We start from the raw sequence: 52,177 nt of genomic DNA, 5'->3' as shown, positions 1-52,177 counted from the left end.
CGGCAGATGTTTTTTTTTCGAATCTGTTCAAGAATCTTTAAAACTTTCAAAAGCTCTATATTTTTCACTTAATATCATCTGCATACGGGGTTTCTATATCTCAGCAGACTCTAGGTCGCGGAGTAAGGAGTCATTCTTACGTCGCGGGTTCGCATCCCACTGTGGAACGTGGAGACCGGTCCTTCAGATGAGATCGTATAAACCCAGATCCCGTGTCACAGTAGGTACTGACACGAAAAAGATCCCTCCCTACTCAAAGGCCCTGAGTGCCGAGTATAGGACAGAATTTTCCCGTTATTTCCCGATCATGACAAGGAGCACACGGCAGTTGTGGCCAGTCGTCAGGGGATTATCACTCTTACTTGGAACCCGATCCCACCTCTAATGTCTTTTAGATTTTCTCTTCTCAAAACTTTGATTAAATGGTCTTTTGAGTTTGAATACTGTTTCTTATCTCAAATGCGTATATTTCATGAATTACGTTTAAAAAATCCATGTAATAAAGAATTGACTTTGACCAGATCGTAGAGAGATTAATTGGCCCTCGATTCTCTGCAAGTACACGTAATGTCTTATCTGTATCGTCAATAATTCCCTTCGCCTCTGTTGATACCGTTTATACCGCTCTTACTATCTGCGAGTTCCCGGTGCTGTAGCATAGACTTTCCCCCCGCATAGACTTTCCCCCCGGAAAAACGGGCCCGGGTTAGACTTTCCCCCCTGGGCGGAAAAAGCGCCCCAGTATAGAATTTCCCCCTTTGAACAAAATCAGTATAGACTTTCCCCCTTGGGGGGAAAAACCGCCCCAGTATAGACTTTCCCCCCTTATAATTCCGGATTGCGTTTTTCCGGAATTCGTTTTGTTATGCATTTTGGTTTTGGTTTTCTTTTTAAACGAAAACTTCCAGTTCTGATAAAACCATGCTTTTCAACATAATTCAAAAGCGAGAAATTACAGGTTTGCTCCCAAAAAGTAACGCCTTGATACAAGTATTGAATAATATTTTGCGCATTACGGGAACTGATCAGTATAAGTTACAGATAAAGGAGTGTGTGTATGAAATTGAAGATATTCTGAAAACTAACATTCATTTTAGTGTTATACTCCACGATGTTGTACAGACGTTATTGGTAGGGTCAGTAGAATGTGTTGATGCCCCAGATTTTTTGCTTGACTTGTTCAGTGAGGTAGAAGAAAAACTTTTAGACTACACAATTGATCAAATATATATTCCAACTGAATATTTTATCTGTGTGTCAAAGTTTCGACTTACATGGTTTATATGGACTAGGAAACCTCGGACGTTTTTCGGATGCCCCCTCAACGGAGTAGAAATGGACGAAGACATGACAAATGTCTTCAATTACCTAAAATGTAAAGTATACCCTCCAAATGTATGTAAGGACACAAAACGAAAAATCAGATCGAGGAGTAAAGCATACGAAATAAAAAATGAAATATTGTACTGGAAAAACCAGAAGGGGGAGTTAAGACAAGTGGTCATTAATTTGTCAGAGAGAAAAAGGATCTTGGAAGACAAGCATGACAAAAACGGCCATTTTGGCCGGGAAAAAACACTGTGGGCCATATCAGAGATGTACTTTTGGAAAAATTTGTCAGGAGACGTTGAAGAATATGTCAATTCATGCTTGAAATGTCAAGAGGGAGGAGCTTTTAAAAAGTCGGATGCAGAACTTTTCCCCATTTCGATTGTTAAACCTTGGTATCACGTAGGAATGGACCTCATAACCATGCCAAAGTCGTCATCCGGAAATTGTTACATCCTAACATTAATGGACTATTTTACAAAATGGCCCGAAGCAGCCGCAATTTCAAATAAACGAGCAGAAACTATAGCATTTGAACTCTTAAAGATTTGCAAAAGAATGGGGTTTCCCACAGTCTACTCTAGTGACCAGGGGAGAGAATTTGTTAATCTAACATTACAAAAACTAATCAACCAGTACTCTGGATCACAAAGATTGTCGTCGGCTTACCATCCCCAGACTAATGGTTTAGTTGAGAAATTCAACAGGACTCTGCAGGAGTCGCTAGTTAAAATAAGCAGCGCAGATCTGTGTGATTGGGACGAACATATTGATGATATTTTGTTTGCCTACAGATCAACCAAGGTATCATTTTAAATTTACATTTAAATTTTGTTTATAATTTTACTAGACTAGTGATATAACTCATTCGAATAGATGAAGATCAAAGAATACATGGAACAAAATGGTTTCCTATAATTTGTTCGGCTGCACTTATAAGCACTCCAAAGTCAAATATGCTTTTAATGTAATTTCGGCTTAAACCTAGGGGGCGACAAATTTTAGAAGACTGTTTACTTTCAGAATGTTTAAATAATTTTACCAACTGTCAGTACTTTCAGTACTTTGATTTAAGCTTTGGAACTGTGCTTTTTAACAATATTAAAGCAAATTAATCTACATATTTTATTTTATTGTTTATAGCACAAAACGACAAAATATTCGCCATTTGAGGCAATATTTGGACGGAATGCGTTTCCACAAAGAGAACAACAATCTGAAAGCGAGTATACTACGGATAATACAGAACCAGCTTTTGAAGAGGTGATCGAAAAGCTCCAAAACACAAGAGACAGCATTAACGAACAGATAAAAGAAAATGTTGAACTATCCCAAGCAAAGCAAAAAAAGTACTACAAAGACAAACGAGTACCGCTCAGACAATTCCATGAAGGAACAAAGGTATTTGTATTTAACACCCACAAATCAACAAGAAAGGGTGGTAAAAAGGAAAAAAAATGGTTAGGACCGTACATTGTTACCAGTGTTCTTAGCAAAGGGTGCGTTAAATTGAGAAATCTTAAAGGTTCTCTCATTAAGCGTTCTTACAATGTGAAACTTCTGAAGAAGTGTGTTGACAGAAAAGAAAAACTTCGTCTTAATGCTAACAACCATGCAGACATTGATCAGAAGATATCAAACAGTATCGGAGGGATAGAACGTGACGCTAATGACAAAGTCACAAATGATGTTGAAGAAATCGTTGATGTTGATGAAAAGAAAACAGATGATGGTGACAAAGAGGCTTCTGGGGATGACGACAGTGTCATGGAAGCAGATGCTGATGCTGCTGATGATGAGGTTCCTAGGGATGACGAAAGAGTTGATGACTATGAGGAGGAGGAAGAGGAGGAGAAAACAGATGATGATGACGAAAAGGTTTCTAAGGATGACGAAAGTGTCAAGGAAGCAGATGCTGATGTTGCTGCTGATGATGTTTCTGGGAATGGCAAAAGGGTTGAGGAGGAGGTACTTGTATCTGGAAGCTTTGAATTAAAATATACGTTTTTTCCAGTTGATGCTACTTGGCAAGAAAACCAAATTTCAAAGCATAACGTTAATGTGTCTTTGAGAAAAAGACACCGTGGAAAAATAAAAAAAACCTTTAGCAAATCATTGTCCATTAAAAGTTATGGAAGTCAGAGGAGACGGCAACTGTTTTTTCAGATGTATTAGTTATGCTCTTACAGGATGCCAGGCCCAGCATAAAGCCATACGAAACTCTGTCGTGAAATGGATGAAAACCAATTCGGAGAAAGTGGAACGGCACTTTGGTACCCGCTATATTGACTGCTCTAACATGATTATAAACGGAACATGGGCAACAGAAGCCGAAATTCTAGCGACAGCAGCTTTGTTGAATACTGACATTCAAATCTATTGTCAGTACGGCAAATCTATGCGATGGGTAAAATATTCAAGCGAAACCCTTGGAAACTTCAAATTCACAAATATGTGTATATACTTAACCAACGAAAGTGGAGTTCATTTCAGCTATGTAGAAGATATTTAAATAACAATTAAAATTCCCGACAAAGACATAGAATTTAGTTGAGAACACAGACACACATAAAAGTGGCTGAATTATTTTCAGAATTGAAGAACTATGAATATCAGTTTATGTTTCTTTTAATACATATATGGCAATTGAATTTGATAGTTTTTGTTATCAGTTTTGCACTGTTTGGACTTTGCATTTTATTACAGTTTTGATCTAGCAAGTGTGTTAAAAATGCTTTACTTGCTGTGAATTGTATTTGCGATGCTGATAAGTAATCAGTAATCTAATAAATTTTGATATTCCTTTATTTCTGTCATTTTTTTTTTTACAAATGATATGATTAACCGACTTTAACATTGTTTTATTTGCGAGAAAAAAAAATCATAAATTCATCTGCTTCCTCTTAATTTTTTAAGCTTTAGTTTAAATTCAGTTAAGGCAGATGATGTTACAATCTTCAAGCACTGCGTTTAATTAAAAATAAAAGAATCAAGAGCATAATTTATAAAAACTGGCCTTGTTGTGAAAACTATATAGTTGCTTTGTTTAACGGAAACAAAAATCAACGTAAAAACATGGTGTACTTGTACGTGCGTTTAAGTGCGTGTTCTTTGAAAGACCAATTAATTTCTAACAATTGATATACCAATTTTTTTTTATGCCAAAAATAAATGTAATACAGATTTGTTTTTCATCATTTTAGGATATCATATATATAATATATGATATGCAAAAAAAAAAAAAAAAAAAAAAAACAATCAACAAAACAAAATCAAACAAATATCAATTTTATATAACAAAGGTTACCAATAATATCGTCAAGTTAAACAAAAAACCCAGTATATTATGGATGCACTGCTTGCTTTTAAACATTTCTAGTTTAAATGGGCATAGACACAGTTTCAGGGAAAAAAAATAAAAAAAATTATCTCTCATAATTTTTATGATTATTTGAATAAGGTAATTTTAGTGATCATTAAATTTTAAAAATCAGTTGTAAAACTACAAGATTTAGAGCTCCAAAAATATGTTATGTAAACAGGGCCTGTGTCATGTTTTGATTACATGGATTAAAATACTAAAATATATTTGTTTAAAGTAGATAATTTCAATAAAGAGGTCAATTATAAATACTTTCAGACAGTTTCTAGTAATTTAATGAATTTCATTTTGTTATTAACATGACATTTCCAATATGTAAACAATAACGGGGCGCGAACCTTGTTTACGTTTTGAAGAACTTTTAGTTTTGTATCTCATTTATTTTTTATACTATAAATTAACAATGCTAGTAATGAAAATATGTGATTTGATGCTGCACATTTGATAAGTTATTAAGAATACGGACAATACAGAAATCTAATAGCCGAACCAAACACGGTTTTTAAAGTAAAAAAATGCAAGGAGGGGGAAAAAGCGTACTGGCATTCAGGGGGAAATTCTATACTGGGGCGGTTTTTCCTAGGGGGGAAAATCGGGCCCGGGTTGTTTCTTCCGAGGGGGGAAATTCTGTGCTAGGCCCGTTTTTCTGGGGGGAAACTCTAACCCGGGCCCGTTTTTCCGGGGGGAAAGTCTATGCGGGGGGAAAGTCTATGCTACAACACCGGTAATAACCGTTCCATTTTCCCTTTGAACTTTGGAATCTTAATAAATATGTCGCTACCGACAAGAAATGACCTCCTGCGTTTCTTTGGATAAATATCTGTGACTAAAAATACAATCAAAGATAAATTTTCGAATTTTTGTATATCCTAGATTCCTCTTTTCAGCCTCATGTCTCGCACGTTGCTTTCATTTATGTTCCGGTAAGTCATTTTTGAAATGTGGGACCTTTTTCAACCGCATATTCTCCAATATCGGAACGATTTTTCTGTGAATATGTATAAAGTATATTATCCTCTTTTTGGAGGGGTTGATTTAGGTGAATCGCTAGGACTTTGTTCCAATTATTCTCGGACATTTTTGTAAGCTTAATTGAAGGCACTATGCCAAATCATACGGTATCTGCTATTGCAGATTTTTCTTTTAAAACTGTAGATTTTAACTTGAAAAAAGACACCCGCGCGGTCCAAGCAGTGGTTAGAGGGTCTGTTCTAGAGTTGCGAGGTTAGAAGTTGATCCTTAGGTCGCTCTTACGTTCAAATCGCACTGTGAGACATGGAGACCGATCGTTCGGATGAGACCGTATAAACCGAGATCCTGTGTCGCAGTAAGTGCAGTCACCAAAAACAGCCCTCTCTGGTCAATGGTCCTGAGTGCCAAGTATAGGACAAAATTTGCAGCTCTCCGCTAGCGATTGGTGGCGTCTCTATATGAGTGGAAAATTCGAACATCTTTTTAGCTCTACTGGTCAGAGACCAGAAGAACTTATGCGTTAGTAATGCCTCCGTCTAGCTGTCTGTCTGTCAGTAAACAAGTATTCAAAATGCTACTCCTACAGTTTTTTGATTTCAATATAACTTGGCACACAAGTAGACTACACTGAGATATACATAATTCAGTGCATCGGTTTTTGATTTCGATGAACGGTGTTGCCATGGTTACTAAAAATATAAATTTCCAAGAAATTCCTTTAAAATACTCCTCCTCCTACAGTCTTGGTCTGATTTCAATACAACTTGGCACACAAGTAGATTTCACTGAGATACATGATTTAGTGCATCGGTTTTTTTCCGAAAAATGATGTTGCAATGGTTACTAAAAATAAAAAATTTCTGAGATATTTCTTTTAAATGCTACTCCTACTACATATTTGGTCTGATGGCAATGGCTTCTTTTCTCTTCCTTTGTTATTAGTTCAAACTAGTAGAGCTCCAGTCTCGACAGAGACTTCTGGTTCAAAAACTTGATTAAAAAAATAACAGTTTCATTAATTCACGTTTATTATGAAACATTTGACATACTATTTTAATAAATACCGTACTTCAGATGCGCTTGTTTCATTTCCGGGAAGGATACAATCAGCGAACGTGCCAATTTTACTGATAAACATTGATTTTTTTTTAGGGGGGGAAGTAAAAATTCACAGGCATTCGTGTCTTGCTTTATAAATATGTTTGATCTCTTTCCTCCAGCGCAGTCCTTCCTCTTTACATAGTTTTACGTGTAGTTTCTCTAACAAAAACAGCCCCGTTTCGTCTGTGTTAAAAATATTCTTAGTATAGGGTCATAACCTTCACAGATCAATTCCATTTTTTTCTTTCCAATCACTGGCAGTTTCTGTGTTTACGGCACCCCTTTCCCCACACATTAAACAAAACGAAACGTTATGTCTTTCCCTTAAAGATTCTAGCCACCCATTCGATGCTTTGAATGAATCATTCTCAGTTGTGATTCGAATTTTTTCGCCTGTTCCTGAAGGAGAGGTCAAGTGACACATATCCTACTTTTTGTCCCAGCCTGAAACCATGTCCAACACAGTTCGTTTATTTCCTCGTTTCCTGTTACGTGACGTCTTTTCTTTCAGGGTCTACATTGTTTTCTAAATCCTCAAAATTTTTTAGCTCACCTAAGCTGAAAGCTCAAGTGAGCTTTTCTGATCACCAGTTGTCCGTCGTCCGTCCGTCCGTCTGTAAACTTTTCACATTTTCAACTTCTTCTCAAAACCCACTGGGCCAATGTTAACCAAACATGGTACAAAGCATCTTTGGGTAAAGAGAATTTGGGATTGTTAAAATCAAGGGCCAAGTCCCCTTCCAAGGGGAGATAATCAAGAAAATACAAAAATAGGGTGGGGTCATTAAAAAATCTTTTCAAGAACCACTTGGCCAGAAAAGCTGAAATTTATGTGGAAGCATCCTGGGGTAGTGTAAATTCCAAATTGTTCAATTCATGACCCCCGGATGTAGGGCGGGGACACAAAAGGGAACCCAAGTTTTACATAGAAATATATAGGAAAAAAACTTTAAAAATCTTCTCCTCAGGAACCACTGGGCCAGAAAAGCTGAAACTTATGTGGGTAGTGTAGATTCTAAATTGTCCAAATCATGACCCCTGGTGGTAGGGCGGGCCATAATGGGAAATCCAATTTTTACATTGAAGTATATATGGAAAAATCTTTGAAAATCTTCTCAAGAATTATTGGGTCAGAAAAGCTGAAACTTATGTGAAAGCATCTTAGGGTAGTGTAGATTCTAAATTGTCCAAATCATGACCCATGGGGGTAGGGCTTGGTCACAATTTGTATTACAAGGGGGGGGGGGGGTCTGTTAAAGAACAGCAAGGTCAAAGTTTCTCTGGTGAGCGATGTGGTCCATGGGCCTCTTGTTCTTTTTAATAGATTTTTAATTTGATTTTTTCCACACTTTAAAACCTCCAATACAAAATAGTAGCCGAACAAACACGGACCTCCAAAAAGTGGGATCATTTGTAATGGAGGAGTGAGTATCCCCTGCCGACCGGTCACACCGGCCTTGTGCTCGAGCTCCTTATCGTGATCGGGAAATACCGGAAAAATTCGTCATCAATTCTTTGTGTAAATAATGGACTAACAATAAGTATGAATAACGTCAGTCAGCATTTGACTCAATGATAAATTGTATTCGCCGACAAGGTCATTGTAGCGACCAAAGAATTTATGAAATGATGACCTTAGATGAGACTACTTCTCATCTTGTTTCATAAACTTGTTTGTCAATAATTTACCTCGTTTTAGGAATTGTTCATTCGATACGTAAGGATATGTTCAAATTTGTAAGTATCGTCCCGTGAAAGGTTTTAGCTCACCTGAGCCGAAGGCAGAGGAAGACATAGCACTCCAGGGCTTTCCTGTCACCGACGGGCAAATAGTCCGGTAAAGTCGCCCGAGAAGCCATGTGGTATATGTTATATGACATTTAAAAAAAAGGGGGGGATCATTGGCAAGGCAGTGTTTCCGGAGAAAAAAAAGTATGGTAACCCATAATGCAATTCTCATTCAGCTGATTGGTCAGTTAAAGTCATGTTGGTGCCTTATTTGCTAATCTGACGCCAAAAAATATAGTCCCGGTTCCCATGAAATATATTTGTCCAAAAAGAAATTTTAATTCACGGCAGAGTCACTGCAGAAAATTGTATCATAGAGAATACTTATTTAAGTTTGAATGAATTCAAGAGAGATCAATTGAAGTACAATTCTACAGATATTATAGGGTGGTGAAAACTGAAACGCTACATAACTTTTCTGTTTACCATGTCTCCACGTGCTAGTCACTTCCTAGCCACATTTCCGTGAATAATTTACCCTATCTCGCTGTAGTCTAGCTAACTCTTGCCAGAGGCACTGCTAGAGCTACTCTGAACTCATCGGGTTTCATATTTTGCAGAACACCGAAAAAATAAAAGGTTCCGAACACATTAGTAGGGGTGTAAGTATTCTGACCCGCTTTTGCTAAGGTTCTCAAGTCCCCGTGAGCTTTACTGTATTTAACGGCTTTTAGATACTAAGGGGCAATGAGTGATAACTCCTATAATCTTCATTAAGTTTAAAGTAATGGAATATTTATTTACTTTAATAAAAATCCCTTGAAATTTTAGAAAAAACTTACGTATCTAGCTGTATATATATAGATTTTTATTTCACACAGGAAAATTAGACTATAATACATAAATAGGATTTCAAGTTTCGATAAAAGGTGTTGACATGATTACTCTTAAAAATAATTGCCATAAAGGGTCTCAACAGATAAAGCATGAAAGAGGAATATATGAACTTTACAATGATTAATATGCACAAACATATTTGAATAATTATGCAATAAATCATCATCGAAATCATTGGCTGTAACATCAATGTTTTTTTTCACTTATCAATGAAAAACATGTTAAAGCCCCTTAAGAAGTATGAAAGGACCGATCATTGACTTGGAACACTAGGAGCAATGAAGAAAATAAGAATTAAATTGATCATATCGGGAAAATATGCGCTGTCGTCTAGGTGTTGTTTTGCAAACAGGTTTCAAATTTCCGACTTCGAAAATATCCACATACATTCCAGAACTATACATGGTGCTCGTGGGGGATAAGATGCAGTAAACATTCAATATTTGGATGAAAGAGTAATTGGATATCACTGCATTGATAAATCATGATCAGTTTTTCATTTTATATTCTTATATTTCATGGGTAATATATTAATGCAACAACTGCTTTCATTCCTTAAAAATGTCAACTTAAAAAAGGTTCTTTTACACGAAAATAATTTTCATTCGAGAAGATCCTTGAATAATTTATTAAATCACCGCTGAATTACCCAAAACTTTCACTCGATAATCGTAAATAAACCACATCCGGGCCAATGTGTATAAAATAAGTCTTTTAAAAATGTCAAGATAATAACAATATTAGAATGAATAATATATCGATAAAAATCTTCAAGCAGACCCTCGCAAAGAATGCAAATTCTATAGAACATATTTCATTGTTCATTTTACAGAACTATTCAAGGTGCATATATCCTAGGGACTATCTAAGCAAGATAATTAAGTGGTGTACTGTGGAATCATTTAATTTATTGTTCAATATAACTTGGCACACAAGCAGACTACACTAAGATACATAGAATAGTGACAAATGTTCGTTGGTCAACCCCTATCCGCGAATTTACATCTCTGCGAACAATTATTTTGAGAATAAATTTATTCATTGAATCGTCTGAATACAGGTGTTAACCACGAAATCACGTCCTAAAGACACCAACAGATTTTTGGTTTCTGTTGCTCTAAAAATAGAACACTGACCCTTCTACAGTTTTGGTCTGATTTCAATATAACTTGGCACACAAGCAAATTTAGAAAAGTTAACGGCATACATTTAGCATACTTTAACAACTAAAACAAGCTAGGAATATTTCGGAACTATTTAACACTTTTATAGAACTATAACTCTGTCATCAGAAAACCGGGCTATCAGACGTATAATTTGCTAAGTAATGGGCGAGTGTGCCAATTATATTGAAATGAAAATATTTCTTATAACATGAACATCTTTTTTGTCGGGATTTTGGGCTTAAATTTCTTTCACATATTTGGTAGAGTTTGATTTAACAGGTGTGTGTGTGTATAACATTGATGCCCACGTCTGACATGTCATAGCGAAGGTTTAATTTCTCGAATGCAAATAAACTCCAAGGTCAAGTGCAGGGATCAAAAACTATGATAGTAGAAATGAATTGTCACTAGGAAAGCAATTAACAAAGGTCCAAGCACCAACACTTTGACCAAGGTTATACATTTTTGCAAAGTAGTTCAAACTCATCTTTTTATTGGATTTTGATTTTTATTTGGTAGATTTGATCTAAGAAAACACTGCAAGTCTTATCACAAATATACACATACGAAATAAATTGAAAAAGATTCCAATAATTTTCATCTAACAGAATAAAAAAAAAATGTTTGATTTGAACATATTTTATTGTTTAACACAAAAAAAAAATGTTTCCAACGTTGACATATAAAATCACATATACTTATCCTTTACATTTGGGATTTTGATTATTTACATGTCAAGCATCATTCTGTACATATATAATTTAGTGCATTGATTAGCTTTCTTACGTAGAATCAATACAAATCGTATATAAAATGTTTTATATACGCGGTATATATATTTTTTGCCTTCAGGGGCATGTCGTAGAATAGATGACAAAAAGAAAATTCAAGAATATGTTGAGTTTACTGATTTGAAGGAGGACATAGTGATCGATCTTACTCTTTATCGAGGTATTGAAAAATGTCAAGACCTTGTCAAAAAGCAGGAAAATTATTCCTTCTTATAATACCAAATATGTATTGTAATATCAAATTTAAATTTTAATAATTTAACAAAATTTGGCGGCAATGAAGCTGCCATGCTTTATCAAGGTAATGCAAACACGGGTATCCACGAACATTCCATATAATTACCGTCAAAATCTGGGTTATTAGTCTCAAAGGCAGACACTCCCTGAATCATCGCTCGCGTCAATACACATAATCGCCAAAATAATACACTTGGATGCTTGATAAAAAATCAATACATAAACAACAATAAATTCTCAGGTATATGAAGTCTATTTCAATGCAATCGACCAGACATTTAAAGCTTTTCACTGCATCACGTCAATCACTAAACTCTCATTATCTTCCACCAATAGAAACACTGATAACTCGTTTTCTACCTGTATCTCGGCGGGATGCTTCATACCTGCACTTGATCTAGACTGTATATATAAAGCAGTGTGACAAGTCGTCAATAATCAATTTCTACATGATGAGGTTGTACCTGTTGAAGGCCAGTGTTTGCCGACCATGCAGCTTTACTTCGATTTTTGTCAATATACAGCAGCTAGAAGAATCTACATGATTGCTTTATAATTTGTTTTGAAGTGTTTTATTGCTAGTGTGTGGTGTACAAGAAGGCTTAAACGACATTTACAATGAAATGCTGGATGTGTATTTTTTGGAAAGGAAGTTATAATCAAGCATGAACTGTTCAATACCAAATTTGCGGAAAAGTGAGGAAACAATATCAAGCCCGAAAATAACGTCTCCAAGGAGCAGTCCCTTTAGTCCCAAATCATTCTCGCCCAGGGTTAAAGAAGCGCAGAGATTTTTTCCTCCCGATCGACCGGTCTTAAGAAGTCAGAAGTCCCGGGATGATGAAAGGAAAGAAAGTATTTCACAATTAAGCCCAAGTAATGAAGAAGAAGCGCCTCTTTCTCCAGAAGCGAGGCTTGACTGTAGGAGAATGTCAATAGCAGGACTAAGTCGTCGCCGTTCGTCTATAATGGCAAATCTACCATCCTCTTCCCAACAACCACAACCCCCACGATCATTCAAGGCAATTGGAGGTAGAGTAGCTTCCTTGGTACGTGCGAAAATGGCTTTCCAGAAGACAAAGTTGTCCTCAATTGACGATCAAAGTGAAATGACAGTTATAAAGGAATTGCCGAAAAAGCCCAGATTTAGTTCATTTATGTCCCCAGAAGCCCAGTTTGCCATGATGAAGGGGTATGAAGATAATGTTTATGGAAAAATTTCCACAAGTCAGCCTGAGGTTAAACCATTTTTAAAGAGAAATAAGACCCCCGAACAACCAATTGATATCAAGGATGTAAAAAGGCCAACGATTACACGCCAAAATTCTATGATTGATGTGCGGAAGAATCCATTTACCCCATTACATTCTAGCACACCTCGTTCAACATCAGGTTCGGAGATTCCACAAAGGCCATATACCGCGCGACGGGCAAGGTCGTTGTCTCGTACCCAGAGTCTCCCGACCTTTGTGCCCAGGGACAAACAACTCGTATTAACTTACAGGCTTCAGAGTGCTATGGACATGTTGGACACTCTAAGAAGTCACGACGGTGAGAATCCGCTATCTCCGCGAATTAAATCTGCTCATAGTGAAATTAAACCTCTTGACTTTAATAAGTGGACACAAGCCTGGAGTAGAGAATTTCAGCTCTCTACAAAATCATGACTAAAATATATATAGCTATAACGGTTGCATATGCAACGATTAATCTAACACTTTCCAGCTTTGTGAATACTTAAAGTCATTAATAAATATTACTTGATTAATCAAATAGGCTTAACCTGTCAATCAATTTGACATTGAAATCAATAATGTTATACATATTACAAGATGTACTTATGGCCATTGAAACTAGTTCAGTCTTTGGTCTAGTAATCTTCCCTGACTATATAGGTCTAGTAACGTTAATGGTACATGTATAATGTTGTTGCCTTATCAAATGGAGTCAAACACAAACACAATTAAAATAATTTCCCAACAGTCATCCCTTCATCAATATCTGTGAGCAATAAAGATGTGATGTCGCGTCTGTTTACAAATAATTTATTTTACGAGTCTAAATATTTGAAGAGCATCGTTTCATCGAGCATTGATTATTGGGGTTAGAGAAGATTTTATTTCCGATCGCTTACTTGCTACTATCGTGATATGAGACCGTAATGATTAAGAAGGCATTATTTACTCCTGTGTACGATAATTTTTACCTTTCACATAGACCATTAACATTATATAACTCAATGAAAAAGCGATTAATATCTTTAATCGTATGGAAAGTAAATTTTTTCTTATACTTGAATTATATTTAAAAAATTGAAAATCAGTGTTTCATGTACATTAGTTCTTTTTCGTATTACCGGTATTAAGAATTTCCTTTGGATAAGAGATTACCTGTAGCTTCTCGTGAATTATCAGTCGTTAACGTTTCTTGCAACCAAAATGTGAATTTATAATGAAATTATTCTTGCATCTTACATAATTAAATTGATTTCGATTATCGACAGTTTCTTTAGACAGACCCTACAATGATTTATGCATTTCTATTCAGGCTGACAATAATAGCACAGGGTAGGTAAAGCAAAATCATCGTCTACTTCAGTTATCGATTCCATATTAAAAAAAAAATATGTACCACTGAACAAAAGCGTAATTTATTCAATGATTTGCATAAAAATTGCTTTATTCGAACGTCAATACGTAATCTACTGATATGCTTTTCTTCAGTTCTAGTCACATCGCTTTGAAAGGAAATCCATTAACGCAGTTTCGAGGTACTTCCGGCCATTGAGGAGAAAAATCACAATCGCAGATTATCCCGCTTGAAAACTACTGGAAAAAATCCATTTTGGATTAAACCTGGTTACGATAGATAAAACTAATAGGCCTTATAACATACGTACATCTTGTTGAATCCTCATTGTTGACAATAGAGTTTCTAATTAAGGTTCTTGTTACAACTAGGTTTGCTCTTGTATCTCGGATTTTTTTTATCATCAAAGTTATTTTAAACGCAATAAATAGTCTTTTGTGACTGCACCGAAGACCCTAGTTAAAAACACAACCCACCTATCCTGCTCCTTTTCCTTCCTCTTCGGGTGTTGTATTCATACGTGATATGATTAGGTTAGCTCTTTCGTATATATATTCAAGTTATACTTTGCTTATTTACTTATGTACACTCGTTCCATCGCATTTTCTCTCTCCCGATATAGCTTAATTCACGTGAGAATCTTTCCCGCAGTAATTTTTTTATACACTCTTATCCATATATTTTATTGCACTCCTTTAACATAAGTTTTAAACTGGTTAACATTTAAGTATAGGTATACCATATATTCAGATTATACTGCAAATGCTCTATAGAAAGAAAAAAAAGTACTTGTAAACCCTGACGAAATTTTTTAATGTTCAATTTATGATGGATTTAATTTGAAACCAGTCAATAAAATTTAGACCTCTTACATAAAGTATTAAATGCAAAAGGGCTTCTCCGCTCTATTTTTTTTTCGTTTAAATTTTAAAAAACATTATATCGTACCTATAGGAGAAATGATACGCTAAACGAAATATTTTACCAGATAATTATGTTCCCAGTTTTAAAGCCCGATGAAGAGATGTTCTGAAAAGAATCCTCAAGCACATCTATGTGGTTTCAAGGATTTTAATTCTATTGCATTCATGCTTGGCACAATATACACGCTGATCAAAGCAATCTACTTTCTTAATTGAATGTTATAAATGTAAATTAATTTTAAATAAAGTTTTCTACAATAAGTTATTGATTCAGTTCGTTAAAGTCAGTTTCAAATAAAGATTAAAATGGAGTAATATCTAAATTGTTATGCTGATTATTTCCATGGGGGGAAATCTAAATGATTTTTATAAATATATTTTCCTTAACATACACGACTATCAGTGGATCAGCTGTGTGTATGATCAATAAAACAAAATTAAAAAGCTGAGAATTTGTGTCACCCGCTGAAGAAAAAAGGAGGATGCTCAAATTGGAGGTTGAACCCCCCTTCCCCAGATTTGGAGAATTATTAAATTATTTTGAACCAAATAAAAAATGTATATAAAGATTGGACTGCTTATTCTTCAAATGTGTATACATGTATGAAGATCCTTTTAATATAAAATATTTATCACAGATTAATAATATTTTGTGCACTCCAGACGTCATATCTTTTTCATTTCAGATGCTAAATATTACCAAATAGCGATTTATATTTTAAGAAAAATCAAAAAAGGCTCAACCTCATGTATAAATAGGGAAAATCTTTCCCCTAACCATCAACGAACTTGATTCAACGAAGAATTAAATGCAAACAATAAGTCACATACATATCGAATATATGTTTACATCACGTTCTACATTGTCAAAATGTTCAAAACAACACGTTTTTCGTTCAGCCTCTGCTAAACCTTTAGACTTCAAAATCAATAGGCGTCTTTAGGTCATAGGGAGTTGTCATGTAAAATTTAGTTGCAAAGTTCAAAGGCTTCTCGAGATATCGCTTTGAAGACGAAAGTGTTTCAGACAGACAGAAATACAGCCGAACGGAGGGACGGACAGAAGAAGGGGGGATATAGTGTCATCATGGTAATTTAACTGCAGAAACTCAAAAGCTTCTTGCGTTATCGCCCGGAAATGAGCGTTTTACAAACACACACGAAATGTGTGAATTTTCGACCTTGACCTCAAAATAAACGGGGGTCTACTTTAAGCATTGCATAGGGGGTTGTGGTATAAAATATCATGATGCATCGAGCTTGTGCCCTATGTCTTCCGAAGTGAAAAGTATCTAAAATTTGACAAAATTCCACCAGAATTGAGAAAAATTAGGGAAAACGTCCCATTTCTGCACCCTCTTGTGGCCTCTGTGTATGCTTTGAATCAAAATTAGGGCTGGCTTTAAAACAAGCATCAATTTAAGATTTTAACTACAAACTTTCACAGTTTTAATTGTGTTCTGATTTTTACATCAAATATGGGGCCAGGTTCAGTGGCTACCAAACCTTGTCCTTTCATAGTTGAAACTTACAAAAATTTATTTTCAGTATGGAGAGTAACCCATATATATAATTTCTTTTATGAAGAAATTTTGTTCCAGAATTTCTTCAATGTTTTTTCTCTTCTCCTTTAAAAAATAGGTTCTTGCTTTTGAGTATTAATGCATAAATAATCCTAGAGTTTTCCAATATCTGCTTTGTAGTATAAAGGAAAGGAAGATAATGAACAGTATTCAATATCAAAGTCCATAAAACAATATAAAATAGGAGCAGAGCAATCAAAGACCTCCAAAACATCAGAGTTGGGATCAAGTGCCATGGAGGAGTGAGCATCCCCTGCAGATCGGTCATACCCGCCATGTGCAGACATTATCGGGAAATAACAAGAAAATCCGTCGTCAATCCAGTGTATAAATAATGGACTAACAATTAGTATGAAAAATGTCAGTCAGCATTTGACTCGATGATAGTTGCATTTGCTGATAAGGTCATTGTATCGACCATAGAATTTACAAACTGCATGATGACTTTAAACGAGGCTGCTGATATTCTTGTTCCATCAACTTGATTGTCAATAAGTTACCTCGTTTTAAAAATTGTTCATACTTAGAGTAGTATGCTCTTGCGTATCGAATCAACTTAGAGATATAAACTCCATATGCAGATAATGGAGATCTGGTGTTGGACTACTTAAACATGTAACTATCTTCCATTAAATTGTTTCATATAATATAGTATAATGCATGTGAAAATATATATACTGCTCAAAATTTGATAAGGATCACAGAATTTTTTCTATATATTAAGATAATCAATTAACTGCATAACTGGCAATTTTGTGTCCAGGTGCAATAAAAAATGTCTTCAACAAACTTGCACGTGCATTTCATGTCATGGAAATGGTTTCTAGTCACAGTTTATACTTTTGCTACAATTGCACGATTTTCACTCAGGCATCGGTGTATGATTCTTTCTAAGATTTAAAAAAAAACTCACCTGAGTGTTTACGTTTATCAACATAATGGCCCCTCAACGTGTAAGGCGTCGCCTGACGACAGAACAACTAGGTAGATGTATTGGAATGCTTGACGCTCGCTATTCACAACGTGACGTTGCAAATGCACTAAATGTCAGCCAAAGCGTTGTAAACAGGGCCTGGAACCGACGGCAAACTTTTGGTACAGCAGCACACCGACATCGGGATGGTCGACAGAGATCGACAACTCAACGCCAAGACCATTTTTTGGCTCTTCAGGCACGACGTCATCCCTTCTGGACAGCAACCAGCCTGCGTAACGACCTCCTGAACGCCTCGGGGGTGAATGTGTCGACTCAGACGATACGGAATCGGCTTCACACTGTAGGGCTCAACTCGAGAAGGGCATGTGTTCGAATCCCTCTGACTGTTCGACACCGGCGGGAGCGATTGGACTGGGCTGAAGATCATGTTGTTTGGACACAGAACGATTGGGTTCCAGTTCTGTTCACCGATGAGTCCAGGTATTGTTTGGACTTTAACAGGAGGCATCGAGTGTGGCGACGACGACGTGAACGTTTTCATGATACCCACATCAGTGAACATGACCGTTATGGTGGTGGTTCCATCATGGTCTGGGGTGGAATTAGCTGGGATGGAAAAACAGATCTTCTTGTCCTGGAGAGAGGAACAATGACTGGGGTGCGGTACCGGGATGAGATCCTCGATGTTTACGTCAGACCCTACGCTGGTGCTGTTGGCCCTGAGTTCATCCTGATGGATGATAACGCCCGTCCACATCGCGCCAGGGTGGTGGAGCAGTACCAGCGCGCTCGCCGGACTTGAACCCGATTGAGCATGTATGGAACATGCTGCAAGTTGCCCTTTCACGCCGTAGAGCACAACCCACGACTTTGGCAGAGCTTGGAAATGCCCTCATTGAAGAGTGGAACAACCTTCCCATTGGAAACGTCCGGTCGCTTATTGACAGCATGGCTCGACGTTGTCAAGCCGTCATTGATGCAAGGGGAGGCCATACCCGGTATTGACACTTCATCGACTAAGTGTAATGATGGACTTTCCCCCAAAACTGTGTAATTTTTTTCTCTGGTTTGCTATAAACTTTTTGTAATGAAATGTCTTTTGCTATTGTTTTCAGATTTCAAGCATTCCTCATTGATAAAAGTTCATGTTGTTCATAAATACCCATTCATAACCTGAGTAAACACATTTCTGAGTTAAATAAATTTTAGTCTGTTGTTATGTTAGTGGTAAATAACACATATATAACCTAGTGATCCTTATCAAATTTTGAGTAGTAATTTCCTCTCTCGTTACCACTGCCCTATCAATAGAGGTTTTTACAATCTTTTACTTTGTATTACTTGTGCAGTAGAAAAATCTTCAATGAAACATATGGAGATAACGAACAGTATTCCACATCAAAAGTCCATAATACAATACAAAACAGGAGCAGAGCAAACACGGACATCCAAAATATCAGGTGGGATCAGGTGCCATGGAGGAGTGAGCATCCCCTGCCGACCGGTCACACCCGCCATGTGCTCCTTGTCATGATCTGTAAGTATCACTACATGTATCCATTGTCCCATATCACTGTCTGTCATAAACTCACATTACAACTCTTCCTACCCTGCTTCAAATAACACCATGGCCAGAATCATTAATGGGATTTGTAAATGTGCATCAAGATATTTTTTTTTCATTCAATGAAAACAAAAAGATAGTAAATTTCAGGTTCATTTGTCTTTAATATATGACTTTCAGAATCAGAGGAAAAGAGGAACAGTGATCATCCAGTAAGAACAGTAAATAAACGCATCACAGTTAAACACAGAAAAGCAAGTGTTTGTGAAATCCAAATACTCAATAATTGGAAAGTTATGGTGTTGTGATTTTAAAATGCAACTCGGTTGAAATGGAAAACGATGTTATACTTTTCTTTTGTGACGACAAAGCAAAAGTTCCTGTGGGTTATCCAGGGAGTCCTATATCAACTGGAGTCAGAGGGTGATAGAGTACTGCCCCTGTGACGACGGAGCTTGAATGTAGTCTTGAATCATGATATGACCTGTATCATTGGCACCAAGTGTTGTATTGCCCTGTTCTATTCCTGACGACACAGAAAAACCATTTGTTCAAGGACTATGTATTGCAGTAAATGATTCATTATTTCAAGCTTCATCTCCATTTTAGACATGCAACAATACTGAAGAAAATTACAGACGGAAAGTTTAATTAAGGGAAAGATGCCTAGTGTTCTTTTTGAGTATACTGATGGTGGCAGGTTTGTTGCTGCCCTAAACACCACAGGACGTAAAGGACGATGACGATGGTGGTGGCAGGGACCAGGGCACCACCTTGGAATCGTGAAAATAGCAAGTAGTTGCCATTTCAAAGAGTTTGACTTGGACCTGATCAGCTAGATATGCACTTGGGCATAGCTATAGGAATCCTGCAGAGCGTGCCGTTTCAGTACTGAACTATGGTTTTCAGAACTGTGCAACAGAAAGGAAGAATTTGGATGAAGAAACTGAAGACAAGTTAAAAAGAATGAACAGTATGGCAGAGCTAAGGAAGCATCCTGAAGTAAGGGGAAAAATAGACTTTTTCCATTGAACTATCCATTGAACCAGTTCAATCAGTAATAAGAAACCGGTTTCAGAAACTCTCGTTGAAAGAAGAACCGATGGTAGGTTTTGATCCAGCTACTGATGAGGAAATAGAAGTCCTTAAACGACATACACAATAGTATTTCCTAATCTTGATCTGACACAGCTGCAGTAAAATCCAAACAAATAAATGCACAGTATAACGAATGGAAAGATAAGCGCTGTATAGAAACATTATGTACACATTCCCGATCAAGAAATGTTTGGATGAAAATTGTTCTTTGCCTCGAAAACTTGACAGTGAGACAGCATTTGAAATGGTTACCTTATCCAATTTTAGACAAAAGTAAATAAGAAACACTTTCGATCATATGAAGTTCTGAAAGAAGCTGAAACTACAGATATTGATAGACCTCTTAAATGAAGGATATGGAAATGACGAACAGTATTCAATATCAAAGTCCATAAAACATTACAAAATATTAGCAGAGCAAACATGTACTTCTAAAACATCAGAAATGGAATCAGGTGCCATTGAGGAGTGAGTATCCCCTGCTGACCGGTCACACCCGCCGTGTGCTCCTAGTCATGACTTTAACTTTTCTATCGTCAACTCCCCTTACTTATGCAATAATATACCTTCATTACCTGCGTAGGGAGCTTATACATCTCAGTTGATTAAATACGCAAGAGCATGCTCTACGTATTAACAATTACTAAAACGAGGTGCGCTATTGACAAACAAGTTGAAAAAGAATATCAGCAGTCTCGTTTAAAGTCATCATTTCGTTAGTTTTATGGATGATACAATGACTTTGTCAGCAAATTATCATTGAGTCAAAATCTGACTGACGTTTTTCAAACTAATTGTTAGTCCATCTATTATACACAGAATTGATGACGGATTTTCCGACCATGACAACGAACACACGGCGGGTGTGACCAGTCGGCAGGGGATGCTCACTCCTTCATGGCACCTGATCCCACCTCTGATGTTTTGGAGGTCCATGTTTCCTCTTCTCCTATTAATACCCACCGCTTGAAATGCGGGAGGTATATAGTATCGATACCCCCGCTTGAAAAGCGGGAGAGTATATAGTAATCGGTATGTCCGTCCGTCTGTTACGCTTTGGGTACCCATCTCTTATCCGCAACTCCTCTCATACCACTGAATGAAATTAAATGAAACTTTCACAAAATCTTTATTACATATTTGCCATTGTAACCTCATATTTTACTTTTTGATCCGACACATATTGTGGGTTTTCCATGTCAAAACATGGACACTGCCATTATATTTATATGGGAGGCGGGGGTATCATTTAGTGAGCTCATTGCTCACAGTACCTCTAGTATGTACTGTTTTATGGACTTTTGATCTTGAATACTGGTCGTTTTCTCCACATGTTTCATGTGAACATGAAAATTGTCTGGGTAAAAGTCATTTATTTCGTTTATAAACTTGGATACAAAAGATGTTGCATATCAACACAGTGGATAAAGTGATCTGAAACCCCCTTTTTGTGTACGAAAGTGAAGTTGTTTGATACTCAGAATTGAACATGAACAGGATCAAATACATGTGCTACCTTTGACAAGAAAAACAACATTATTTAAATAACCAGAAGTCTCTGTCGAGATTGCAGCTCAACTGGTTTGTACTTTTAACAAAGGAAGAGAAAAGTAGCCATTTGGACTTAAAACTTTACAACAGCAATAAATTTAATAATGATCCTTGATTAAGTCTCTTTTTTGGGTTACTTGTGTGCCAAAATAAATTGAAATCAGACCTTAACTGTTGTAGAAGTAGCGTTTTTAAAGTATTTCTCAGAAATGTCTATTTTTAGTAACCATGGCAACACCGTTCATCGACATCGAAAAAGTATGCACTAAATTATGTATCTTAGTGTAGTCTATTTGTGTGCCAAGTTATACTGAAATAAGACCAAAACTGTAGCAGGAGTACCGTTTTAAAGGAATTTCACGGAAAATTATATTTTTAGTAACCATGGCAACATCGTTGATCAAAATCAAAACCGATCTTCTAAATTATGTATCTTAGTGTAGTCTACTTGTTTGTCAACTCATACTGAAATCAAACCAAAACTGTAGGGGAGTAGCGTTTTAAAGGAATTTAACAGAAATTTCTATTTTTGTTACCATGACAACACCGTTCATTAATCAAACCCGATGCACTAAGTTATGTATCTTAGTGTAGTCTACTTGTGTCCCTATTTATATTGAAATCAGACCAAAACTGTCGGAGGAGTAGCGTTTTAAGGGAATTTCACTAATAATTTTTTTTTTTGCGTAACCATGGCAACACCTTCATCGAAATCAAAAAACGATGCACTGAATAATGTATCTTAGTGTAGTCTACTTGTGTGCCATGTTATATTAAAATCAGACCAAAACTGTAGGAGGAGTAGCGTTTTAAAGGAATTTCACAGAAAATTCTAATTTTAGTAACCATGGCAACACCGTCCATCGAAATCAAAAACCGATGCACTATTTTATTATCTTAGTGTAGTCTACTTGTGTGCCAAGTTAAAACTGTAGGAGGAGTAGCATTTTGAGCAATTGTTTACAGACAAACGGACAGACAGACAGCTAGGCAGACGGACGGACGACGGACACTTTACAATCGCATAACCTCTTCTGGTCTCTGACCAGTAGAGCTAAAAACAGGAACATGTATGAGAAACAATACTGAATCTTGCATACCGTTTTGTTATAATTAATACTATATTAAATAATATAATTACTTAAAATATTTGTTTCATAGTCAAACCCTACATGTAGGGTATTCCCTTCCAATCTTGATTTAATAGTAGTTACTACTGTTTATTTGTTCCGCCACATATAAATGTCACAGGCAAAGAAATGCTAGGCTGGGCCAAAATAAAATGATAGTTTGTTTGGAATTGCCTCCCGCTTCATTGAAATGCCCCCTCTTGAAAAAAAAATATTGACAAAAAGTAGAAAGATTTTTTTTATCTTATCAATTTATTTTCCCATTATATGTGTCACATGCACCATACAAAACACTGAAATAAAGTGTCAGATCTATGTAAAATTAGGTTTTTCTGTTGATGATAGATACTTTTTTTTAGAGTCAGAAAATGTATTTACTGTTTACTGAGATTTTTTTTATAAAAAATTTCAAATTTATCTTCAATTAAAAAAAAAAATTCCATCCCTCCCTCCTGTGTCTTAAACCCTTCAGGCGGCAATTCCAAACAAACGATTTTTTAAGAAAGGCCTTGTACTAAGAAAACTATTTTTTACAATAAAAACAAAATCCCTATCTACCTACCCTATTATAATTCCCCCTGCTTGAAAAGTGGGAGGGTATATAGTAATCGGTATTTCCGTCCGTCTGTCCGTCTGTTACGCTTTATCTCTTATCCGCAACTCCTATTATACTACTGAGTGAAAATTAATGAAACTTTAACAGAATCTTTATTACATATTGCCATTGTGCACCTCCTATATTACTTTTTTATTCGACACGTATTTTAGGTTTCCCATAGCAAAACATGGACATTGCCATTATATGTTTACCTATGACGTCACATATAGAAGCTTCTGGATAACATTTGATAGGACGAGTTATTCCTTTTTACACAATGCCGTAAAACAATATATAGCAACACATGGACATTATAGGAGGCGGGGGTATCATTTAGTGAGTTCATTGCTCACAGTACCTCTAGTTTTGAAGGTGTAACCTGAACGACACATATTTTTTTTATTTGGCCTAGGATACGAATTGTATATAGATTATTCTAGTTTTATTGGAATAATAATACTTTCGCAGAAAAGCGAGAAATAAGCTTTATGCAAGAAATATTTACAGAATAGCTTGTATTATTGCCTGACGTCACAGCGTCAGGCTGTATAAGGATTGATATTTGCAAAATCCGAAACAATGCAATCATAGCTAGAGAGATAATTTTTATGCAAGCTGATTTACATTGGAATTCTTTACCTGCATTTTAAAAGAAACAGTTTTCAGAAGAAAGAATTATAATACTGATGCAAAATACTGCAGTGTTAACTTCCTTTACTCTTTTTGCATTGAACAGATTATTCCATGTGATTCCCCGTTTCAACATGTCCGTATATCCTTCTTTCTGCATTTTTATACTACTGGATCAGTCCATTTATATTCTACAAAAGGGGTTATTCGCTCTGTTCGCGCCAAATGTCTCTGCTATCTTCGCGCCTTTTCCTTGGATTGTTCTATTTTATGAATGGGTATCCTAATTTCCATGGAATTAAATAAGGTTTGTCTTTTTAACGTCCTAAAGCTGAACAGAAATTCTATCTACAAGTTAATGTTTTATCTCATTCTTTTAAAAACAACATATCGTATATATATCAGTACACGGACATGCAACACTAAAGAAATGATTTTTTAAATTTTGTTTTCCGATCCCGCGGTTGGTTTATTCCATAAATGGTCTAGTCCAATAATAATAAACAACGCAGTTAAACAAGTCATGATATCCAGATGCATGATCTATTATAATGTCTTTATTCAGATGCACACATTAAATAAGAAACAAGTGCAGGACTTTTCTTTCCACAAAGGTCTAAATATTGAATGCATGATCTATCATAATGTCTTTGTTCAGATGCACACATTAAAGAAGAAACAAGTGCAGGACTTTTCTTTCCACAAAGGTCTAAATATTGAATTTACTTATGTCAATCATTCTCAATATGTATGTATGATAGTGGCACTAACCCCCCCCCCTTTTTTTTTTTAGCTCTACTGGTCAGAGACCAGAAGAGATAATGCAATAGTAATGCGTCCGTCCGTCCGTCTGTCTGTCTGTAAACAATTTTTCAAAATGCTACTTCTCCTACAGTTTTGGTCCGATTTCAATGTAACTTGGCACACAAGTAGACTACATTAAGATACATAATTCTGTGCATCCGTTTTTAATTTCGATGAACGGTGTTGCCATGGTTACTAAAAATAAAAATTTCTGTGAAAAGTTTTCAAAATGCTACTCCTCCTTCCGTTCTGGTCCGATTTCAATATAACTTGGCACACAAGTAGACCACACTAAGATACATAATTCTGTGCATCAGTTTTTGATTTCGATGAACGATGTTGCTGTGGTAACTAAAAATAGAAATTCGGTGAAATTCTTTCAAAATGCTACTCCTCCTACAGTTTTGGTCCGATTTCAGTATAACATAGCACGTAAGTAAACTATACCATGATACATAATTCTGTGCACTGGTTGTTTATTTCGATGAACGATGTTGCCATGGTTACTAAAAATAGAAATTTAGGTGAAATTCTTTCAAAATGCTACTCCTCCTACAGTTTTGGTCCGATTTCAATGTAACTTGGCACACAAGTAGACTACACTAAGATACATAATTCTGTGCATCCGGTTTTAATTTCGATGAACGGTGTTGCCATGGTTACAAAAAAAAAGATTCTGTGAAAAGTTTTCAAAATGCTACTACTCCTTCAGTTCTGGTCCGATTTCAACATAACTTGGCACACAAGTAGACCACACTAAGATACATAATTTCATGCATCAGTTTTTGATTTCGATGAACGATGTTGCCGTCGTTACTAAAAATAGAAATTTCGATGAAATTCTTCTCCTACAGATTTGGTCCGATTTCAGTATAACATAGCACGTAAGTAAACTATACCATGATACATAATTCTGTGCATTGGTTGTTTATTTCGATGAACGATGTTGCCATGGTTACTAAAAATAGAAATTTCTGTGAAATTCTTTCAAAATGCTACTCCTCCGACAGTTTTGGTCCGATTTCAAAGTAACTGGGCACACAAGTAGACCACACTAAGATCACAGGGGCCTGTAACATACTGTATTTGATTTTACGTAGTCACTATATGTATACAAAAAGAGAAAGGGAAACAACGTCAGCTCGAATTTACACAGGGTCGATCTCGGAAATGACTCGCGTTTTCAATGAAATACCTTGCAGTTAGTGAAATAACGTCTGGGATCATTCAGTAATAATCACTCTTTAATAAAAATACCATCGCGGTCATTTAAGAATCGAGTAAGTCGTGTTTTGCAGATCCGATATCCTGTCATGCAAGTGATGTAGTTTAAGTCGTCCACTAAATTCGCAAAACACTGCATCCAATATTTAACGTGAGATGTGATTAGTCAATGGTGCTTTTCTAGAACATATCTGACCAATCACGCCCCGCCTTTTACCAATCATGGGTTTCTCCAAAATGGGCTAGAGCCTCTCTGTGAACGAAAAAAGCTACCGTATTTATTCAAATCGGAGATGTTGTAACTTTTAATTGCAATTAACAAAAGAAAAAGATTATTTTCGTGAACGCTGGATCTTTACTTTGTGTTTTTCATCTCCGAAAAGACTTCAAAACTGGAGAAAATGTGCCTCGTTTTAGTGGACGACTTAAAGTACATCGACTCGCACAACGGGATATCGAGTTAGTATTACCCAACTTAAACGCTATAAAAAGTAACAAGGTTTCTGTTTTATTTAAGGAATGACTCTAATTCTTGGCCATATTATCGAGTATAATCTGGTTTGGGTCAGTTTACGCTTTATAATTTGCGAAGCGGATTATAAAAAAGCGTAAACTGGCCCAAACCAGATTATACTCGATAATATGGCCAAGAATTAGAGTCATTCCTTATAATTTAATTAAAAGATAAATAATTCAATTTTTAATGATAGGAATCATTTATTTTTACATAAAATTTAAATTTACAAGTTCACTGTGATACGCGCATGAATATGCTTAGCAACGGCCGACGAGAGGACGGCAGACATCTTGAAATACACAAAGTGCAGTGCCGGTTATTTTTCAAAATTGAAAACACGGTTATTAAATGTGGAGTTTGCCATGAATCCTGCTGAAAGAATATTCGAGGATTGAAGGGAAACTATCCCGGGATTGGATGACGAGGCGGAAATGGGAACGTTAGATGACATGCGATCAATGGACTGGCTTTGGTTCTCAGTCTGCGATTTAGGAATACACCCTGGGCTGCATGTAGATATCAAATGATATGTTGAAATCGGACCAGAACTGAAAGAGGAGTAGCATTTTGAAAACTTTTCACAGAATCTTTTATTTTTAGTAACCATGGCAACACCGTTCATCGAAATTAAAAACGGATGCACAGAATCATGTATCTTAGTGTAGTTTACTTGTGTGCCAAGTTACTTTGAAATCGGACCAAAACTGTAGGAGGAGTAGCATTTTGAAAGAATTTCACCGAAATTTCTATTTTTAGTAACCATGGCAACATCGTTCATCGAAATAAACAACCAATGCACAGAATTATGTATCATGGTATAGTTTACTTACGTGCTATGTTATACTGAAATCGGACCAAAACTGTAGGAGGAGTAGCATTTTGAAAGAATTTCACCGAAATTTCTATTTTTAGTTACCACGGCAACATCGTTCATCGAAATCAAAAACTGATGCACAGAATTATGTATCTTAGTGTGGTCTACTTGTGTGCCAAGTTATGTTGAAATCGGACCAGAACGGAAGGAGGAGTAGCATTTTGAAAACTTTTCACAGAATTTTTTATTTTTAGTAACCATGGCAACACCGTTCATCGAAATTAAAAACGGATGCACAGAATTATGTATCTTAATGTAGTCTACTTGTGTGCCAAGTTACATTGAAATCGGACCAAAACTTTTTTTTTTACTAAATAATAGTATTCATGTGAAATGAAAAATTATGAGGTCTGGCTTGTACAAACTCATAAAATCATCATTACAGTGTGATAAATATTCCCTATAAAAAGAATCTTCTATACACATAATAAAGAATAATTAAGCAATCAAACCTTTATATCCATATTGGCATATTTATTTGCTTAAGTATACATGTATACATTTAATAATTCTAGAAATTCAGTCAAGGGGATCCGACCCCCCCCCCCCCCCCCGCACACACAAACACACACTGCGCATGGTTTACTTTTTCCCTAAGCGGGGGACACACATTCTCTGAATTAGCTTGTTCAGATATTATCAAATACATCAGAATTATAAAGAAGTACATTATAGTTAATCATTTCAGCAAGGCCGGTAAACTTTCAACCACAGAAAAAGTTTTTACAACATTTTATATGACTCTACCCTGTTCGGCTTCATTTCCACTAATGGACAGATGGTTACCACAAGTTTTCTATATTTTTAGTTGGAATAATCAATCTTATTTTAAGATTTTTTACCTGATATGATATTCTATAATAAAATTAAATTTATCTGAATCCTCATTTTAATCAAGTAAAAAAATTATAACATCAAATGAGTCAACACTCGTTCACAAAGACAACATCTTGACAAATATAATACTGACTAATATCATAATAAAAAATAAAAAACCGAAGAGCGCAAACCAAAAAAGTTTTATTGCTTTCAATGTACATGTATATATGATTATAATAAAAGAATAAAATTATTTTCTTCCACACATTTCTGAATTATCATTTGGCAATCTAGGGTACTCCCCTTTAAAGGCAGAGATTTTTTACCGGGTGGTAAATTCCAGGTGAGGGAGGGGCTTATTTTGTACAGGTGTGAATGCCTTGGGGCTAGCAGTCTACCTGTAGTCATCTGTCTCCTAATCCCTATACACAGGAAGTGATTTAATACGCGGTGAAATACTCAGATGTCAAACTTTACCTGTTTGGGGATTTTACCCATGATTAGAAACATTATTTTTTTTAAATTTAATTACTTCACACAGTGCTGCTCTGAACTTTATCAATAACATTTCCACTTTAAAATTATACCATTTAACATATTAAAAATAGAATGGAAATTTCATTTGAAAAAAAAAAGTTTTATGTACCAAAGGTTAATTTTTTGTTTTAAAAATACATATCATATTATTATCCTTTCAAATACTAAAGGTATATTTAATTCATAAATTATCAATCTAAAAAAAAATCACAGTAATTCTGTATACCATGTTCAGTAAAATCAAAGGATCAAAAGTTAATTAGAAGGTCACAACGAGTCCCATTCAAGGTGTACAGGGTATACACAGGGACCAGTAAGTAACTGTCAATCAAGTTCCAGCATCCAATGATGGACCTTCACTTACTTGATTGACAGGGCTACCCAGACGAGGTATTTTTGAAGGCGGTGCTTAAAATCTCTGCCTTTAAAAAAAATCGATTTCAGCACCAAAATCTCTTTGTCATCCCTATTAAGCATAAAGATACTTCATGTTAACAATAATTTTTTAAAAATACTTTTACTAAATAAATATTAAAAATGTCAATCATTTGACCTAGATATATGACCTTGACCCTTAAATATTTATAATCATGGTATTTCAACTAATGTCAACTTCTACTGAGAAGGAAACTATATTTCAGCATGCTTACAATACATTAAAGTTCTTAGTCTGCTCATTGAAAACATCACCTGACCTCCAAAGATAATTATTTAACTCACACGAGATAACAGCATAATATAATGTTTGATATATCAAATACAAATTCATCTTTTTTTTGCTTTGATGTGCATTGGTACATAACAATACACAAATAATAACATGAATTCATACTTGTTATTATTCATAATTGTCATACTTCTACTTCATAATTTTGGAATGACAGAATCTAATGTCCTTTTGCAACTAGTGACCCGAGCTTGGTCGTTGCTGTTTTTGCTAACAAAAATATTTCGAAGTCCATCCTCACCTTCCCTCATGTGAACTTTTCGAAGATTTGCAAGACACAAACCAGACCCTGCAACATTTTCTGCTGTTGCCATCTTCATCACACCGGCTGCAATTAATGGATGATCCAATGTTTTTGGTTTTCTCCCTGTTAAATACCAACTGAATTTTCACTGCTTCAGGTGAAAACGAAAAGTCTGCGAGATATTTATCTGTTATTTTCTCATGCTTCATGAGCCAGCATAGTGATCTTACATCCTCAAGGGCATTATGTGCATCATATGTTGCAGCTAGTAGGCTTCTGACAAGATTTTCTTGTTTGTACGAACTTTCTCCAGGGAAAATCTTTTTCAACAAAGGTAGACTGTCAACAAACCCTATCACAACATCACATAATTCTGATACATGATCCACAGATGCAAGTGCCGTCATGAACACAGGGAAATCAGAATTTTTGCCACTGTGAGTAATCAGGATGACTTTCTTGTAGAATTTTAGCCAATCTAGAAACTTGGACAGACCTGAGTTAACAGTTTCAGTCTCTACCTCCTTCCCATTTACCATTTAAACATTGGATGAAGACACAGTGATCCCACTAATTCTCTGGGCTTCTTGTGACTGTGGAATCTTTGGAAGCACATACACTGTAAGAAATGTGTTTAGAATTCAAAAACTTTTCTAAACACTTTTTTGTCACCTTCTTCTTTATATGTTTAATTCCTAAACATGTTTAATTTCTAAACACGTATGAGAAAGTGTTTAGAATGGAAGCACATAAGTGTTTAGATTTTAAACACTTTCTCATACATGTTAAGAAATTTTACATGTTTAGGAATTAAACATATAAAAAAGAAGGTGACAAAAAAGTGCTTAGAATAGTGTTTGAATTTTAAACACATATCTTAATTATAAGCTTAGAAATTAAACATATCTAGATTTAACATACTAAAACAAATGTTACTGCAGAAAAACTATAAACACTTGTAAATTTTGGCACAAAGAGCATATTACTTAATACACGTAATATTATAGCAAAATTTTCAAAATATTAAATTATTCATCATACGGCCTCTGATTCTTTATATATGTAGATACTTTACAATTGTGTGATGTTCTTTTTATACAAATAAATATTTTTGATCTCTATAAGTTCAATCAGCATGACATACATTTTATAACGCAGGAATGAGCAACAAAAATAAAATACTAGTAATCTAGCAATTTTATATCAAAACTTCCTTTAATCTTTTTAATAATGCTTTATCAAAGATATTTCAATTAAAATGATAAAATATTTATTTTATATAATATTTTGTATATGATTAATTACAGTTTCAATCGGTGGCAGAGTGTTCCATATGTCAGTCATGAAAATGTCAAACTTGATTAACTTTCAGCAGTCCTCAAGCACTACATAGCACCACATGATATAATATCCCATCAGTAACTGCCGAAAAGTAATCCATTTCAAATGCACAAGGATAATCACAAAATGATAATTTTAGGTACATGTATTCAAATCCGCAGAACATTGTCGAATTAGGGGTAACCCAATACACTTCATAGAAATACTTTTTTTAGTGTTGATCATGGAACAACAATTTGCACTTGAAGATGACGCCACGCAGGTACTTTGATATATGCATGCTTGGAGTTCAACCCAGACTACTCACAAAACCTGTGGGAAAGAAAGTCAGATTTAAGTGAAAGAACCGTATGCTGCCCATTGAAGATGACATCATTTTCAAGTTGCATTGAAACTATACTTACATTAAAATAGTTATTTTTAATGAAATTTAATATAAACTCCTCTACTTCAAGTATATAAACGACCTCAACACTGTTTACATTGCTCATCGTGGTTTAATAATGCAAATCTTAGTAAAAAGAAAACATATTTTTACTATATTGCAGTAAAAATATGTTTTCAAATGATTTTCAATATTTCTTCATGGTTATCCGTTGGGTTGTCAGTAACTCTCCTTGATACGTCCCTAAAGCATTTTGTGATTTACTTTGTTTCGATGGCCGCTCAAATTAACGTTCAAATATACGAGTATCTGTGTCATTTCCGGGAAGATAACTCTGCATTTTACAACTGAACATGTTTAACTTCTAAACACGTTTAAATATAAAACATGTTAAGACAAAAGTGTTTAGTTGTTAAACATATTTTTATATATGTTTAGGTCTAAACACGTCATGAAAGTGTTTAAATCCTAAATACAATTTTTACAGTGTATAGCAGTTGAACTCCCTCTGTGATTTAGGGGTCAAATCAGATGCCCCAATGTGTATTATGTGTGGGATCCTTCCTCCACGAACTGAAAAAAAAATCAAATTTAAATAATATTTTCAAAGATCATGCAAATAGGAACATGTTTATAAAATAAATATTTTATTATTTGATAATTTTCTTTCTAGAATTGGTTACTTACTTAGATCAGTTGTCTCCAAATCGAAAGGTAACATAATTATGCAATTTATTTAATTCTGCCTTGAGGAGACTTGGGAATAGGTTTGAAATATCCCTTGGATACAGGACTAGGAATTTGTTCAATGTCAACATAATCCTAATGTCCAACACCTAAATAGATAATGTGTAACAATAATATAAAAATGCAAATAAATAAAAATCTTTCTCTTCAATTTAAAAAATTATATATATATATATATATATATATATATATATATATATATATATATATATATATATATATATATATATAGCACTTAAATTACCAACGACACGAACAATAAAAATTGTCAAATTTTCGGGACGCCCTGTCCCTTCCTCAGGACAAAGAAAAAAGTTAAAAAGTCATAAGAACAAAGGAAAAAGAGAAACAAAAACAACTAGCACAACTACTAAACACTAGATATTTACATACTTAATTACATGTTGAATTGGAAAATTTTAAGAACACTAATAAAGAAAGAAATCCGGACCGCTATGAAATGCGTCCGGTCTATCGGGTATACTCGGGTGAAGTGCGATTTACATAATTGAACGAATTAATTATGCTAATTAATTACGACAATCAGTAAATCGTACATTGTTTCATTCTCTCAAAATGGCGTAACTTTACTTAATAAAGAATAATCTAGCAGGGATATTTAAACATATGAATTATGATCAATTATAAATTTTGAAATATTTAAAGACTTATTATCGGGAAAAAATAATTAACAAAGGCGTAAGCAATACATAGTTATGTGGGTTGTTCGAGAGTTGGTGACGCAAATTAACTGTAAAGTTTACACTAAATTGAGAGAATAATCTTGTTTAGTATCATCAGGAATTGGGTCTAGTTTACGTTCATTCTGGTGAAGTAATTCAGTTTGTTAATACCATTAAGGCGGAATGACTTCAATCTGTGCATCCAGAACTTTTCTTTGCTTTTTTTCTGAGCAACTGTCCATCTTGGGTTATGGTCAATCACCACTACTGTCATATCCTCCCATTTGTGACCCTCAAGGTTGAAATGTTCCCCAACGGGTTCATTGAGTTTTTTGGTCCTAATGGTCGAACGGTGGTTATTGACTCTCCTGCGGAGATCTCCTGTTTCACCAATATACTGTTTGAAGCAAACTTTGCAACTGATGAGATAAATGCAGTTGTCAGTATGGCAGGACAAATTCCCTAGTATTTTGTAGCTGCGGCCTGTAACAGGGCTGTTAAAACTGTCTGTGTCAGTGCTGTGCTTAAAAAGAAGACATCTTCTGTCAGAGCAAGTTTTAAAGCCCCCGTTAGGTAATGGGTTGACCAGTCTGGTTCTTACTACCATGTCCTTTAGATTCCTTGGGCGTCTGTATGCAGCCAATGGGGGTTCCTTAAAGACCTCTGCCATTCGTTTGTTTGAATGGAGAACTGGTAGGTTCTTTTGAAGGATACCGCTAAGGTTCTTAAGGACGGGATGGTATGTGGTTACCAGAGGGACCCTGTCGCTATTGTCTTTTTCCTTGTAGCGTAATAGGTTTTGCCTGTCATGTTCCGCCATCTCATCAATAGCTGTTTGTACGGTGCGGGCATTGTAGCCTCTTTTGCATAAGTGGGACTTAAGAAGACCACTTTGCTCCTGATATAAGGCAGGGGACGAACAGATGCGTCGAATTCTGGTGGCTAGACCCTTAGGCACTCCCTTAAAAGTGTGTGGGGGATGACAGCTAGTGGGCATAAGATATAGGTGGGAGTCTGTGGGTTTGGTGTGGAGACTGAATTCGATTTCACCATCAATCAGGGTGGATGTAGTATCTAGGAATACGTTTTTCGAATTAGATATGTCTACTGTAAATTTGATCGACTGATGAAAGGTGTTGGCAAACGTAATGAATGCCTCGAGGCTCTCGCGACATTCCACCCACTTCATCTCTATATCGTCAATGAAACGCAACCAGCTATGGGGCCTAAATGGTGCTTGAAGTAACAAGTTGCGTTCCAGTCTGCCCATGAAGATATTGGCATAAGACGGTGCCATTTTCTTACCCATAACAGTGCCATTAACCTGCAGGTAGTATTTTTGTAGCTGCGGCCTGTAACAGGGCTGTTAAAACTGTCTGTGTCAGTGCTGTGCTTACAAAGAAGACATCTTCTCTCAGAGCAAGTTTTAAAGCCCCCGTTAGGTAATGGGTTGTCCAGTCTGGTTCTTACTACCATGTCCTTTAGGTTCCTTGGGCGTCTGTATGCAGCCAATGGGGGTTCCTTAAAGACCTCTGCCATTCGTTTGTTTGAATGGAGAATTGGTATATATATATAACAATGAATTCACATGAAAATATATTTATATCCTTTGAAAAACTAAATTTTAATATATGCCCTCATCATGTTTAATGTTCATGATAGCATGAAAATAGCGTAAAAATATTAAAGCTGATAACTGACCAGCTTGGTAAGAAACTCCCTCCAAAGTTCCATAGCCCCTTTTGTCACTGCCCTCTCCTGCTTAAGGACAAGTCTCCTCCTTTTCTGGGATGGTAGCTTTGCTTTCTCCTGTGCGTAGCGTCGGTGTTTCAGCTGCTTCTCCGCATATGCTTCTGTATATCTTCCAGAAGATATTCCAGCTTTTGTATGTGCCTATTAAATTCATTCGAGTAATTAATGAAACGGACTAATTTTGCTTTTCTTAGATAAACTCAACTCACTCTAAGAAACTGAACAACAGGGTTTTTCTTGGAATGGACTGTAATGTTAAAAACACCAGGCAACTCAAACTAACTGTAACCCGTAGCCACAAAAGTGGGGTTTACAGTTCGAATGATCACCAAATTGATGGGGGATTAGTGCTTTCAAATTCTCCTCCATACCATCTCTGTTTCCTTGATTTTTGGCAAAGGTGTACTTTAAACATTTTTGAATGTGCATTATTACTGATCTACTAAGTTTTTTTTCTGCAAGGCAAACATGCTTTTACCACTTGAATGTTTTTGACAATGTGGTTCGTGTCAAATCTTTTTTTCATGGAGATATTCAAATCACTCTTAAGCCTTGCATCTTGTATTGTCACCATCACCTTCCAAATATTCAACTGGAGTACCACTTTCATTCAGTTCTTTCACCCCTTGAAGTCCACCTGTACTTTCCATCATACATGTACGTGCACTCCCTTGGTGATTTTTTACACATATGTGCGGCCGAACAGGTGCATTTTGACGATTTCTGGACCACCATTTGCAAGTTCCACATACTCGATGTTTAACAATGGCTTTCACTACCTTTTACCCATAACAAGATTTTCCCATGAAAAAAGTGTGAGCTACGATGTGAAAAGTATTAATTATTTTATATATCTCCTAATAAAATGACATAAAAATAAAGGATAAATATTAGTACTTTAAATTTTTAGAATTTTCATTATCTATCTATTTTCACTGTTTAAGGATGTATTCTTCTCATACCCGAAAAATAAAACGTGCATTAAACTTTTCACATGCTTATATTTTTGTGAAAGTGTAATATCCAAGGAATAATTTAAAGACAAGAAAAGTGTATGTTAGCGTTCATCTAAGAGAGATTCAACCCTTCGAATAGGCCAAAATAGAGCATGGGAAATTTCATTAAAAATGCTAATAGACCATAAAATACCCCATAAACTTATAAATACAATCAATTTTAAACTTAATTTTGCTTAGATTTACTTGAAAGTATTGCAAAGTTAATTATTAAAGCAAAATCTGAGCCAATAAATACCAATTAAATAAATTGTGCCAAAAAATGTTCACCAGTGTCAAACTTAGGCAAATTTTTCCCTATAAAATTGCTCGAAAAACCAAAGAAAAACATATTTCTACAATTAAACTTTTTAAGAAAATTGTTATACACTTTCTTTAGGTATTATGGCTCCTTTTCAAAGCATGAAAAATAGGGGTTAGTGCACATATAAGAAAGTTTTGATATTTTTTATATCACCACCCCCTATTTCTTTTGAGCATTTCATGAAAATAAATCAAGGCATTTAGGCGTGAAAAGAATGTGTTTTTATTCACCAAATATTCAAAATTAGTGGATAATTTCAGGTAATGATTACAATCTTGTTAAGAAAAGCTTTTTATGAACAAAAAGTAATCAATTAACACATAAAACTTCATAATAGTTTGTTAGATGTCCTCTCTTTCTCTTGCTCTGCGGGTTCCGGATTGGGTCCTGGTTTGTGGTTTTAGATGGTGGCTTCCCTGGGATTAGTCAAATCCAGTCCCACTTTCTCAATCTGATTTGCATGGTTTTCTCCATCTGATTTTAGTGGTTCTAAAACCCTGCTCTCTTTTCAAGTTCTTCATTTGTGATTCTTGTGACAACAAGACTTACCTGAAAAAAATATTTTAGAAAAAAAAAGATTATAATTACCGGTAATACCATTGTTCAAAAAATGTAAAATCATTATTTTGTCTATCTGTTTGTTTTTATGAACCCAAGCCTGTAGTTTCGAATCAAATAATTTCTACATGTTCTTTGATGTTTCAGAAATATTCCATTTTTTAACCAGCATAGGCCGCCATAGAATGAAGTGACCTAGTTTCTTAGCGAATGTAAACAGCTAAAAAAATATAGGATGTTATCTTACTATTTTCGTACGGTATGTCAATAAATTTGATATAGGTATTCAGCATTTACAATATCAAAGGAAATTTATCATTTACTACGAGCTTAAGTTGTAATAAAAAAGATAAAACGAATGCTGTCGTCTGCACGCATCTGAGGACCCCTTAGGCCTAATGTTCTGTACATGTATGTAACATGTTTATATGTTTCAGTTTGCAATGTGACGGTATATATGTATTTTGAAACTTTTGTATCTATAATGCTTAAACATTGCTGTTTTCAATAAGTTTGAAAGAATTGTAAACCTACATTTTCGCTTTTCCACTGCTACTGGAATGTTAATCCGAGATTCCTCTGACTCTAACTCCTGATTTTATATTGTGACTTGTGCAGGGGAGAGTCAGAGCGGACGCCATATTGAAAACTGGGAATCTGGCGAAACCACCTGGTATCGCTACTCTGCCTACCTTTTACAACTTTATTTCGCGGAGCTAACTCCCGAGACGCGAGAAATCAGTAAAATAATTATCTTCCTACTTGTTAATTGTCATTAAAAGGATGCTTCCACCGTTTAAACAGCCCTATCACCGACAAATGAAGCATCACTTGAACTAGGTCGCCTCCTCACCATTCAACTGCTTTGCACATGACGTCAGCGCACAAATACACAAAATTCCAGTCAGTTTGAAAGTAACACGTGCTCAAACCACGTGTGGGGCTTTCGGAAAAATATGAAAGTGTTGTGAAAATACATATAAAATAACATAATGATGTTTTATTTATTTATTGATAAGGAAAGCAACTGTCAAAAACGACTTTTATGCTAATATGAGGTTTAAAACACCACACATGATATTTTCACGTGATAGTTTGTTTGTGTATTTGTGTGTGACATCATGCGCAAAGAAGTCGAATGTCGAGGAGGCGACCAAATTCAAGTGATGCTTCATTTTTCGGTAATAGGGTCGTTTAAACGGCGAAAGCATCATATTTATGACGATTAACAAGTAGGTGAATAATTGTTTTACTGATTTCTCGCGTCTCGGGAGTTAGCTCCGCGAAATAAAGTTGTAAAAGGTAGGCAGAGTAGCGATACCAGGTGGTTTCGCCAGATTCCCAGTTTTCAATATGGCGTCCGCTCTGACTCTCCCCCGCAAAAGTGGGGTTTAGAGTCAGAGGAATCTCGGATTACTGGAATGTCGTCAACACACTTCGAGAACGGCGCTCTTGGCTGGCATGTTTGGGGACCGCTTTAAAGAATGTACCTGTAGGCCTAATTGTGATATCGGCAATTTTTTTAAATGTTTTAAAATTTCTGTCGGTTGGCTCTTTAAACGAAGTGCCATTCAGCATTCCAGTCGCTTTGAAAGGCGCGATCCCGTCTTCTTCACCTCTCGATCATGTCGATTTCACTTGTCGACTTTCTTAGACCTATGTCGTAAATATCGTATTTTTGCACACGTCTTGGTCATTAATACAACATAGAAAGATTTTTCATTTAAAAATAAATATAGTTAAACATGTAAATCTTAAAAGCTTTAAAAACTTGTTTGTAAATTGTTATCAGTTTGAATTTTACGACATTTTAAGTACGAAGACCCACTTGGGGTAAAATGATCAGAAGAATTCATCCTTAAGGGAAACATATTTTGATAATTACATGTAAGACTATCAAATCCACGCTTATGCCAGGCTGTATCAACTGCCAGAGACATGCCACTTCTTGTGCGACAAGGAAAGGCTGATGCAATATTTCTTTTCACATACTGGTTCATTACTTGTCGACTGCCTGTTTTCTTCAGCGCCTTGTAGACTTTCTGCTGATTTAAAGGTATGCTGTACTTTTTTTTTCATACTTATATATAAACTAAGTGGGCAATGTAAATTAAAAATAAAAACTAATAATTATGCAAAATTCGAAAACATTTTTTATTTATTAGGAAAATTATTACTAAATTTGCATATTTCAGACAAAATTGAAGAACAATACATAATTAATTCATTGCCACACTACACTGTTTATATTTAATTATTTACCAAGAAGTAGATGCAGCAATGGTCTGAAATTTGAATAAGGAATTACTCTCTCTGTTCATATCACTATCGGCACGCTGGTCCTGTTGGATGCATCAGGCTCATGGGGGAATGTAGCAATGCTTGAACTACAATATTATTTATCACATTTAAGATTTCAGAACAGATTGGTTTAGCATGAGTAACAACACAATGCAGTATATGCAAATATCAATGATTATTTGGAAACACTAATCTTAAATAAAAACAATCATCAATTCGCTCATGAAAATTAATTCATTGCTGCACTTCACTGTTAATTTTATATTTATTTATTTACCAAGCAGTAGATGCAGTAGTGGTCTGAAATTTGAATAAGGAACTACACTCTCTGTTCGAATCACTATCGGCAATCTGGTCCTGGTTTTCTGTGTTGGATGCATCAGGCTCATAGGGAAATGTAGCAATATTTCTTTTCACATACCGGTTCTTGACTTGTCGAGTGCCTGTTTTCTTCAGCGCCTTGTAGACTTTTTGCTGATTTAATGGTGTGCTGTAATTTTTTTTTTCATACTTATATATAAACTTAGTAAATTATAAATAAAAACAAATAATTATACAAAATTCGAACACAATTTTATTAGGAAAATTATTACTAAATTCATATTTATTTATTTACCAAGCAGTAGATGCAGCAGTGGTCTGAAATTTGAATAAGGAATTACTCTCTCTGTTCATATCACTATCGGCACTCTGGTCCTGGTTATCTGTGTTGGGTGAATCAGGCTCATGGGGAAATGTAGCAATTCTTGAACTACAATATTATTTATGTTTAAGATTTCAAAACAGATTGGTTTAGCATGAGTTACAGCACAATACAGTATATAACAAATTAAAAAAAAAATTATTTTGTTTACAGTTCATGGAAACAACCTAAACATATATAATTCGCATCAAACAAATAAAGGCTCTGAATCAAACAAACCGTAAGGATGGCGAAGCATCAGGCATGAGCCCAACGCCCAAGTCATCGATGACTTCTCCCATCTCCACGGTAGCGGCAGTCATTTCCTCATGTGCGGCATCCCTTTAAACAATAAAACACATTCTAACTGTAGGAGTCTGTAGGCTGTAGCATATTTCTCACATGCATATAGATAAGTGTAAAATAGATTAAACTTACCTCATTTCTAGTTTATATGTTTCTTTGGCAGCTCTATCCATAGACTGCTTGGCTACCTCCTCAATTTTTTGCCCTGCTCGGCGTTCATATGTTGGTTTCTTTCTTCTTGAAGGAACGGTGATTGTTTTTTTTTCTTTTTAACACCAAAAAACCTTCCTTTCTCGTCCCTACGCGCCATTCCCCCTTCTTTATCAACTTCCGGTTAGCAACGATAGATAACTCGTGCAAAGAAACATAACTCGTACGGTTTTCCGAGAATTACCACCTCGGGAAACATCGGCTTACATCGTTAACTTTTACCGGAAGTGGGGTATTACACATCTAAATCCTTAAAACGCTACTCCTCCTACAGTTTTGGTCTGATTTCAATATAACGTGGCACACAAGTAGACTACACTTAGATACGTAAAGCAGTGCATCAGTTTTTGATGTCGATAACATTGTTGCCATGGTTACTAAAAAAATAAATTTTAGTGAAATTCTTTTAAAATGCTACATGTACTCCTCCTACAGTTTTGGTTTGATTTCAATATAACTTGGCACACAAGTAGACTTCACTATAAGATACACAATTCTGTGTATCGGTTTTTGATTTCGATGAACGGTGTTGCCATGGTTATTATCCCCTCGCGCAACTAGTTGCGGAGGGGATATAGCATCGCGACTGTGCGTATGTGTGTTAGTGTGTTCATTACACCTTGTGGGCAAGATTGACAGAAAACCTTTGCATTAACCATTCTCAGCGTTTACATACTTGTGTGGCAGTATAAAAGGACGAAGCCTATTCATTTTCAAGTTCATTGATGAAATATTTCTTCAGATATCGCATTTTTACTGCCTCGAAACCCTGACATTTTATGTACGAGTTGACAATAAACATTTGTGGGCAAGATTGACAGAGAACCTTTGCATTAACCACTCTCAGCGTTTACATACTTGTGTGGCAGTATAAAAAGATGAAGCCTATTCATTTTCAAGTTCATTGATGAATTACTTCTTTAGATATCGCGTTTTCACTGTCTCGAAACCCTTACATTTTATGTACGAGTTGACAATAATCATTTCCGCTAGGGAACCAGTTTAAGAGCCAGTTTTAAAGTCGTGTCGATTCTGCGGGAAACGGATTAAAAGAATTTGATGCCAACAGGTGTCTAGGAATTTGGGGTGCACGTTTTTCCCGAAAGCTGTAATACAATCCACAAGTTCAATTAACCTCTCGATGTACATGTACATTGTTATTTTTCATTACAAAAAAATGCATATTGCCTGGAACTGTGAGAAATACTTACATTGTAGGTAGGTAAATAATTAAAATTACTGAAACTTATACATATAGCATACGTGATATGTTTCTGCTAGGTATAAGGGAAACTGCCCAATTACGTATGCATATTATCCCCCCCCCCCCCACTGAAATGCTATGCAATTTGATTTTTGTTAAAAATGGACATCCTCCACCCCGATAATTTTGTTGAAAAAATAAATAGTGCTGAAAAAACAAGTTAATATCTTATATTAAACTTTAATAACCCAAATTAGGTATCCCTATTATGCCCCCTTGACCAAGACGCTATGCACTTTGTTTTTTTGTAAAAATAAAAAATATGGATCAACACAATAATTTTGTCAAAAGTAAGGGAGTTGATTGTAATGTTGCGGGTTTGAATCCTTTTGTGGGACGTGGAGACTGGTCCTTCGAATGAGACCGTGTAAACCACGGGCCCATGTCCCAATAGATGCTGGCACAAAAAGACCCCTCACTGCTCAATGATCATTAGTGAAAGTTCCTATTATATGAGAGAATGTGCAGCTCTCTACTGTCAAGCCTTCATATGAGAAAAAATTCCTGAGAGGGACATTAAACAAAATATATTGTACTATCTATCTTTAACATGTTTAACGTCCCTCTTTCTGTGAAATTCTTTCAAAATGCTACTTCCCTACAGTTTTGGACTGATTTCAATGTAATTGGCACACAAGTAGACTACACTGAGATACATAATTCTGTCTATCGGTTTTTTAATTTTGGTGAACGATGTTGCTATGGTTACCAAATATAGAAATTTCTGTGAAATTGTTTCAAAATGCTCCTCCTCCTACAGTTTTTGGTCTGATTTCAATATACATTGGTATACAAGTAATCTACATTAATTAAGTTACAAAATTCTGTGTATTGGTTTTTGATTTCAGTGAACGGTGTTGCCTACAGGTTTGGTCTGATTTCAATATAAATTGGCACACAAGTATACTACACTAAGATACTTTATTCTCTTTATCGGTTTTTGATTTCGATGAACGGTGTTGCCATGGTTACTAAAAATAGAAATTATAATATAAAGTGGCATGCAAGTATACTACACTAAGAACATAAAGAGACTTAATCAAGGATCATTATTCTATTCATTGCTGTTGTAAAGTTTCAATTCCAAAGTGCTACTTTTCTCATTCTTTGCTATAAGGAAAATCCAGTAGAGTTTCAGTCTCGACAGATACTTCTGGTTGTATATAAATATATGTTCCGTCGAGTATCAGAATAGCTGAATCGGACTAGAAATTGCTAAACATAGACACAGCAACATCAGAAGTAAGTTAAGTACATCTTCTCTACTAATTGCACCAAATCCGAGGAAATGGGGTACAAAGTTTGATGTAAGCTCCAGTTTTGCTCTCTGAATCATCCTTGAAACTTGATATCGATGTAAACCACCCATTAGGACTAAGAAATCCATCCATCTCGTTTCTAGCACATTGACATTTTGAGAATCTTCATCTTGTCAGAAATTGTAGGGTTGTTTTTTGCTTTAATAGAATTAGGATAATTCTTTGACTCTAAAAAAGGTCAATCTTTTTTACCCAATTTGTCTCGTTGTCTATTATGCCTGAAAAGGTTCTCCAGTGTGGAAAATGTAAAATAAGAATTGTTTTGCAGAACTTTCCTATCAAGTCCAAGAAGTTTGAGTTGGACCATTTATTCCAGGATTTTTCCCCAATTTAATTAATAGACAGAAGAAAGGTCATTTTCATGTCTAGAAAGATAATAATCATTAATAGTATTTGATAAACTCATATATTGAAAAGACTGACTAGAACGGAACAGGGGTAATGAGGAAAGCTCAAAGGATGTTTGCACAGAAATGTTTCTCCTAATATTATTCGTAAAAAGTTTTGTACAGTGATTTTGGTGTGTATCCCGATGATTCATCAGAATTATTAACCAAGTCAGAAAGAAGATCAGAAAGAGCATCAGTTTATTCGTAACCTTTGCAAGGATACCTTTTGATGTATTTTTCAGTGGCAAAAATATCGTCAAAAGATGGACTAAGATCGATTGCTCTTTGATTGATTGGTTGATTGTTTTTTGTTGTTGTTGTTTTTTTTTTCTTTTTTTAACGCCGAGTCGGCAATATTTCGGCTAAATAAATTTACTTTATGAACGATTTTGAAAGTTTTTTGGTTTTTCCGACGGCCCCCAATCAGCGTACTCTTTTTCGAAAACCCGTCCGTCCGACGAACTGATTACTCTTTCAAAGAATCAAAGAAATGTTACCATTGTCTCTCCAGTTTTCTTAAATATGCTGCACAAGAACTGGATGATCTCTCTCCATCTCCAGTCGCAAAGATCCATTCCTGTCTTTTACTAAAGCAGGGAAAGATTGCATCAGTTTCGGAAATTCCATTCTACATTTTTTCCCCTGCAGCATTGAATTTTTTAGGTTTTAAAGAATAATCTGAACAACAGTGTATTTGAAGCGGTTTGAGGATAGTAAATGATTTTCTAATTGAGATTCATGTGAACTACTGATATCCATTTGAATTTTGAATAGTGGATAATTATCTTCTAGAGGTGAGGGAGCAGCGCCATTTGGTGGAGGCCATCTGTTTTTGATTGAGTTCCAATTTTCATCCTTACCAGTATCCTTATTTTCATTATTACCAGAGCGACCAGCTGAGAGAGCATTCTGCAACAGATCATCCCAGATAGCAGGATGTTATTGGACCTTTGTTGGGCCAACAACGCTCCTTATGTTGGGCCACTTTTTGAACTCAACATTGGGCCATCGGTAATTTGCTCATCGGCCCTTAATCAAACCAACTTGTTGGCTTATTGTTGGGCCAATGTAACAGTTAATATTGGGCCACTGTTGGGCCAATGTATTATTTCAATATTGGGCAAACGTCATTTTTGTACAATTGGGTCATTGTAAGCAACTAATATTGGGCCAACGGTAATTTGCTCATCGGCCCTTAATCAAACCAACTCATTGGCTTATTGTTGGGCCAATGTATCAGTTAATATTGGGCCACTGTTGGGCCAATGTATTTTTTCAATGTTGGGCAAACGTCATTTTTGTACAGTTGGGCCATTGTAAGCAATTAATGTTGGGCCATCGGTATTTTGCTCATCGGCCCTTAATCAGACCAACTTGTTGGCTTATTGTTGGACCAACGAACGGATATCATTGAGCCATTGTTGGGCCACTTATTCTTTCAATATTAGGAAAACATCATTTTTGAGCCAACGTTGGTTTGTATCTTATTGGCTCTCCATCATGACAACTCATTTGCTCTTCACTGGTTGGCCATTTGTCCTCAAAATTGACAAACAAATATATACAATAAGGTTATACTAGTTTTGTAGTACAGTTTAATGGTAAAAGCCCTTTAATATTATCTATATATGCTATATATGCTAGATTAATAGTTTAATACATATTCTCAATATTCTCATAGAATTGCCATCAACAAGTATTGCCTTGTAAGTAGCTCTACATTAATTAAAAAACTGAGGAAAAAGAAATCAAAATATAAAATTAAATTATAACATACCATAATTTTATTACTCAGTGCATGAAGAAAACATTAATAAAGAATTAAAAGTTGATGCTCACTTCAAGCGATACATGTAGGATTACATGACTGTATACTCCCTCTCTGATGTAAATTATGCACAAGTTCAGTAAATTACAGGTATCAATAAGCACGTCTAACAAATAAACAAAGCCCTCATGTTCTTAAAATAATACTAAAATGAATCCCGTCATTTTGTTTACTTACACAAAAAAATGTTTCTGGCATCTGCATCGTGTTTATAACCGACAAACACACAAAAAAGGGTAGAACTACAGGTATGTCACACTATATCACAGAAAAAAGTTAAGCACTGCCACTTTCCATCTGATCCCTCTCCTAAGGCTCCATTTCCTCTTCCCGAGTCTCCTCCTCCCCCTTCTTTTCTTCTAGATCTGTGTCCGTTTCTTCCTCCCTCATCCCTGTCCTTGGCATACCTTAGCCATTCTTTGATTGTGTTCTCCATGTCTTTTTAGAATCTCCAGTAGCACTTAAATTGTAATATTTGGTACTTAATACATGTGTTACTTTTCTCAGTAAAGAGTAAACATAGGATTAAATTTACAAGTATATCACTATATTTTTAAGCTGTCAATTAAGGAATAACCGTCTTTTTTGTTTCATGGTGTGATTAAGTGATTAGCTTGCGTGATGAAGGCATTAATGCATAATATTTATACGCTTGATAATCATCATCAAAACAATTTTGATTCAATGTTGCCCCATATAAAATACATGTATTGAAAATTTGTCGTTACACTGAACAAATTTTAAATGAAAGAACCCAATTTATTTTTAGTAATGAATAAATTTTGTTTTAACTTCAGCAAATTCAACATTGTCAAAATGTTTTGACCATGTTCTCGACGTTAAGTGTATATAAGTAAATTAAGTGGTAGACTTCGGAAATGTATTCTACTAGACACAAATTTCAAATTAAATAAGGAGCAAATTATTAATTGTTTTAACTGTATCAAAACACATTTTTATACTTTCATTTATTTTTCTTGTATATAAACACAAAATTTAATCACTGATAATTTATTTTGTTTCGATAAATAATAAGAATCTTAAATTTATTTTAGCTAGCTTGATTTTTCAAGTAAGATTGGTTGTATATTTATTTCTGATTGTAGAGACGATCAGATTTTTTAATATACAGATTTGTAACAATTAAATATTTATACACATTGGCCCAATGTTGGTCCAATATATCGGGCCATCATTGGACCAAGGAGCAAAATGACACTGGACCAACGGCATTTGCAAACATCGGCCCAATGTTCTTGTTGACGTTTCGCCAACAATGTCGCATTCATTGAGCCAATATTGGCGCGACGTTGGGCCAATATCTGTAGAAATAACACTCTACACAACATATCGGGCCAAAATTGGGTCGATGAGCAAACTTAAATTGGGTCAATGCAATTTGCCAACATTGGCCCGATATAACCGATTACATTTTCCCAACGTTGGCCCAATATTAGCATGCTATCTGTACAGTGTTGACCCAACAGCACCTGGCCTCTGCACTTCCCCGTGTCTGATTTACACAGATTTGTACATGATATCGTTTAAAAACTAAACGTTAATTCAGCTGTGCCGAGGCAAACATATAAATAATACTTAAAAAGTGGATGCAGATATGCAAGGTATCAGTCTCATTACGCTCGTGTCAGATTAAAACTGGCGCGGATATTACAAGTAGCCCGGTTGTTGTCTACCCATGATGCTCAGTCTGATTTATGGTATATTGGGCCAACGTAGGGCCGTTGCAGTCCCCAAGCAAATATTTTCTCTCATGATAATAGTTTTATGATATAATGCAAACTGTAAGCCCAACATTAGCGCACTATTATACATAACCAGCTATCAACATTCCATGTTGGGCCATTGTTGGCCCAATCAAGGTAACCCAACATAGATAATAGAACAATAATGTAAGATTTGGCCAACGGTGTTCTGCTATCTGGGTTATTACAAATAAATAAGCATATCCACAATTCAAAAAAATAGAATAAAACACTCTTTGATCACTTAAGTGCAAAGTTAAAATGTTGAAAATATCATATCTAAACAAAAGCAGTCATCCAATGATAAGCATGGACATAGAAAGTCCTCTTAATTATTTCAGAATGTGCCAACCTTGTCCCAACGTAAAGCTCAGCAGCTAAATATAAAATTAATACCATCAATCAGTTGGAAGTATAATAATTGGGCCAACGTTGGTCCAATATAAATATCCCATCTTTAAAGACCTAAACAAAATAACACTTGTGTGTATTACAAACATTGGGCCAACGTTGGGCCAACATACTACTACCAACTTGATAGGACACGTTCTTTAAGGGTTCATTACAAACAATGGGCCAACGGTGGGCCAACATACTACTACCAACTTGATAGGACACGTTCTTTAATGGTGTAATACAAACAATGGGCCAACGTTGGGCCAACAAACTACTACCAACTTGATAGGACTCGTTCTGTAAGGGTGTATTAGAAACAATGGGCCAACGTTGGGCCAACAAAATACTACCAACTTGATAAGGCACTTTCTTTAAGGATGTATTACAAACATTGTGCCAACGTTGGGCCAACATACTACTACAAACTTGATAAGGCACTTTCTTTAAGGGTGTATTACAAACAATGGGCCAACGTTGGAACAACAAACTACTACCAACTTGTAAATACACTTTCTTTAAGGGTGTATTATAAACATTAGTCCAACGTTGGGCCAATGCCATGATCCTTCCTTCTTTGGAAACTAAAGTGAATGGAAGTTGCTTACGTTGGACCAACAATGGGCCAACATAGGAATTCCGTCATGGTCGAGAAGGTTGACTTGGTAACATTGGTCCAACGTTGGGCCAACGTTGTTCCCCCAACGCTAACCATACAACCTGTAACAAATGTTGGCCCAACATAGTCATGCTATCTGGGATGAGGGTCTCTATGTGACCTCCAGTGTTTTCCCCCTATTTCAACGTAAAGGTCTACAAACCAATTCTACTAGGCCGGAGTCAAGAGGGCCGCCTAGCCCCCTTGCGGGTTGATGGGGAAGCCTTCGTGGGGTGCCCAGGACCCCCCCCCCCCCGGCCGAAATTGTTTGTGATTTTTATCCCTGTATGAGAGGTCGCAGGCCACATACATTTTTATACATTTTAAAACAAAATATGATAGTATTCTCAATATATTCTTTTTATTGTGAGAATTTAAAGGGAAAAATAAAATGAAATAAAAATTTGTGAACTTTTCTTCAATATTAATATGCATAATTAATCATCGTCTGAAGAGAAATCCGAGTCCGAATAATTGTTGCATGCATTTGCCTTCTCAAGATTCATGATTTTAATGACACAATTGACTTGATTTGTCATGTCCTGCACATTCTCAGTTCAAAAAAAAACATTATGTATTTGTTCCTGATGTGTTTTAAACAGAACATTCTGTCTGTCATATCTATTGATGAGCCTGTTGTTTGAAAGACAGGTAATAATTAGCTTCTGAGAGGTTTAAAATAAACTCTGCAAAACTACCTGTAGTTAAAAAGGATGCCAAATCCATACGTTCATTTACTTTATGATCGAAATTCGTTTGCTTGTTGTCTCCGTATTGTATTGTATCTGTCAACCCCCCCCCCCAAAAAAAAAACAAAAACAAAAGATTTTTAGGTCACCTGAGTAAACTCAGGTGACTTATTGCTATCTGTTTTTGTCCGGCGCCGTGCGTTAACATTTGAGCTTCTCTAAAACCGCTCAACCAATTTTGGCATATAGCATTTATGGTTAAAAGGGAACAAATATTGTGAATTTCATGGTCCCTGCCCCCTGGGGCCTGAGGATTGGGGCCAAAACCACTAAAATTAGTGCAATCTATAAAAATCTTCTTTACTCCTGGACTTCAAGCAGACAAACTATTGGTATGATTGTAATCAGCATTGAGTCCTCTACCAAATTGTGAAATTCATAGCCCCAGGGTCAGAGCTTCTACTGCTAAGGCGGGGCTAAATAGATTACATATATTGAAAATGCATTATTTCTTTTAAATTCTTCTTGGGTATTTAATAATTGAACCAAGTGCATGGTTATGTTGAATAAGGCTGTCTCTTCCAAAATTTGAAGAAAGGCTTGGTAGGTTTTAAAATTTTAACATAGTTCGATAGTCATTTAAATTACGAGTAAAATGATGTACCGCACATCTGCTATCTCTCTCTCGCTGTTTAGAGATATTTCTAAAAATAGCTTAGTTCGCACTGAAATTAGCTGTATACCGGAAGTGACGTGTGTGACGTCACAAGTGTGACTTGCCGAATTACACGGATTAATCATGTCGAAGAAGAGAAGAGGAAAATTGTTCGTTGCAGCGCGGCTTGCACATCAGGACATATAGATTAATGTGTCCTTTCACGATTTTCCTTGTGAGAATAGACCAGATATCCGACGACAGTGGATTAGTTTTGTTAAAACTATACAGAAAGATTTCATGAGTCCGACCCCTCATTCTGTTCTCTGTGATAAACATTTCACTCACCACTGCTACATGTACCCTATGGAACACATGATAAAAAAAGTCTATCGTATGGATGTTAAGAAAGTCACTTTTTTCCCACGATGCTGTGCCCACTATTCATTTCGCCGAAACACTGAAGAGATCTTCCTCAGATTTATGTGTGCAGCAACATCATAGAGTCCTTCGCAACAAAAGAAAATGCGATCTGCTTTTCTAAAATGGAATGTTTAAGGGTAAGTTTGAAAGTTTAAATGCTTATTCTTTAATGTAAATATAATTATTTGCAATGCGATTATTTATACCTTTGCTCTGCCTCGTATGCATACGTATTATCACTGTAACACCGCCCCCGCCCCCCATGAAGTTTATATATAACTGTGATTGTTGAACGTGTAATAAATGCACCAAATGTTGATTTGTATCAACTTACAGTACTCCTGATTATCAAATTCGTCAAAGCTGATTAAGGCAATTTTAAGCTCTACATATTTTTTTTACCCTTTTACAGGCTGTGAAATCTCAGCAGACACAACATGAACAAGTGCAGTGTACAACAAATGAATCTGGCTCACAGACAGACATTACTGAACCAGATGATCAGGAATTTGATCAGGTATATGTACCATGTATATATTGTCCTTTAATTTTCTTATATTGTATATTAAATGTTTTTGTATACATCTTATTTTTCAAATTATAATTCATCACTTGCCTTACTTTTAGTCTTTAATATTATAATTTTTAGACTGCAAGAAGAAGAACCGGTATTGGACTTCAGATAAGTGACAGCAAGCATGTGTCAAAGAGATCAAAGAAATGTCAAACTAAAATTTTAAAAAGTCAGACAGAGGTACCTGTACATGTAACAAGGATGCATGCATTAGATACTAGTAGTCTAATCAGTATTAATTTTTAGCTCTACTGGTCAGAGACCAGAAGAGCTTATGCGATTAAGTAATGCGTCCGTCGTCCGTCCGTCTGTCTGTCTGTAAACAATTTTTCAAAATGCTACTCCTCCTACAGTTTTGGTCTGATTTCATTATAACTTGGCACACAAGTAGACTACACTAAGATACATAATTCTGTGTATCGCTTTTTGATTTCGATGAACGGTGTTGCCGTTGTTACTAAAAATAGAATTTTTTGTGAAAATCATTCAAAATGCTACTCCTCCTACAGTTTTGGTCTGATTTCAATATAACTTGGCACACAAGTAGACTACACTAAGATACATAATTCTATATATCGCTTTTTGATTTCGATGAACGGTGTTGCCGTAGTTACTAAAAATAGAATTTTTTGTGAACATCATTCAAAATGCTACTCCTCCTACAGTTTTAATCTGATTTCAATATAACTTAACACACAAGTAGACTACACTAAGATACATTATTCTGTGTATCGCTTTTTGATTTCGATGAACGGTGTTGCCGTTGTTACTAAAAATAGAAAAATTTGTGAAAATCATTCAAAATGCTACTCCTCCTACAGTTTTAATCTGATTTCAATATAACTTGGCATACAAGTAGACTACACTAAGATACATTATTCTGTGTATCAGTTTTTGATTTCGATGAACGGTGTTGCCGTTGTTACTAAAAATAGAAAAATTTGTGAAAATCATTCAAAATGCTACTCCTCCTACAGTTTTGGTTCTGATTTCAATATAACTTGGCATACAAGTAGACTGCATAAAGATACATAATTTTATATATCGGTTTTTGATTTCGATGAACTGTGTTGCCGTTATTACTAAAAGTAGTATTACTAAAAGTAGTTTTTTTGTGAAAATCATTCAAAATGCTACTCTTCCTACAGTTTTGGTCTGATTTCAATATAACTTGGCACACAAGTAGACTACACTAAGATATACATAATTCTTTGTATCATTTTTTGATTTTGAAGAACGGTGTTGCTGTTGTTACTAAAAGTAGAAATTTCTGTGAAAAACATTCAAAATGCTACTCCTCGTACAGTTTTGGTCTGATTTCAATATAACTTGGCACACAAGTAGACTACACTAAGATACATAATTCTGTATATAGGTTTTTGTTTCAATGAACTGTCTTGCTGTTGTTACTTAAAAAAGAAATTTCTTTGAAATACATTTAAAATGCTACTCCTCCTACAGTTTTGGTCTGATTTCAATATAACTTGGCACACAACTAGACTACACTAAGATACATAATTCTGTGTATCGTTATTTGTCATTATTTTATTTATTGGTTTTGTAAAGTTTTATATCCCAACTTCTTTTTTTCTCTTTCTTTATTATAAGTACAAACCAGTAGAAAGTCTTCTAGGTATCTTGACAGAGACTTCTGGTTTCATTTAGGCCCCTATTTAAAATTTTATACATATCTAGTGATTTTAATTTCAATGCATCTTGCAGTATTGCATACATATCATGATTAGCCCATGTAATTCTACTTTTTCACAATAGCACATCAAATTTGTTAATTGATCTTGTTTCATGACCTTGGATATCAATATCTCAGTGGCTAGAGAGCATTTTGTTTTAAGTTATCATTAAGACATGTAAAGAATGAGGTTTGACTGTATTGTACAAAATTATTTATTTGCAGATTAAACTGACAAATTAATGAAAGTGGTCATAACTTCAGCAGAGGATCAGAGCATGAACTCCAGTGGTAT

The 52,177-nt window shown here is 35.5% G+C and overlaps 2 protein-coding genes across 2 annotated transcripts; both read right to left on the bottom strand.

Moving 5' to 3' along the window:
- Positions 1 to 29,945: 29,945 nt before the first annotated feature.
- Positions 29,946 to 30,491, bottom strand: LOC134256491 (protein PML-like). The gene has a single exon (XM_062739130.1). The coding sequence runs from the start codon at positions 30,489 to 30,491 to the stop codon at positions 29,946 to 29,948; it is 546 nt and encodes a 181-aa protein (XP_062595114.1).
- Positions 30,492 to 39,055: 8,564 nt separating this feature from the next.
- Positions 39,056 to 45,473, bottom strand: LOC134256490 (uncharacterized). Its single transcript, XM_062739129.1, has 6 exons — positions 45,322 to 45,473; positions 40,160 to 40,264; positions 39,962 to 40,063; positions 39,656 to 39,790; positions 39,317 to 39,529; positions 39,056 to 39,125 (listed from the first exon to the last, which is right to left on the bottom strand). Exons 1-6 carry the CDS (start codon positions 45,471 to 45,473, stop codon positions 39,056 to 39,058), a joined length of 777 nt encoding a protein of 258 aa, XP_062595113.1.
- Between the last annotated feature and the right edge of the window lie 6,704 nt (positions 45,474 to 52,177).

Source organism: Saccostrea cucullata, unplaced genomic scaffold, assembly GCF_032062105.1.
Source record: "Saccostrea cucullata isolate Sc308-1 unplaced genomic scaffold, CSIRO_AGI_Scuc_v1 ctg4367, whole genome shotgun sequence".
NCBI classification, from domain to species: Eukaryota; Metazoa; Mollusca; class Bivalvia; order Ostreida; family Ostreidae; genus Saccostrea; species Saccostrea cuccullata.
Note: the sequence above shows the minus strand (reverse complement) of the source record. Positions and strands in the feature narration are given on the sequence as shown.

Coding starts and splice junctions, on each gene's coding strand:
- LOC134256491 (XM_062739130.1), bottom strand. CDS start 30,491: ATGGTAAATGGGAAGGAGGTAGAGACTGAAACTGTTAACTCAGGTCTG.
- LOC134256490 (XM_062739129.1), bottom strand. CDS start 45,473: ATGGAGAACACAATCAAAGAATGGCTAAGGTATGCCAAGGACAGGGAT. Junction 40,064..40,159: donor ACATATAAACTAGAAATGAG/GTAAGTTTAATC, acceptor TATTGTTTAAAG/GGATGCCGCACATGAGGAAA. Junction 39,126..39,316: donor ACTACTGCATCTACTGCTTG/GTAAATAAATAA, acceptor ATAATATTGTAG/TTCAAGCATTGCTACATTCC.